The sequence below is a fragment of the Rhamphochromis sp. 'chilingali' genome, assembly GCF_963969265.1.
Source record: "Rhamphochromis sp. 'chilingali' genome assembly, chromosome: 4".
Taxonomy (NCBI): domain Eukaryota; kingdom Metazoa; phylum Chordata; class Actinopteri; order Cichliformes; family Cichlidae; genus Rhamphochromis; species Rhamphochromis sp. 'chilingali'.
Window position 1 is genome coordinate 45,318,208 of NC_137948.1, and position 70,268 is coordinate 45,388,475.

A 70,268-nucleotide genomic window follows, 5' to 3' on the forward strand; every position below is an offset into this window, starting at 1 on the left:
TCTTCAGTCTCAGCTGACTGCAGGTTTCAATCTTATAAACAGTAATGGGGGACATCTAAAAGCTGACGTGTACTGTAAACCTTCACATACGGATCAGTATTTAAGGTTTGACTCTCATCATCCACTGGAGCACAAACTGGGCGTCATCAGGACGCTACAACACAGAGCAAACACCATCCCCACAGACACAGCAGCCAGGGAGGCAGAAGAACATCAAGAAGGCCCTGAGTAAATGTGGTTATCCCAGCTGGACTTTTGTCAAAGCTGGAAAGGCTCCTAAAGAAAGCTCCAGCTGATCCAGGGGAGAAGGACAACCGCTGCCCAAGCGAAAACCTGTAGTGATCCCATATGTGTCAGGAGTATCGGAGCATGTTGTGAAATCTGTTTATGTTGTCCTAGTAAGGCTACCATGGGGGCAGCCACTAGAGGTCGCTATAATACTGGTGTGTATATGTGTTCTTCTGAAATTGATGTAGCCACGTACACTGCTGCTACAATTCAATAAAAGCGGTTCGTGACAGAACCCTGCGTCTTATTGCCTCCGATCATGACAGAGCAGTTGAGACGCATTTTTTCTAAACACCGGGTCTCTGTGGCTTTTAAACCCCAAAACACGCTGCGCCAAAAACTGGTCCACCCCAAGGATCGGGTCCCCCGACACAAACAGAGTAACATAGTGTACGCTGTTAAGTGCAGGAGGATTGCCAGGATTTATACATCGGGGAAACCAAACAACCTCTGGCGAAGCGGATGGCACAACACAGAAGAGCTACCTCGTCAGGCCAGGACTCTGCAGTCTATTTACACCTACAGGCCAGTCGACACTCTTTCAATGATGAGGATGTAACATCCTGGACAGGGAGGAACGCTGGTTTGAGGGCGGAGTCAAGGAGGCCATTTACGGGAAAAGGGAAAGACCATCTCTGAATGGAGGAGGGGCCTAAGGGTACATCTGTCTCCATCTTACAATGCTGTGATTGCAGCCATTCCCCAACTCTGTGAATGGTACTCATGGTCATTGATCAGTGGTCTTTGATCAGTGGTTGTTGATCAATGGTCATGAGAATTTGCATAATTAAGATTAAGGAACTGACCTCCCAGCCCATTGTTCCTTCAGTGGGCTGGTTTCAGTCATTATGCAAATGTACTGTTTATAAGATTGGGGAAACCTGCAGTCAGCTGAGACTGAAGACGTCACTCGGATGAGTGACGAAACGTTTCTCCCACAAAATGCTACGTCCAGATGAACAGAATGGGATCAACAAGAAATGATTTTTGGAATATCAACAAATTAAATCCATAGTAAAAAAGAAATTTAATCGCAGTGAAGCTGAATTACGAACACCACCAAGTGTGGTACAATTTTTTAGTCTAAAACCCCCCAAATTACTGTCTAAAATATACAGAACACTTTCTAAAATAGATGAATCAATATCCCTTCCTATTGCAAAATGGGAAGCAGATTTATCGATCAGCTTAGACCAAATCCTTTGGTCTCAGATATGCTTAAAAACCTTTCAATGGATCAGAAATCCCAGTTTGCAATTAATCCAATACAAAATATTACACAGAGTGCACTATACTGGTCATAGGATGTTCAAGATGGGCTATACGCCTTCCAACAACTGCTCACACTGCACAGCAAATACACCGGACAATTACATCCACGCTCTTTGGTTCTGTCCACCAGATCAGAAGTTTTGGCATGAGATATGTGAAGACTTATCAAAGTGTCTGAAATGTAACATTCCAGCCTCCCCTTTAGTGTGCATGCTGGGCAACTTGGATGAGGTCACTGCAGAAATAAACACAGCTCACGTTGTTTTTACGGCCCTATGCATTGCCAAGAAAATGGTCCTCATTAACTGGAAAAATAAAAATAATCTTAATTCTAACCAATATAAAAACCATCTAATCGATCACATTAGTCTTGATACAACCTCTGCCATCACATTTGATCAATCCCTTTGGGCTCCTTTGATCGGCGTCATCACCTAGTGGGGGTGGGGGGTCATGGTTTGGTCCTGCCCTCGCTATTGTGGTTGATATGGGGGTAGGGACGGCTTTAGGGCGTCTGGGGAGTCCCTAGGGATGTTTTCCCTGGAGGGGGATGTGGCCATGACCTGGTTAGGGGCTCTGGGGGCTCTTAGATGGTGTTTTCCTTGTGGCTGCGTACAGCAGAGATGGGGGAGGGTCTGTGCTGGCGGACGTTGGTTACTGGCCTGGTAGCCTGGCTGCCCCTGGGTGGGTCCGGGACGGGCGCGGAGGCTTGGGGGTCTGGGGGTGCTCCGCCCCCGGTCTGGGGTGCTGGCCGGGCCTTGGGGGCTTGGGTCCTGGCTGTTGTGTCGCCGGAGCTGTGGGCGGGTGGGTGCAGGGGGTCTACTGGGGTCAGCGGGGGAGCTGGCCCCAGGGAGGGGCCGCTTGCCCCTCCCTTTCTTCCCTCCCCATCCTCAGCTGCCTCCCTATTCCCGCTCTACCACACCCACCCACACATGCAAGGCTTGGGGTGCAGGTATGTCACCAGGGTGCACGCCCCCTCTGTCCCCTTCTGGCCGCCTGTGCCTCAATTTTATTCTGCAACCTAGACATCCACATTACTCACACTCTCACATAACACATACATATAGGGCCTTGGGGGTGGGCACGTTTTACAGCATCCAGAGGATGGTCGGTGTATTCCAACCCACCTCTGGCGCTGGTGCCCTACCCTCAATTTTAAATGCATTTAGACACTGAGGGTTTTCGGGAAGAGCCATGCTGCTCTCTGAGAGGAAGCTAGTACCATGCTCTCCTGAGTTTTAAATGCACTTTAGAACAGCACACAGCAACACTACATATGAGCGGGCGTAGGGAGGTTTGGGGTCTTCACTCACCCCGGTTCTGTTAGCCGTCAGGGCGGGGGGCTGGGGGGAGGTGCTGGCCGTCAGATTGGGATCTGGGATGCGGGGCCTCCCTGCTACTGCAGATAAGGAGGTGGTCCGCTTGCCTCCACCCCAGAGAGAAGGGTTACATCTCCTGGGTCTAGGTGCAGCTTGCCCCTCTGGGGGTGGGGGTACCTGGACCTGGGATATAGAGTATGTTTGGGGAGTGTGACTGTCTGTGCAGTGTCTATTTGTGTCTGTCTACACGTCGGGTAAGTGCTGAGTATTTGGTTGTGCATATGGGGTGGGAATGCACGTTTGTGTCCGCGTGTGCCTGTTCGTCTGTGTCTATATGTCAGGTTGGGTCTTAGACTCAACCTCTCTGGGTACATCTCAGGCCTTCCAAAGTACGGAGGCCTATCTCCCCTCACCACACTCCCTGCCGGTGGCTGATGCCCTCAGACGTTGGTGTGTTGGTGGTTCTTGTCGTCTGGGGCTGGGCGCTCATGTATGTACCGGCTCACTCCTGGTGGCCGATTAGCGGGGCCTGGCGCCTGTGGCCCGGCTGGGCCCCTTCCGGGGGGTGGGGTGCCCTCAGGCCTCTGGCCTCTGGGCCTGAAGCTCGGTCCTCTCTGGCACAGCTGGCTGCCCGCAGAGCCCGCGGGCACGCCACTGCAACCCCCTCTGGCCTCTGCTCCGTAGCTGCAGGGTGACCTCTCGTTTGGGGCTCTACTCAGCTCTTCCCAGGAGGGTGGCACGGTTCCCCCCCTTTTTGGTTGTCCTCCTCGGGTCCTCTGGATATCTGGGGCCTGGATCTCCTCCATACCTGCTTCATGCCCTGGGAGACGGGGCTATGACTCCCCACACTCCCTAGCAGATCGTTAAATGGAGAAACCTTTGGAATGCAAGCATGCTGATCCACACAGGTGTACACACAGGTGTGCACACAGGTGTACACACGGGTGTTCACAGACGCGGACTACACCTTTCTTGGCTGCTGCCTCAAAGCACATTGTGCGCTGTGTATCTTGTGTGCTGCACAATAGCGTTTAATATTTAGTATCTACTGTTATCTACTGCTAGCTAGTTTATTGTGATGGTGCTGTATTTATTATGTTGCTCTTTTTTTGTTTGCTTTCTCTTCTGTTTTTTTCTCTCCATACAGGTGATCCAGGTGTTTTGTTTGTTTTTCTTTCTTTCTTCCCCCCTTTCTCACCATCTCTTCTCCCCTCTGGTTTTCGTTCTCTCTCTCTCTTTCTTTCATTCTTTCTCCCTGTCCTATCCCCCAGTCATGTCTGTCGCGTTTGTAGCAACCGAAAATAAAATAAATACATAATTATAATAAAGGTCAATCAAATGGACCAATATGGCAAGGCCATGATGATCCACTTGGTAAAATAAATCCGCTTGGCATCTTTCTTGGCCTTAAGACAACAATTCTGACGGCTAAAGATCCAAACGGGACAACAACAACAAAAAAAAAGGTGGTATTCAGAATACAGTTACTTTGTTGAAATAAATGGATTACACGTCGGTATTTTCCTGTTTCATATTGTCGCGGGTCAGGACTGTTTGGGTTTTGTTTGACAGCTATGTTCTGTTGTTCCAGGCGGCAGCGTTACGGTTGCCATGGTTACAGGATAACGCTCTCTCTGCGACTGTGTGTTTCCTGGGTGAGAGACCGCCTTTTTGTTGTTGTTGTTGTTGTGCTAAGCTATGCCGAGCAGTTGGGTTACCAGTGGTGCGTTTCTGTTGGAAAATGAATGGCTGTGCTCACTGGCAACTCGGGGAAGCAAGACTAAACGACACCTCTGTCTCCTTGTCTGAGCTAGCCACGATATGTATAATACACGGCGGTATTTTCCTGTTTCATGTGTTGGGCTATACCCTCTCTATTTTTGGTAATTCCACGCCAGTGGAAACCCCCAAAAAACACGCATTAAGAGGCCCTAATGCCTGTGTCTCAACCTCGCGTCTCATAATGACGTGAAGAAATATTTTTAAAAATGATTTAATATGAAGGCAATAGGCAGAACGCTACCCTAAAAAATGTAGCCTCATGGGCAGTGTAGTCCGTGCTGCAGGGACTGCCATACCAGTTATTTGTCTGTGAGTGCGAGGAGGGAGAAAAATGAGAGTGGAAAAGTACGAGCTGTCACCGAGAAACAGGAGATGGAAGCATGGAAATATAATAATAACTACTGCAGCCAAGAAGAGTGATTGAGGAGCCCAGTTGTAAGTAAGCTATTAAGACTCGACTGTACACCGTGTTTGTGTTTTCCTCCGAAACAATAAGTTCCGTTGGAGCAGCCTTTCAACGCCTCTCTCTGTCTTTCACCTCTCTCTGTCTCTCGCAAGCAAAGTTGACCCAGACAACAAAGTAAAGCTATTTTTTGGCCACGAGCCCGACGCGGAACCCGACGCGGAACCCGACGTATTAGCCAGAGGTCCCTTTACTATGGTTCGGAGCCGCGGACCTTCAGTAATACTAATAAATCACACAGCAATAGTACATTCATGAAGTTGTAAAAAGCATGACAATATATTAAGTAATCCAAAGTATTCAGAATACGTTACTCTCATTGAGTAACGTAACGGAATCCGGTTGTTCAGTGATGACGCGACGAATCCTACTTCCGGGTCTAAAGTAGTCTGCGTTTAATATGGCTTTTGTGTTGTTAACATGTTTAATGTTATGTATTTTCTTCTATTTGATCTCAAAAAGCTCCTAAAACAGTCAGTGATCACTGTTGACCTCCCTCGGCTTTTATTACCGCTAATCATTTATTTAAGCTCAGTTTTTAAAACCTTAGGATGTAACTACAGCCCAGCCCATGCAGCAGTATATGAATGACTAACCTCGTATTGTGGATGGATTATCTCAGTTGTTCTCCTGGCTGAAGTTTGGTCCTTTTACAGCATCCTGCCATGCGATTACATTTGTTCCTGACCACCGAGAACACTCACGGTAACTTTTATCGAGTGGAAAAAAAGTTAGCTTGTTTATGTTATGCTAACGTAGCTGTGTCGCTAGCGGTCACGCAGCACATCATTATATACCAGCTAGCCCAACTTCAGTAACCCTACAAACGTTACTGCTGTTTAGTTTTCTGTCTTCATTTATGCTGGAAGTGATAACAGAGCTGTACGTTTTAATTTGTTTCCAAAACCCCGCAGTCAGGACATGCTATTTTGTATTTAGATAGAAGCTAGCGAGCTAACTCCCTGCTAACTTCTAACTCCTTTAAATGTCATAAATTCCGTTTTCATGGATGCCTGGATGTTAAACTCAATTGTTACACCTGGTAGAGCAGAACGCTGATCATTTTATTAAAGATGAAAGACTTTAGACAGTTTTTCAACTCTCAGTAATGCCATAGTGATCGTTTGATATATGGACCTGCAGCGGAGTTTAGACCCAGACACGGCTAGTGACGTCAGACTGAACAACCGGATACGTTACAAAATACATTTTGGGGCATGTATTCTGTAATCTGTAGTGGAATACATTCTAAAAGTAACCTTCCCAACACTTGTTGTAACACTGTAATATATTGTATTGTTTACTTTAGTTCAGTCTGTTACTGTTCTTATTGTCTCGGAGCCACTGTTACCACATCATTTCTTTAGGGATTAATACAGTATTGTGACTGTGACCAAGGAGTAATGACACAGTGGGTGAAAAAATGCGCACACTGTGAAAGTGGAATTAGAGAGAAACAAACGACACCAAGGCTGGAGCTTATGGCCTTTCAGTCAGATCAGTCTGGAGTAGTGATGTGTCGGTCGCGAACGAAACGGCTCTTAGAGCCGGGTCTTTGACGTGAACGACGCGAGCCGGCTACTTATTGGGAGCCGGTTTTTTTTTTTCTTTTTCTCTCACTCTCTTGCTCTCTCTCTCTCTTGCACTTTTCCCCGCTTCACTCCGCACGCGAGCCTTGTGCTTTACGCTGGGCAGAGGGGGGAGGGGCGATAGTTACACTCGCAGTAGCTCAGGAACATAGCGGAAGAGAGAGAGAAAGAGAGCCAGGGACAACAACGTCACATTAAAAAGGTATAGTAATCATCCACAACTATTTTCAGTTGCAGGTGATAAAGGATTCAGAAAGTTTATTCATGCAGGCCCATATGACAGAGAATGTGCATCTTCTTTTTGTTTTCATATTTTAATTTATATTTATTTGTGTTGTGGTTTGCAGTGTTTTGTGTTGTTTCACTTTAAATTTGTTTAAAATGAAAAAGCTGAAAATTTAAATAGTTAAAAGTTGAAATGTGAATAGTTTGTTTTTGTATTATATGATTTATTTATTACATTTTATGTGGAGTGAATAAATAAAAGTATATTTGCGGTGGCACCTAGAGACAAAGCATGTACAAACTTCAAAACAGTTACGAACTCTGAAGCACGTACAAACTCCGAAGCACGTAAAAACACGTACAAAAGACAACAGAAGTGCTCCAGGATGCTGGGCGCAGTGTTGAGCTTTTGTTACTTAGTGGCTACACAAGCCAGCAAGTACCAACGACCGGATTTGGTGTGTGGTAGTAACAAATAAATGAACATTTGTTTTTAAATTATTTGAATATATATGAGTGCTTGTGTATAAATACAGCTTGTGTATAAATACACAAACAATACACATATGCTTTCAATTGTGTAATTTAAATGATCTAGGTAGCTCTGTTTTGGACGTTCAGTTAACGCTAGAAATGTGTTTTGGAGTTTGTACGCGTTTTGTCTCTAGGGGCCACCGCATATATTTATATATAAACATATATAAATAAAAACACTTTTTTTTACATTAGTAATTCATTTTGTGCATTATTTTATATTATTGTTAATAATAAATTAATTAAAGCAACAAAACAACCTGAAGAGTCGGCTCGAATCCGAAAGGGTCGAATCTTTTTAGTGAGTCGAGCCGAAAGAGTCGGTTCTCTAAAAAGAGCCGGAAATCCCATCACTAGTCTGGAGTGGGTCCGACTGGGGAGCGCTCTGTATCTATGCTCCACACGTGGGCGCACATGTGAGATGGCCATGTGCCCCGAACGCAAACAAACCTCTTCAGCCAATCATAAGACTCCCAGCTCGCCCTCCTCCTTTCCGAGCTGCTGCTGCCTGCAGTATTGCAGCGGAGTTCGGAGTAGTCGGAACATGCTGCCGGGGCCGTGTGGAGCTACCGAAGTGTCCCGGAAAAGAGGTGCTGAGCCGGGCCTGCTGCCGAGGCACGTCTCGGAGAGGAAGCGGGCCTGCTGGGGAATTCTTACCAGCCAAGGTGGGCGCATTGATGTGTTTTGGGTGGAAGCACATTGGTGGCGGGGGGATTTCTGTAAATAGTCCCTATCAGAGTGTCAGTGTAAATAACACACTTTCTACAAGTGTGTGGCTGTCAGGTGGAATTTGAGCGTGTTTGGAACAGCCCTGCTCCAGGGCCAAGCGGGGCCTCCAGCAGTTTGACTGGAGCTGAGCAGACGTATGGAAACACTGCCGGCCGGGTGCTTTTATACTAAGGTGGTACATTTAAACGGGGTTTGCACTGAAGAGCTGCTGCTCTGTGAAGCAGCTGGATTGAAGATCCTTAAGCTAAATCAGCAGCACTACTTGTGAAAATACCCACGCAAAACTCCCGATTAATGGCACAGCATCAGTATACCTGTCCAAAATAACTGTGTTTGAACTTTATCACGTGAAACTGCAGTAAGGCCTACATTTAAATGAGAAGAACACAATAATCTCTTTATTACACAAGCACAGAGCACTCGCTTCTGTGTTTACAACAGGCACTTTGTGTCGTGAAGTACAGATCTTACCACATTATACAGAAAACCCAACAATGTGCCCATCGCCTGTGTTCTCCACGCACCTGGTAAGAGAATGGAGGAAGAACTCCCCTTTAACAGGAAGAGACCTCCAACAGAACCAGGCTCAGGGAGGGCCATTTATCCTCGGGCGTTGGAGGTTTAGGGAGAAAAGAATGTCATGAAGGCAGCTCAAGGGTCTTTTCCCTTAGGTTTCTTTGAAATCTGATTTTTTTTAATCATCAGTGGACATGTCATCCCTGCTGGCTGTTAGAAACAATGGAGGTTCACAGACCTCAGCATACACCTCCATTTTCAGCTGTACAGTACATATACTGCACATGCTATGTTTGAATAATGTCGGTAAACAAAGTTAAGTAAAAATTCTGTGTTAGCGGAATTCATCATGCATTCAGTTATTGATACAGAAATGCATACATGTGCTTTAATGCTGGGTCATAATTAGCCAAACACAGAAAGCTGCTCAGTGTATTTGTGAGCTGTTTGTTACATGTTCAGTCAGTAAATACTGATCTAATGGAGGCAGCACTAAGGTCTATGACAGTCCACAGACACACTACACTGGCCACAGGCGTGAATGTGAGTGGGACTGCCCTCTGTGTCAGCACTGTGCAGGCACCCTGCCTCGCAGCCAGCTAGCTGAGAGCGGCTCCAGCTGTTTACGACCTTCATAGGAAGTTTCTTTGTGCTTGCAAACGAGCTTTGCATTCATTTTTCTTCTATTTTTGACAGACGTCTGTCGTGATCTCTGTCTCTGTCTCGGACTTGACTGCGCTTTTTTTTTCAAACCCGCTAACTAAAGATAGCCTGGCCATATCAGACTTGCTTACTACACCCTCCAGTGTCCTGTTTTAGAAAGCCAGTTTCAAATAGTCAGGATACCCAAGTCTGGCACCACTGACAAACGTTACCAACCAGCTGACCCAGCTAGCACAGAGCTACGCTGGCAGATGTTACTAAAAGTTATTTTCAAAAGATGTGTGAATGAAATGTTCCTACATAAGGTGGAGGGTGAGGGAAAGTGGGCTGTTTCAAGTAAAACATTTTAGGGACTTGTGATTGTATCCTGTTATGTTCTGAAAGATTCCTGCAGCGCTTCATTGTAAGAGTGAGGAAGACTCCCAGTGCAGCAGCACGCGTCTGTTTTCAGGAGTTTCTGAGGCTGGAGGTGGTTAATGCTGTGAACACGTCACACACGTGCAGTTTGAAGGTTCAGGTTTCAACCTTTGGTTAATGAATGCTTCTAAATTGGTTTTGGTTAGTTAGTGTTAATGTGGGCCATGCAGGGTTAGGGTTATTACAGTTAACTACAACTAAAAGACTTTTTAGTTCATAACATGAAACTAAACATTTTCAAACAATAACGACTAAACTGAACACGGAAGCTCATTCTGGAAAATGACTCAAACTAAACCGAATCAAAAGCAAAAAGTCCAGATGAAATAAAACAAATTAGAAAATAGAAAACTATGATAACATTAACCTAAAGTCAGCCCTGTGAACATGTTTTTGATACAGAATGATTTAATGACACATCTGTAAAACCTGCAGAAAGCTTATTTAAATGTAGCCCAGTTAAACCCCGCGGCAGCTGTGTCGTACCATCCACAGGACGCCAGCAGCAGCTCACTGGAGCAAGGCTGCGTTCCTACTTAACTGTGTACTGTCACCTGGATGATGACCAAACGTTTCTCCCACTGAAACATCCAGATGAACAGAACCAACCTTTTGGGATTTCCTTACCTGGATGACTGAGCATTAACTGTGCACTCTTAACAGAAACATTACACATTTCTTTGCGGCTGAAGGCAGATTCATTGAATTAGTGACTCACTGACAGAGTGGGCTCAGCTTTTTGATCAGAGAGGTTCGTTGTTATGATCTGGAGACACTGCTCAGTGCTCTGCCACAGGAGGAGCCTGTCAGTGATCCAGCTCATTATAGTCTCATCTGATCATTCTCAGTGTTTTGTTGGTGTTTCGATGGCGAGGTGATTCTTAGTCTGATGTGTCCCGCATACAGGAAGGACAAACAGGAGGAGTGGAGGGATTCTGCTTAAGTCAAAATGTCCTATATCTACCAGTGGCTGGATGTGCCGTGGGGAGACGGAGATATGGGTATGTTGGACGTGAGACTGTGTGTGGGTCTGTGGTGTGTGCTGCAGTGACAGCTGAGGACGTGCTGACGAGCTCCAAATGCAGGTGCTGACGCCCTGCTACAAAACAAGTAAAAATCACGTTTCTCATTAAGTGCAATTCTTTGTGATTCGTCCTGTTTTCTACCTTAATTGCAGATTAAGCAGCAATTTCAGGAGCAGGGCCACGCCTCCAAACACGCTCCTTCCGGTTCTCATCTATATAGGTTCCCCCAGTTCTGCAAGCTGTTCATTCTCGTTTACGTGCCCCACCCGCCCTCCCTGCTTTAGCTTCTTCTCTTCTATTAAGTACATGGGGATCTGTCAGGCCCGGGAGCTGTCGCCGATCCCCTTCGACGCCTTCCCCAAACCACAGCTCAACTCATGTCCAAGCTTCACCTTTACCTACTAAAATGCTGTCAAACATAAAATGAGGACGTGCGCCCAGCGAGTGAAATGTTCTATAAGAGCGAAATAAGCCACGATTAGTCGACTATCAAAGTCGCCAACGACAAATTTAATAGTCAACACTTCGTTTAAAGCCTGGCTTTAAACGAAGTGTTGACTATTAAATTTGTCCTGAAAGACGCAGGAATAAGTAGCAGGATTTAAGAGTGGAATAATGGACTGAAACAGAAGATGGCAGCACTGCATGCACAAGGATGCCAGCTGCCGTTAAACCCCGAAGAAGAAGAAGCAACTCCGGTATCGTCGATATGTCCAAATTCAGGCCGCATCCTTTGGAGGCCGCATTTGAAGGCCGATTACGTTACAGCGATGTGACAAAGGCTTCCCAAATGCAGCCGACAAATGCGTCCTACTTTTCCCCAGATTTAGCACGGCTCAGCCAATTCCAGTTTCCAACAATGGCGGCAGCTACTGAGTTTTAATATTACTCTTCTTAATCATTCTGGGTCGCAAAACAAACTTCTAACATATTTTCAGGCAAGAATGTAGCTGTAAACTTCAAATATCTGCTCGGTTTATCAAGACACCACATATTTGCAAAAGCGCTCTGACGTTTTCGGAGACGTCTGTTACCCACCAGCTCGATAGCGAGCCGGGGGGTTCAATGGTCACTCGAGCCGACGAGAATTGCAGACTCCCGGCAAATCGTTTTCAAACCCACCGTGGACTTTCGCTATTTGGGTTAAACATGATATATGAGTCACTTAGATAACTTAAAACTGTTATTGTTTGGCTTTTTTTTGTGTTTTATTTGTCCCTGAGTAAATCGGTTTGGCTGAGATTAAAGTTAGTTTTGACACAGCTGAATAAACGTCAAACAGACAGCTGACAGAAGTCTGAGATGGTCGAGAGTTTACTCCAGTGTCCTGTTATATTTTAGATAGCAAGGAGCAGACGGCTGAGTTTGTTAAAAGTTTAATAAACTATCATCTTGTCTTTATTTTTAGTTAGCACATACCTTAAACACCTCAAGCTGTAAGCTAATGATAGTTAAATAAGTGCGCAGTTTTACGTCCAATGGATGATGATCTGATTAGTCGACTAATGGCAAAAATAATCTGTGACTAGTCGACTATCAGAATAATAGTTTGTGGCAGCCCTGCCACAAGAAGATCCTTACGCTATATCTTACTGCGGAGCCCTTCAGCTCCGCAGTAAGATACAGTGGAGCATGGAGCCACATGCCTCCAGTGTGTGGGATTCAAAGCGTTCCTGTTGTGGTTTAGAGAACGTGTCAGGCCGCACGTGTGATGTGTGTCCATGGGTCGCAGAGAAGGGAGATGCTCTACTGCTTAGTGTTCAGCAACACAACGGCAGGGTGTCATCATAGAAGTCCTCACATGGACAAACATGTTACTGTTTCATCGTGAAATTCCTGATCTTCAAACTAAGCCTGAGACAGAGTTTGAAAGCACATCAGTCATTAATGAGCTCAGGCTGGTGCTTTGTATTCCACTTTCTACTACATGTCTGCATTTTTTCTGTGTGTTTTCAGGGTCCTGGGCAGATCGTTCTCCTCTCCATGAAGCAGCTTCTCAGGGTCGGCTGCTTGCCCTGCGCACTCTGCTGGCCCAGGTAACTGGACATCGATGTGAGGCTCCGGTAATCGCTTATCAGTTTGAATAAAGCCGACACACGTCCCGTTATTTACATCTGTTTTTCAGGGCTATCACGCCAACATTGTCACCATCGATCATGTGACTCCTCTTCACGAAGCCTGTCTATCAGGACACGTCGCCTGTGTCAGAGCTTTACTAAATGCTGGAGCTAATGTGAGTATCAGCACCATCTGTACATCTGCATGGACGCACCGTGTGTTTGTGTCCAGCATCTGTTTGTGTGTGTCCAGGTGAACGCTGCTACCATTGATGGTGTCACTCCTCTGTACAACTGCTGTACGTCGGGGAGCGTCGGCTGTGTGGAACTGCTCCTGCAGAGCGGCGCACACACGCGTGCGCATCACACACACTTTCCCTCAGCTTTGCACGAAGCCTGCAAGAGAGGTAAATATAGCCAGCGCACTGTTTGACTATGGGTAACACGTGTTAACTGCAACTATGTGTGTACACGTGCAGGTAACAGCCACTGTGTGGAGGCCCTGCTGTCTCATGGAGCAGATCCAGATTATGAAGTTTCCCACCTGGGCTCTCCTCTGTATGTGAGCTGTCTGCACCGACACACAGCCTGCTCAAAGGTCCTGCTGCACAGAGGTGTGAGTCTCATTCACTACAAAGCTGAGTAGCTTCACCTGATGCGGCTCATGTCTGCAGGGCTGTGACTGATGTTTCAAGCTTTGGAGTCCTCTGAACAATCACCTGACAGCTCTGACGCTCGTGCTAAAATGAAAGCTCCCGTAACCGTGGAAATACATCTGAAGGTGGAAAAAGTGAAAATATGAAGTCACTAACGTCTCATAACCAGCAGCTGGGGTCATAACTCCTTTAAGAGACTATATTACCAGTTCTTCAACAGCTGGTTGCCCACAGAAGCCAAGATAAACGTAAAAATCTTGGTTCTCACGTTTAAGTGCATCCATAACCTTGGCCCTCCTCATCTCTGTGATCTGCTTCATATCTCCACTGTTTCCCGCTCTCTCAGATCTGCCACTCATCTTGTTGTTCCTTGTGCTCGTCTCCTCACTGTGGGGAGCAGAGCTGTTGTCATCCGTTCTCGTAAAGCATAACCAAACTTGAGCGTGTTTCCTGCCGGGTAAATGACGCTCCACAACGTGGTGACGTCATTCGGGGCGACTGGAATCGATAAGGGAATCGTTTGCAAAAATGGCAAACAACTCCAAGGAACTGAAACTGTGGGAACCGGTTCTCAACAAGAACCGGGTTTGATACCCATCCCTACTCATAGGAAATATAGATTCCCGTATTTAAGTCACAGCTCAAAGCCTGTTTAAACTGGCTTACTCACTTTAATACAGATCTTACTTGTTGTCAAATCTTGTTTGTTGTTTTTCTATTTAAATGTATTTGAATCAATTTTTTATTGATATGTTTTTTCTTTTTGTAAGGCGCCCTCAAATAAAACGTATTATTATTATGATTAACCCCGAGGACAGACTATGGGGAGATGCACTGCAAAGAGGAGAGTGTTAGGTCAGGGTTAGAGACCAGAGTCACGGTCATGTCAGTGTTAACACACAAGAGTGCGGCTTCCTCCCGGGCGTGTTAGATAAGATAAGATAAGGTATGGAAAGATAAGGAAAAATAAACCTTTGTTAGTCCCACACCTGGGAAATTTGTTTAACAGGCCACGTCCTAAAAAAATAATAGAGGACAGTCCGCATGGTGGTGAGCACTGCGCTCTCACAGCAGGAAGGATCTGGGTTTGATTGTTCTGGTCGGCTGGTCTTTGTGTGTGGAGAGTCTCCACACCCACAGTCCAAATACATGTATGAAGGGTTTCTTTGATTAATCCGGATTGGCCTTGTGTGTGAGTAAAAGCTCTGGAAAGTGCTTCAGGCTGCAGGAAAAAGTGTTGTAGGATGATGTGTGAACAAATGTGCTTGTGGTCTGGAGCAGCTGGAGTGGTCTGTCAGACAAGAGCAGGTAAATGTCTCTGTGTCGACCGTCCATGGTCACGTTTCATGGCTCTGTGGGTGTGTCTGATCTAGGAGCAGATGTAAGTGTGGGCAGAGGCTGCGACAGCCCTCTGCATGCGGCTGTCAGACAGGACAGCGCAGATCAGGTGTCACTGCTGCTCGACTACGGGGCGAATACTAACTTCCGAGACGGCAACAATCAGCGGCCGGTGGAGCTGGCGCCCCCTGGTGGGAAAACACACCAGCTGCTGCTGGCCTTTGAAGGTACTGGTCATGTGCTGCTGTGGTGACTCTGTTATTGTGTAGAACCAGATGAAACGAAGTCGGTCTGAGTCACAGCAGCTCTGTCTCTGTCTCCTTCTAGCTTCTCCAAGGAGTCTCTGCCAATTGTGTCGTCTTCAGATCAGAAATCTGATTGGGCGATCCAGACTGAACTTGCTCCCTGTGCTTCCTCTGCCCGGCCTGCTCACTCACTACCTGGACTACAGAAGCAACGAGCAGTGACGCCACCGTGCACGCTGATATCACCGCTCTGTGGTTACACCGAGTCCGCCGACATTTCACACGAGAACACGCAGACCTGCTGCATGCTGTACTCGCTCTGTTGCACAGCAGATTACTTTCATCGCCATAACTGACGACCTGTTTCTTTCACTAGAACTTTAGTTACAATGGGGACAATTTGTCTTTGTGTCCTAAACAGAATTTGATTGTTTTTATTCCTTTTGTTTAGCCTAATGACTCCTCATGAACTTTAGGTGCTGAAACGACTGCTGTTTGCTCTGCTGGTCTTATCAGGTCTCAGTCTGTAGGTCTCGCCTTAGCTTGGCGATGGACAGTCTTCACCGTGATTGAGCTGAGCGCCTGTTTCAGCCATCATTGTAGTTTCATTGTTCAACTTCACCTGCTTCCAAGGGTCACGGAGAAGACAAAGATCTGATGACGTGAAGGCTCCAGGGTGACCGACATCAGGCTCATCCTGGTGACTGGATGAATATATTTCATGGAAATGTCCTGGACCCCAGTGTGATGGTACCCGTCCTCCATCATTGCTGTTACCGTCTGAGTTCAGTCCAACACTGATCAGAACAACACTGGATAACCCTTCATGACTTACTTGGCGATTTCACTTGTATTTATTCATTTCACTTCAGCTTCGTGTGTATTTTTTAATCTTTCTGAGCTGCTCGTTTTGTGATGTCATATTTATTTTATTGAGTGAGGCTGTTTTCATGTTGTGACTGCTGTAATGTGATCATTTCCCAACGTTTGGGATGAATAAAGTGTGTCATATCTAATCCTCTTCAATTTCTTATTTCCTTGGTAAAGTTATTTATTTGAAGGTCGGGTGTGGAAATACCTCAGCGAGGTGTGTGGTTGTACAAAACATGCAGGTGTTTAATTGGTTGAGTGCCTTTCAGTGTGTTGGCATGTCCACGTCTTTATGTGGCTTAAATCAGGCCAGACACATCTGAGGTGTTGTACAGTTACCTGTACACACCTGTGATTCAGCTCTCTGCATCCTCTTGGTACCAGGTGAGACCGAATCATTGCTTCTAATGATTTGGACTTATTATCACCCCGTACCTTTATTCTGAATGCTTTCATATTAACTCCGTGTGAATGCTACCAATGCCTACTGTTCCCTTGGATGCACTTTTTACAATTGTATATGACGTGGACAATGAGCCACATCCCTCCTAATGACGAACAAACCAGACAGGACCGACCTCTTGTTTGTCTCCACACCCAGTAATACCTGCTTTTAAGCCCGTGCGTGAGCCTGTCAGCAGTGGAGACCACAGCCTACCAGCATTGTCGTCCGTGCAGCAGCACAGCCCCACAGGTGGTGGTACTGCGTCTACATCTACACGGCGCCTCAGAGAGCCGGACACGACCGAGAAACAACCGAAGAAGAAGAAACTGTTCCTAGCATGGAGAGGCACGGCGTGTCGGTGTAGTGGAGGCGGAGGTCGCTGCGTCAGCAGGAGCCTGTTCAACATTCAGCACAAGCTAGCGACCTGTTAGCTGCTTAGCTCCCGTGCTAACTTGAAGCTAACGCAGCGTAGCGGCTGCTGCTAACATGAGGCTCAAAGTGGGATTCATTCTGCGGAGCCTGCTGGTCATCGGCACGTTTCTGGGCCTGTTGGTGCTCTGGTCCACCCTGACCCCCAAAGCCAACAGAGACAGCCCGTTTGAGAAAAGGGTGAGTACACAACAGGCTCTGAGCCACATCAGTGTTAGCGTGTGAGCAGTTATGACACGCTGTTGCACTGTGTGTGTGTTGGGCAGTCAGCGGACGCTGTGGTCTGGACTCTAGCTGTACAGTCGCTGCTGCTGACAGCACCGTGGCTCCCAGCATTCATATCCGCATATGTCACCATGTTGGAGTCAAAGGCGGAAGTGGGTTGTAAAAGTTGTTCCGGTATTGCGGTTTTTCTGCAAGGTATTCAAATGATTGCATGTAGACATAAGACCAGTGTGCCACTGAGCCACACGGTCATGGCCGGCGGGAGGTTGTTGGTTCAATTCCAGCCGGAAACGCAGATCCTTTTTGGGTTATGTAAGAAAGGGCACCCGTGTGGAGATTGCGTGGACCCGGTCCCGGGGACGTGTTCTGGCGCTTTGATGGAGGCTTCAGCAGCTCCCGGTGCCTCAGTCACACCTCAGAGGCAGATCTGTGTGCACGCCGCAGCCCACAGTGGGACACCTTTACGTGTCGTGTCCCGTGTCTGCAGCTGTTTAATGGTGTAGGCTCTGCACAGTCACGCTGGTGTTGTCAGAGGACAAATGTCCAGTACGTCCTCTTTATTTGTGCCAGAACAGGTGTCCTGAAGCCCTGACCAGTCTTACAGCGCTGTCAAACACAGGAGACAGACAGGCTGCACCATCTGTTGTCATGTCTTCAGGACATTGTCTGCCTCTTTGGCTGGAGGCAGGTGTAGGTAGAGGGGACTGGTGCAGGGTTTCACACCGTTATTGGATCTGGTGTAAGGCGGCTGCCACAGAAATGGTGTCACCTCTACAGGGCTGGGCTATATGGACAAAAGACGTATCCCAGTTGTTTTTGCCACATGAGTGTATATTGATACACATGATGACAGTTGCTGTGGTGGTGGATGGATGGGGGGTTGGACCATTTCCAGGAATTTTCCCCACAAATGCTCAAAGTACTAAAAAGGAGTTATTTTTGATACTTTGCTGATAATTCATCCATACTTACAGTTACTGTAGGGTGTTGTTGAATGCTGGCCTAGTGGAGTATTAGTGTATTAGCAATTTTAGGGCAGTAAATGAATCCTGCCACGGCTGACCGACACCAGCCTGGTGCAGAGAGGCTGTGTGGGTGCTGTGCCTCTCTCTGAACATGGATTCAACTCTGCTCATTTCTTGTTGGTGTCAACATCACACCGAGTCTCTTGAACAGTGTGATGTTAGACAGCTAACGGGCAGCACCCATCACAGACTCCCTGCTATGGTCTTCGGTATGCTGCGCTGAGGCTGTGCTGTGAGCTTCAGGCAGGACTGCTGCCTCTCTGCCAGCTTGTGTCACAGTTTGCTAGTGAAGGATCAACGGAGCGATCACAGCTGTTTGCAGCTACTGGTGATATTTAATTTTTAACACGGGCTGCTTATGAAACCCACCTGTAGTCATGTACCTGCTGTGGTGTGTCGTCTCCGTCTGGGCCTGCCACCAACCTTCAACACTGGGTAATGCGCCACCTGGTGGTTTGTACTGAGGGTGAGAGAACCTCTGTCTCCATGAACCGTGACCCCTCAGAGCGGTTCACCTTCATGGCCAACTCTAGCAGGGTTTCATCTGATTTAGCTTGCTGAAGGCAGCAGTCACAGGCAGCGTGCAAAACTGTTTATGTGGGCTATAACCATAAGGTCTTATTATTACTAAATAAACAGTGCATAGACGAACAATGAGCTCCTGTGCTCCTTCAGATATCAGTGGGGCTCCTTCAGTGTCGGGAGTGAGTGTGGGACAGTCTGAGGTTTGATTTGTGTGTCCTGGCAGCAGTGAGGCAGATACATGATTTAGTACACACATGCACAAAGAGTGTGCCTGCACCCACTAAGTGTTGGCTAAACACAAAAACATTATTTTTCTAATAGAAATAAGGTAAACTGGCTAACGCTGAGGAAGTCCAGCAGCTTCCTTCACTAGGAGTTTAGTTTCCACCGGTGTGTCTTCTTCTGAAACACACCTCGCCGTCTGCTTGGCTGTTTAACATCAGCTCGGAAGGGCTGAACCTGGACCAGACCAGATCATCAAACAAGGGGGAGGCGGGGTTTATTCTGCGTTGTCAATTTAGACAGACGCTGCAAAAATCCATCGCTGACTTCTGTGAATGAGGGAAGACTGAAGCAAGCTGACCAACACATGCTCTTACACTTTAATGACCAACTTGTTTATTTCTTTGTTGGCGTGCTGAGGTTTGAGAGCTGCTCACACTCAGTCGGTTTTACACGTGCGGAGCTGCAGATCTGGCTGAGCGAGTCCATGAAGAAGTAGGAACAGGCTCTCATCATCTTAGGTTAACGTGCTACACGAGCAGCTTTGTTCCCTGCTGAAGCAGGTGGGTCACCGAGCCTGCGAGCAGCTGTATGTAATCCAGTCACCCAGGTCGGCCCGGGGATGCTGGAGCCTGACCCTGCTGTCACACAGTCAACGCACACACCTCATTGTTTGTATAGATGTCTGTGTTTGTGTTTCTTTTCTTTGGATTTGGTTTCAGGGACTGTACACAAAAGGAAAAGCTACAGTTTAAATCACCACACACACACTAACACACACACACACACTAACAGAGACACACACACACACACACACTAACAGACACACACACACACACACACACTAACAGAGACACACACACACACACACACACACACTAACACACACACACACACACACACACACACACACACACACACTAACAGACACACTAACACACACACACACACACTAACAGAGACACACACACACACACACACACACACTAACAGACACACTAACAGACACACTAACACACACACACGCACACACACACACTAACAGACACACTAACACACACACACACTAACAGACACACACACACACACACACTAACAGACACACTAACACACACACACACGCACACACACACTAACAGACACACTAACACACACACACACGCACACACACACTAACAGACACACTAACACACACACACACACACACTAACAGACACACACACTAACAGACAGACACACACACACACTAACAGACACACACTACCAGATATCAGAATATTAAACATATAAATACAATCCCATAAAGCACAAAACAAAATGATTAATGCCGACAATCCATTAGTTCACATCATGACAGAAGAGCTGAAGTCTCCGCACACTTGGAAGCACAGCCCCCCCTTGTGGTGGACCTGGTAACTGCAGTGGAGCAACTTTATTTAGGATCTTGTGCACTAACCATATGTTTGAATCACGTTTGATTATCAGAATTTAACATCTAGAACAGGACAGTAATGATATTGATGTGCTTTTCTCTGCAGAACCTTTCGAGTTTGTTTGTTTGTGGTGTGTTTGGTTTTGATTCGCTCGTGTTTGTGACCAGCGTGGCGCGCAGACAGACTCGCTGTGTCTTGGCTGCATTAACTCTGTGAATGTTTAAAATGAGCTGCATTGTATTTCAGTGTAGGACACACGTGTTTAATATCCATGTCTGTTGTGTTTCATCATGCAGGATGACAGCTTGTTGCCCAAAGGTGACCTTGCAGAGCAGTTTAAGCCTGTGATGCCCTGGCCTCATGTGGAGGGGGTGGAGGTCGACCTCGACTCCATCAGACTGAAACACGGTGAGGACTGGCTTGTTTTTTCCTGACTGTGGCCAAAGCGGGTGACTATCAAAGTGACAGCCCACGGTATTACTGTATTTAAATCACCAATACTGGTGTATACCTCCTGTATTAGACATGAGTCAATCAGAGAGGCTAGGAGGATTTGTACATGTGCAGAGGAGGGAGGGTGGATGTTCTGGACACAGGGTGATGAAGACGGAGCAGGAGGGCAAGAGGAAGACCTCAGAGGAAGTTCATGGATGTAGTGAAGGAGGAGATGCAGGGGGATGCTGGGATAGGGAGATAGTCTGCTGTGGAGCAGCTGACAGAAGATGATCCTCATTAGTGATTGTTTGTTGGTCTGTAATCACTGCTAATTAACATCAGCCCTGACAGTGGTTTTGGTGTTTTCTCCTGCCAAAGACTTAAAGTCTAACTTTCTTAGCACTTGTATGCTGTGGTCCTGTGTCATCTCTTGGTTTGTGTTCAGGAGGGGCCGACCTTCCCAAGGATTCAAAGGAGCAATCCAACCAGAAGCAGGTGATTCAACAGCAGTATGTGACATTCGGACCTCACACACACGCCTACACTAGCCCCGTCCTGAAGAAAGGTATCCTGGGAAATTTTGAGCCTAAGGAGCCTGAACCTCCAGGGGTCCCCGGTGGACCCGGAGAGGGCGCTAAGCCGTTTGTCCTGGGTCCAGAGTACAAAGACTCGGTTCAGGCCTCCATCAAAGAGTTTGGCTTCAACATGGTTGCCAGTGACATGATTTCACTGGACAGAACAATCAATGACATACGCCACGAAGAGTAAGTACTGCTTCCACTGAATGCATGTCTGCCATCTTTTGTCCTGCAGTCACATCAACCTGATTAATGTTACAGGAGATAAACTTCAATAGCCACAGGAAACGGGCAGTAAGCCTAACACCGATCGTCCTCCTGTAACCTCACTCAGGGATCAATCAGGAAATGATACTGAATCATGCCGCGTGTGCAGACACGTGTTCACAATGTGTTTCTCGTAAACAGAAAAGCGACACATCATTAAGTACGCCGTATCCTGTGTTCTGAGTGCAGAAATGGGCGTGATGACCAAATCACTGTGGCCGATTTCTAACACGACACCTTTGGCAGAGTGTAGCGTGACACAGGTGCTGCCTCACAGCCTTTTCAATTGGCGCTGCTGACTTTATCGCTCAGTTGAAGTGAGAACATAAATGCTTCCACTCAGATCCTCGTACAGGCTGCAAACTAATTCGGTGAATGATGTTCTTGTGTTTGTTTCTGCATGTACGAGTCGGTGTGAACTAGGGCTGCTCGATTGTGGCAAAAATGATAATCATGATTGTTTTCACTGAAATTGAGATCTCGATTATTTGACGATATTTATTTAACAATAACAATGTGTTGAGACCGCTGCTCTTAATTGTTGTGACACGTGTTCGAAACGCAGAGAGGTGCGCTCGATTTGCCACACGGAGCAGCGCGAGAGTAAAGCACGAGGGAGGGGCTAATAATCGGCTCGGTCATTTTTAATGATCGTTGAAAGCCCAGATCGTAATCGAGATTAAAATTCGATTAATTGAGCAGCCCTAGTGTGAAAGGAACATTAACACAAGACTCAGGCTATGGGTCCTGCTGCCGTGGACTGAAATGCACCGTTAGCCTCATTCTCACACACATTGTGCACATGCTTTCTCTGTGCCTTCGAACTTTAACCTGGCGCTCACACACTCGCGCTCTGATGGATGCAGAGCTGAAGCGTCGGACTGTTAGACGGCGCCTGTGTCACAGTGTCGATGCACAGTTTCAACAAGTTTTACCGTGTAGGAGTTGCGTTGGTGCAGCGAGACTGTACTACGCTGTGCAGCAACTAGGTTTCTCATGGCACACCGTGTCCTCTGTGCAGGTGTAAGTACTGGCACTACGACGACAGACTGCTCACATCCAGCGTGGTGATAGTCTTCCATAACGAAGGCTGGTCAACGCTGATGAGGACTGTCCACAGTGTCATCAAGAGGACTCCTCGCAGGTACCTGGCTGAGATTGTCCTGATAGATGACTTCAGTAACAAAGGTGGGTCTGTTTAAAAACATCATTTTAGATGCGTGTTGGTTCCACTGTGAACAGCCTCCTTTTTCCATCATGCTGTTAATGATCACCTGCAAAGGCCGTCCTGTTGGTTCACGTGGTGCTGTCTGCTGCAGTCTGTGGTCAGAGGCAAGGTGTCACATGGTGTTACCATCATGTCTGTGCACGCTCCTCAGACGTCCACGTGGGCGGCTGTAATCCCCCAGTGGAGCCAGAACGCAGCACAGAGAAGACAGAGGCTAACAACCTGACTGTAGAGAAACAAAGCACGGACACATGTCAGTGTATTCGCTACAGCACGCTGCACTCAGCTGTGGAGCATCAGAGAGGGACATGAAAGTGAGAGGAGGACCAGACAAGCTGCACAGCTGACTCATGCTAGCTAAGTTAGCTAATGCTGTCTGACTAGGCTGGAGTGCTAAACTCTAACTTAGTGGAATGTAAGGAAACCTACCTATGATAGAAACGTCTGTGTGATCAGCTGCTAACAGCCATGAACATATCAATCAGCTGGTGCTGTGTGCAGCACGCATGTGGGAACACATCACTGATAGGTGTGTAGCTTAAACCCATTCGCTGGAACGTCCAAGACAATTCAACTACACAGCAAAAGCAACACACAAGTAGGCAAAGTTCTTCGTGTTACTCATGCATGAGGGAGAGAACCACGACAAGCGCCGTTCCTTCGCTTGACCTCAGTCGCTCTCGTCCGCTCCCCCGTAACACTGCTCTTTTATCGAGGTCACATGAATATACATAGGTTCATTAACATACGACGTATTCATACACACAAAGAGTTGTGTGTGTGTGTGTGTGTGTGTGTGCGTGAGTGTGTGGTCAGAGTGTGACCCCATAAAGACTTCCCTAAACCTGCTGGTCTGGAAGTCCAGCGGTCCATCTAAACTAAAGGCACTCAGACTAAAACTGACACAGCTACGTTTATCCTGCCATGAAGCAATAAAACGAGGTAGACCTCTCCCCAGCTGCCAGGGTGTGGATGCCAGAGGACTCTGCAGTGCACACGATGCCTTTGCAGACTCCTAAGAATCTACCAACATGACATTGATTATACAACTCTAAGCATATATGAGTAGATATTTCTAAGCATAAATGACAATCAACAATACAAATCTAACAATCACCAGCTCGTGTCTTTACTCCAGCATTCGTCTGTCAGCAAACCAAAACTGTTTTCTCAAATGCTCATTGGTCCAAACGCGTGTACTAATGCTGGCTAACCAATGCACTTGCAGTCCATCTGAAGGAGCGCCTGGAGGAGTACATCAAGCAGTGGAACGGCCTCGTCAAACTCTTCAGGAATGAGAAGAGGGAAGGATTAATACAGGCCAGGAGCATTGGAGCCAAGAAGGCCACCAAAGGACAGGTACCATGTGACGCCACTGTTGCTTTTCCTCTCTAATGCTGACGATGTCTCTTAGACTTTTAATTAGCGAACTGATCAGAATTTAAAATAAACACAGTGACGTACTGTGTGTAGTGTGTAAGAGTACTCTGTGTTAAATGTACAACATCGCCTCTGAAGAGATCCCAACGTGCGGCCGCTGCAGACAGGAAACCGTTCCAGCTCAGTTCTTACGTTCTGGCACTGCTGCAGTTTTCCGCAGAGATTTTGGTTCCATGTGATGTAACTGTTTTGTTTTGTATGTACACTTTATTACTGCAGAAACAATTTCATATAGTAAGAAAGTAAACTGGGCTCCCATCTTTAAATAAGTGTCAATAACTGATTTGTAAAAGTGCCGAATGGCACCAGCAGTCCTGTCAGTGATCCTCTGCATCACCGACAGTCCGACAAGCCGAATAAAAGAACTCAGACAACTGATGGGAGATCAGCTGACAGGCGGGAGAAAAGCATGTAGAGAGGACACGAACACAGTGCAGAGGAGCGTCCACAAACAGCTGCAGAGGGCCAGTCGTTCTGGCTCTAACAGGGATGAAACCACACACGACTAATCTATCAGCAGAGTGAGAACTTTTAGTTTCTCATTTTCAAACTGCAGAGAACAGGAGGCAGGCCTCGTCTTTGTAACGTGAAGTTTAAACATGCTGGAGAAAAAACACTTTGAGGTTTGTCACAGTGTGACTGGAGGTCACAGCCAGCAAGAGTGGACACCGTGTTTGTGACAATTTTACCAACAGACACGGCGCTTCATCTGTCCTTAAACATGCCTGCAGTTAAACCCTCGTTTGTGTCATGTGACGCCAGATTTGCAGATGCAAACCTGCTCTGAAGGCGTTGTGTGTTTTTGCTGCTGACATCAAGCCACAATGAACTGGTCCTTATGTTTCTGAGCAAGAGAAGGAAGAATTCTCACGAGTCGGCAGATTTCGTGACCCAGGAGTCGGAGCTGCTGTCATATTTCAGGATGTCAGTGGACGCGTGGAGCAACATTTAGACAGAGGCTCAGCTTTGCAGCATCACATTTCAAAGGGTTTCCTTTTTAAAGGTGCTGGTCTACCTGGATGCTCACTGTGAGGTCGGGATCAACTGGTACGCTCCACTGATCGCTCCCATTTCAAAGGACAGGTAGTGCGCGCGCACACACACACACACACACACAGTGTAGCCTCATGTTATCACAGCTGTCGTGGTTGTGAAGCTGTGCTGTCTGTTAACCTGCAGCTTGTTGTTTTTCAGCACTGCTGTGACAGTTTCAGTTTTTCTGTTTGCACGTCCTGTTCAATGACGTGAACTCAGACATACAGACGTTATTATTACGACATTATTTGTAATGTTGCTCCCGTGTGATCGATGTGAAATCAAATCACGACGTGCAGACTTTCAGCTGTAATTCGAGGGCTTTGAGTCAACCTGCTGAATAATTTAGTCGGCTGTCTTTATTGACCCCCAAAGGGAAATTGCACAAATTGTGTTTGTGTGAGTTTGTTATCGCAGCAGCAGATTCGCACAAAGATGCAAAACAGACGCATTTTAGAGGCTGAAAAGTCACGGACTGAACTATCATAAAGTCAAATTTAAGATTTTATTTTTAAATTAAGAAAAAGATATGAAATGTGATGACCTGCAGCTCTGTAGTGTGTCTTGGACAGATGAGCGAACCGGCCTCGCTAACCGCGAAGCCGTCTGAGTCGGTGTCCTGTTGCTTTTTCAGTTCTACACATAATATAATCTGGATATGAGATGGCTCTGATTGAAAACCAACACATCACCAGAATAATATGGATCCAACTGTTGAATGTTAAAAATGGCTCAACAATGTGGCACAGATGGTTTTAATCTTATGGCTGATCAGTGGCTGAGTGCCTGGAGCTGTATTGATGGAGCCTCGGTGAGTTAGGGCCTCCCCTCCACCAGTCCTTTGACATTTTATGCTTTTTAATCAGTTTTCTGTATCAGAAAGGTCTGACGGCGCTCCGAGGACGCGTCGTCGTCCCACCGTGGCTGCTCAGTCTGCGCGCCTCTAGATCGTCTGCTGTGCTGCATCACTTCTACGCTCTGAGCCACACACTCCTTTACTCTGGTTTTACAGCGCTGTTGTTGAAAAGCGGCACATCCAAAGGCTTGTGTGTGTTTATGTGTATGTAGGACAGTATGCACAGTGCCGCTGATAGACTATATAGATGGTAATGAGTACAGTATGGAGCCCCAGCAAGGCGGAGACGAGGACGGCCTGGCTAGAGGAGCGTGGGACTGGAGCCTGCTCTGGAAGAGAGTGCCGCTTAGCCAGAGAGAGAAGGCCAAGAGAGCGCACACCACCCAGCCTTACCGGTACACACAACGCACCAGCTTGTTAAACTGACCTCTGTTCTGTTTGTGTCTCCACCCCCACCCCGCGTGGCACCTTTCCCTGTGTCTGTCTGTGTGTTTTTCCTGGCACTGCTGTCATCCCCTTCATGTACACCCCTCCTCTCCACGTATGCTGCATGCGTGGCCCTCTGTGTCAGAACGGTGTGTACGGTGCCTCTGATCGACTCCGTCCACGGCGAGACGTTCACCTTTGAGCCCCAGGGTGGAGGAGACAGCAACGGTTTTGCTAGAGGCGCCTGGGATTGGAGCATGCTGTGGAAGAGAATCCCTCTGGGAGCCAGGGAGCATAAGCTGAGAAAAACTCAGACTGAGCCTTATAGGTACACACAGTCATTCCCAACTCGTGTGGACGTGTCCCGGTCATTTCTCACAGGGCTCACAGTAGGAGTAGAGCAGCCTCACCTTAACAGAAAATGCTAATCTTAAGGTCATGTCAGCCGTGCCTGTGTAGAGGTAACGTCATGAGTATGAGTCATTGTTTAGGTGTCTGCTTTTGGGGAATCGCTGCACACATCTATCTTCCACCCACTGGAGGGGAGGAGCTTGTTGTTGACTCTTCTTTGTTCAGTGTAGCACAGCTTCCTCTCAGGTGTCTCTTACCCTGAGTCTGTCTGAAAGGCCTCCTTCTTTCCTTTAAGTGGTCTTGGTGGCTGCGTTGCCTAAGGTGGGTTGAGTCCCGAGCTGAAGGCCGTGGGACTTTGGGATATTTGTGGGGTCTGTGGGTGAGCTTCTGGTGTGAACTGGGCTCGGACTGAGGCACCATCACTCCTTTCTGTCTTCACATTTTCATTCGTCCTCCTGCTGTCTTTCACTCATGTCTCTGTCAGTGTCACTTGTTCATTATCACGTCAGCAGAGGGACTGACCGCGTAGAGTCACATGATTACAAAGAGATGGAAGCTTGTTTCGGGCTGAGGACTGTTTCTTTATACCTGCAGGTCTCCAGCCATGGCAGGAGGTCTCTTTGCTATAGAAAGAGACTTTTTCTTTGAGCTGGGACTGTACGACCCTGGACTGCAGATATGGGGAGGGGAGAATTTTGAAATATCTTACAAGGTAGACTTTGAATTGTCCAGTTTATGTTCATCCCTGCACATTGTAAAGACATCATGGTTACTGTGACTCTGTATGCTGGTCCAGATCTGGCAGTGTGGTGGCCAGCTGCTCTTTGTGCCCTGTTCTCGCGTCGGCCACATCTACAGACTTCAGGGATGGCAAGGCAACCCTCCGCCAGCACATGTTGGATCCTCGCCTACTCTCAAGGTGAAAGCAGACAAACGTGTGAATGGATGGAAACTTGTATAGTGCACATCTTCTGTTTCAAGTTTCCACAGAGTCCTGCATTTCCAAGTTTCTGTCTACACAAAGGAGGTGTTGCTGCCATCTGGCCCTCCACCTGCATGCATGGAGCCAGGTCCAATAGCAGATGCATGCTTTTGCCCTTCTGCCCACAGTCACCGCTACACCTATGCAATCACTCTGTCATGAAAGGGATGGTACTTCATCTACATGTGTTGTATTTGTGTTTGCAGAACTATGTTCGTGTGGTGGAGGTTTGGTGGGACGACTATAAGGACTACTTCTACGCCAGCCGCCCTGAAACTCTGACTCTGGCCTACGGAGACATCAGTGACCTTAAACGATTCAGGTGCACAAAAACCACTCTTCTACCTTTTTACTGAGTGAACGCCCACTCAGAACATAGTGTAGCACTGACTGACTTTCCCCAGGATGTATTCCTTCAGCTGTGCAGTGTGATTGTATGATTTGCAGTCGACGAGTTGGTCTTCATTTAGGGAAAACTGTTTAATGTGGGTACGATCATATAAAGGTTTGTTGTGCTTTTGACACAAATTCACTCCATCGCTGTGGAAACGTTAAACACTGACCTCCAACTGTGCTCAGAAAGATGTGGCTACGCATGCACCCTCTATCATGCTGTAGCGTAAATGTTTTAAAGTGGTGTGTTACAGGTGTGCAGTAAATAACATGCAGGACTATGTGACCTGAGGATGAAGCGTTTTTCTGTCTGAATTCATCTTTAGCTGCTAAGCACACAGCTGATCTCATGTTTGCTTGTTGCAGGGAGGAGCATCGATGCAAAAGTTTCAAGTGGTTCATGGAGGAAATAGCATACGACATTCCACAGCACTACCCACTTCCTCCTAAAAATGTAGAGTGGGGGGAGGTAGGCGTGCTCACACACACACTCTCGTTTTGATATCATAGTGAGGACATAATGCTTTCCCTAGCCGCACACCCTAACCATTAAAGATGAATGCATAACCCTGTCTGTGGCCCTAAAACCACATTTTGAGTTTCAAAACTGTCTTCCCACTCGTGTGGACGGGCGTTTAGTCCCCATAAGGCAGGCTTGGCCAACTCCAGGCCGAGGGGGCCGGTGTCCTGCTGGTTTTAGATCTCACCCTCAGTCAACACGCCTGAATCACAGGATTAGTCCATTACCAGCCTCTGGAGAACTTCAGGACACGTTGAGGACGTCATTTAGCCTTTAAATCAGCTGTGTTGGATTAAGGACACATCTAAAACCTGCAGGACACCGGCCTGAGGCCTGGAGTTTGGACACCACTGCCATAAGGGCTGTTGGTCCCCACAAGCCTGCCAGTATTTGGTCCTCACAAAGATGCATAAACATGTTTCACACACAGCATGCTTCACTGTCCCTGTGATTGCAGATCCGGGGCTTCGACACCAGTTACTGCATCGACAGCATGGGACACACTAACGGAGGGAATGTAGAGCTGGGCCCGTGCCACAGGATGGGTGGAAACCAGGTAATTAAACACTGTCACACGTGACGTGGCTCTTTGTTTCCTCTGGTGTGACGACATGAGCCAGTGTTACTGTGATCAGTGGGTTAAAGGGACAGCTGGCTGCTTCTGTAGATGAAAGCTTGGGCTCCTTATCGCTCCATGAGTGTGCTCTCCTGCCTCGTGTCACAGAAAGGATGGAGGCAGGCTTTACGTTAGGTGTCCAGATCCTGACTCTGGTTTTTCACCCTGAACTCTGTGTAGCTGTTCCGCATCAATGAAGCCAACCAGCTGATGCAGTATGATCAGTGCCTGACCATAGGAGGCGACAAGTCTGCTATCATCATCACACACTGTGAAACCAACCAGCACATGGAGTGGAAGTACTTCAAGGTGAGACACACACAGATCATAAGATGGATGTAGTGTTGGTCTTTAGATGTTTGCTCAGCAGCGTGTGGAGGCTGGAAGCACTAAGATCACACCAACATGTAGGAGGCAGAAAATCTCTGACACAAGCTGAATTTACTGCCTTTTTTTCTCTCCTTTCCCGTCTGTGTCTGCAGGATCTGCATCGATTCACTCATGTGCCAACAGGTAAAGGACTGCACTGGCATTTTAACTCATCTTTTCTCATCATCAAAGGCACTTTTGGCTTTATCACACATGGAGTCAGCTGCTGTTCGCATCATTTACTTCAGCCTCAGAAGTGCTTTTGGTGCCAGACAGAGACACACACACACACACACACACACACACACACACACACACACACACACACACACACACACACACACACACAAAAGCCCGTTCAGCTATCTTAGTGAGGACCGTCATTGACATAATGGTTTCCCTAGCCCCTTACCCTAACCCTAATCTGGCCCTAACACTATTCTTTAACTAAGCCCCAACCCACATGATAAACCATAACCATTCTGGTCTTAAACCTAATTAATTGGACCAATAATTTGGCCCTAAACCCAATCATTGCATAACAATTAATTACAATTTCCATTTGGCTTTAATCCTAATTGGTACAGTATTACAGTTACAAACTCAATTGATTAATTACATTTAAGAATAATAAAACATAAATTAAATATACAGTTGTGGTTAAACATACTAAGTACACGGTTAAAAAAATACTGTAGACATGATTAAAAATGATTTACATGGTTAAAAAATGACAATCTTTCTAAAAACATGTTGTTGATAGTGAGGAGTGATCAAAAAATACATTTGGAGAAATTCTACCCAAAAAACTAAGAACTTTCTAAAACGAAATTCGAACTGAAAAACAGACGTGTACAAGTGTACAAGTGGGAGGGTGTAAATAGAAGCACTCTCTGCTCACTCCTCTCCATCGGACAGAGCAGGTCGCTGAGAGCAAGCCTGGTTTCCTCTTTCCACTGTGCGTAACTAGACCTGAAGACCTTCACGGGTGGAATCGCCGCCACATAGGCACACACATTCATTTGTTATAATTTGATTTCTTTTTTCTGTAAAATACTAAAAGGTTCTTTTCAAAACCAATTCATTTTCTTTCTTTAAAAACTTTTTAAAAAGTTAAAAATTTCTTTTCATTTGGTGAAACAAAAACAACAATTAAAAAACTCATCATGGTTGGATGGACTTCTGACTGGACCCTGGTGCACCATGGCAGACGCCGTGGACAATCCAGGACCCAGACACCCTACCGAGGGATGGCCCGTGCACCGCCCGCCTCCAATTGGAGGAGGGGCCCAAACGCTCATCCTAAACCTGACCATAACCTAATTGTAACCCTGACACTAAAACCACAGCCTCAAAAAGGCCTTCAAACTTGTGAGGACCGGTGAGTGTGTCCTCACAAGTGACTGTTGGTTCTCACAAGTATAGTGAATGCAGCTTTGGGTCCTCACAAAGATAGCTAGACAGGAACACACACACCATTCATGGTTTGCCCGTGCTCTGGTCTGGTCTACATCCTGCAGTGAGTGTTGGGCAGAATGTAGACCAGACCAGCACAGAAGGTTCTGGTTTGTTTTTCATTACCCTGCAGTGTGACACCCTGCACGCTCACAGCAGTAATAATCGTGTCCACACCACATTGTTAAAGGGCAGCCTTCCCACAGTTGTCCCTCAGTGCATGTGGACAGCACTAGTGTGTAGACCAGGGGTGGGGACCTCCAGGCCTTGAGGGCCTGTGTGTGTCAGATCTCACCATGAATCACATGATTAGTTCATTACTAGACCTCTGGAGAACTTCAAGACATGTCTAAAACCTGCAGGACCTTGAGGCCTGGAGGTCCCCACCCTGGTGTGTGTTTTGTAGGTGGCCTGTGAGCGTCCGTCAGTAATCCCGCTGCTGTATTCTCCATATAGGAAAATGTCTGGACCGCTCCGATCTGCTTCACAAAGTGTTCGTATCAGACTGTGACACCAGTAAAACCACTCAGAAATGGGAGATGAATAACATCGTGGCTGTGTGAAGACATCTGGGAGAGATCTGTTTAGAGGAAGAATACCTGACACCTAGGTGTTGGTGTACCTCCAACAAAATGAAGCCCAAATGGTTTAACTGTTGACATCGGCCCAAATGTGAAGGTTGCTCTGACACTCCAGAAGAGTTTGATCCAGAGCTGCTGGATGAACACGAACTGTCCCTGGTGGTTGTTTACACTGTCTCTGTCCTTTCAGGCTCTCAGGTCTTTTCTAATTTTCTCATTGCATTTGTGAAATGAATCCCATCAAGTCTTAAGATTATTAGGTCTGTTTAGTCCTCGGCCAAACTGATGAGCTGACTTACCAAAGAGTTTAGACTTCAGTCACATCATCATCATCATCATCATGGGTGTGGTTTTTAGTCTGCCGCTGGAAAAAGACCAGGATGAAGAAGGTCCTCAGTTTAACGGAGGAAAAGAGCGACAAGCAGCACATTTTGAAGAATATTTGGACGTGGTGACTCGCTGCTGCTGTTTGCTTTGATTTGGTTTTATTGGATCTTCACAAACAAACCCCTCGTCTGGCCTAAGTGTGATTTTGATTGCACAGGCTCAGTTTGGCTCATTGGTGATTTTATTTTCATTTACCAAAATGTTGAAAAGGCAAAAAAAAAAAAAGGATTTCCTCCCATTCGCGTCCCTAAGCTGTGGCAGCGTTTCCTTCCTCTGTGCTGAGCTTTCAAACCAGCATGAACTCCTGAACTTTAGCGCTTTGCTCCTCACAGGCTTCATTTACTCTCTGACATACACTGGGATACTCTAAAGGATGTGTGGGTCGCCGTCTTACCGACAGTCTGGATGAGAAATATAGAGTTTAGTAGCTGACCAGTACTGTGACTCATTAGTAATCGGGGTGGGGTTGGAGGCAGGATTATTAACATGTAAAAAATGCACAATTATTGTGGTTAAAAAAAGAAGATGTTTTTGTTTTGTGTGCAGCAGGGAGGGGCTTTGGTGTTTGGATGTTTTGTACTGTGTAAATAATCATTTCTAAAGATGATCGTGATGGATTTTGTGGAGGGCTTGAATGATCTTGTAAATAGCTAACTTATAGCAGAGATTTCATAATGTGGGCTGAGGAAATAAATGACCTGATTTTTACAACTATAACTGTGTGACTGAAGTGGAACTACTTCATCAGCCTGTGCGAGAATCTCGCCTCACAGCAACAAAGTTGCTATGGATACGACCCCTCCCACAGGCCGAAGATGTGCAGAGTTATGGACGCGAGCGGCGAGACAGCCTGCAGTCTAAAGCAGGTCGAGCAGAAAAGGCGAGAGGTGTCAGGACGGAGGGGTGGAGCTGCAGGTGGATGTGTCCGGTGTTACAGGCTGCACAGTGGGCTTCACTTTGTTCTGTGCTCTTCTTTCTGTTTAAAGAATGAGAATCGTTTCTTTTTGTGAAAAAGTTATAAACAGAAAAAGGATTGAGAGAAAGAAACCTAAAATTCCAAACAAAATACACTAACAGACAATTGTAGATGCTCCTGTGTAAGGTCATTAAGATTAAACCGTGATGATAAACTTTGAACAATATTAAGTTGGCTGAGTTAGCTGCACAGTTTCTTCCTGATAAAAGGGAGTTTGTCCTTCCCATTGTTGGCTGCTGGGGTTTTCTCCATTTTGCCAGATTTGTCTGGTGACACCACTGAGAGAAACGATCTTTATATGAAGTATTTAAAACCTTGAGACGCACACACAGCGCTGTATTGTGAGTCAGTCACGGTGTGTTCTGCAGTACCCCTCCATGAACATCGTGCTGATAACATTCATATACATTTACCCACAAGAATTTCTTACAGTTTGACACGTATTTACATTTTCACATAATTTACAAATAATCATCAAAATCATAAAAAGGAAATCAATTATTTTTTCAGTGTAATGTAAATTCGTGGTAGGCAATATCAGTGATGGCAATAACAGCGTTACAAGTAACGGCGTTACTTTTTTCAGTAACGAGTCCCTCCATATTTTGGCCAATCACATGCGAGGATATAGGATAATATCATTATGTGAAAAACAGAGAGTGAGAGACGCGACAGTCAAGTGGAGCGTGCGTCTGTCCTCTCAGTGAGAGACAGTAGACAGCTGTGCGAAAGCAAAAACACAAATATGCCTGACACCCGTAAACAAAGCAGCATCTGGCTGCAGTTTAAAGACTTTTTTGTCTTGGTCTCGATACCCTCCGGTCTTGGTGATGTCTTGGTCTCGGTTTAGGCGGTCTTGACTACAAGTCTAGTAACGAGTAATCTAATTACTATTCCTATCGTTACAACGCCGTTACCGTTACTAACAAGAAACTGCGGCGCGGTCGCGTTACTATTTTACAGCAAACAGATGGTTGAAGCTGTCTGTAGTTTACAGCATCTTATATCAGCTGCACAGAAGTAGCTGTAAGTAATCTGGGCGCTGCAGCTTTAAGCAGCTGCGCTCCCGCGGACAGCGATCACTTTCTGCCCGACGATCACTTTTTGGCACAACACCTGGAGCTCAGGGGGCAAAACAATGGCATGAGTGCTGCTGTTTGACTGAGGAAGAATAAAGTAGTCGTGGTAAGCCGATCACATGACCACTTCAAGATGACAAAGCAACAAGGTGCCAGTTTTTAAATTGTGCTGATAGGCCACGTAAAACCAGAGTCATGATAAACAATATATACGTGTGTTTACTGTCTGAGGACAGCGCAGCGAGACCTCTCTGCTAATGAGCAAAAAAGAAAAATCAAACCAAAATCAGCCCGTTCATGTTGGTGCAAAAATGCACCATGTTGATATGGCAACATGACATTTGGTTGTTTAGGAAGATTTAGGAGTGACGGCGAGAGAGAGAGAGAGAGAGAGCGAGTTTTGAGATGTGAGAGATGTTTGGAGTGTGTAGTTAATGTGTTGTCTTGTGTAGTTAGTGTGTAGTGTTGTGGATAGTTTTGTGTTGTGTGTCAGAACAATGAGGCGACTGCTGTCTCCAGGTAGAAACAGCAGTGACACAGGCAGAAATATTTGGAGTGGCACAAATAATTTGTGTGGCGTCTTATTTAATGCAGAACAGCTGATGGTTCTGTAAATAGTTTGACATGGTTAAAAAAGGTAAATGGCTGCAAATCACTTTGTTGTTTGCAAAACTTGTGCATATGATTTTAAAACTGACAATTTATATTTGCATTTAAAGTTATGAAAAACATGTTTGTGGTTGTTACAGTAACAAATATAACTTTTTCTACTCATTTTTTTTGTTTTTTGTCTGATTTTAGATCAATTGTGTTAATACAGTATGTCAAAATGAAAACATAACTGTAAATTCAGTTACTAACTCAGTTACTTTTTTGAAGAAGTAACTATAATTAATTACTTTTTCAAAGTAACTTGCCCAACACTGGGCAGTACATCGTTAGATGTAATGAAAAGAAACGAAAACCCGAGCATCGAGCTCGTCCTCAGGTTCTCTTGTAGTTCCTCTACTCGTCCGCTGGGTCGCAGTATTAAGAAGGAACGAAGAAGAAGCAGAGGGACCGAAGAAGATTAGTTATGGCGGTTCAGGTTGAGCTGAGTTATTTGGAGACTTTCCCGTCTCACCTCAGTCCTCTGGATGTTTTGATGTTAAAACCACACTTGGACCGTGTCTTCCTAAATGACACGGATCCGCCGACCGTCCTCTTCACTCCTCAGGGGCCTCAGAGCTCCGGCAGGACGGGCATTTTACTGCGTGTTCAGCAAACTACCGAAGAAGAGACGGCCGACGGAGTGACCTGTCCTACAGCCAACACGGAGTCAGCGCCACGGGTTCGGCTCTTTGCCAGCCGGCTCTTCCTGCGGCACCACGGGCTCCAGCAGTTCAGAGGTACCGGAACCGTCCGAGCTGTGGAGCCCGTCAGCCTGGACAGAGTCGTAGTTGGAGCCCGCAGCAGGCAGAGCCTCCGCCTGGCTGGATCGGAGCAGTTCACCGACAGGTTGCTGGAACTCTGCCGCCCGGGACATTGGCTGCTGGCTCGGCAAGGAGACCCGCTGCTGCTCCCCCGACATACAATCCTGGGAGAAGACCCAGGACAGGTGATGTTCAGAGTCAGATCGATTTAGAATCCCACCGTGAAGAAAAGCTGTAAACATCATTTCTGTTTTCAACTGATAATGTTTGTTTTAGCTAGCAACAAACGTGCCCGTGTTTATGTTACTTCCACAGTGCATGTTAGCCTAACGTGCTTTATGTTTGACTCGTGTTGTGATGCTTGTTGCTTTAGATTCACACGTCATGTTAGTAAGAAGAGGATGGAAAAGGCCCTTTATTTACTTACACTTGTAAATGTTAGAATTATGGTGAAATCATTTTGAGGCCCTCTCGCCCGCCCTTTAATATTTTAAACACAATGCGCTCATCTGGATCTTTGATAGTCTGATGTTTATGTGGCAGCTGAAGACAAAGACGCATGTTATTTGTTTTGTTCAAAGCTCTAAATTCAGCGATTCACTGATTCTAATAATCGCAGTGAATCATTTTCCACTGAGCAGCTTCTTGTTACAGCTCTGAAATAAATATATGATGGAGGTATGAGAATACAGACTGATTTGCTTCTGTTTTCTGTTCATGGTGCAGCATCAGCTGTTGGAGCTGCTGGTGCTGGAGTGCAGTCCTGTAAAACAGGGCAGGATCACAGCTGATACCTCTCTGGTTCTGACAGATTGCTGGGATTCAGTCACCCCCCCACCCTGCAGGCCACTCAGACTCTGTGTGTCAGACTTTGCTCATTACGCTGACGGCCTTTGTGCTGGCCCATGTCTGCTTGATAACAGGAGCGTGCTGGATTCTGGGTTCCCAGGTGTCCCGTGTCCACTGCTATGCAGAGTGGAAGTTCGGGTAATGGACACCCAGCGATGGCTCGAGCTCAAAGAACAATATGGGGTAGCCGTGGACCTGCACAGCTGTGTGTTTGTGACCAAACAGCTGCTTCTCAGACTGGGGCTTTTCAACCAGGAGTGGGTACGGCTGTCGAAGCTCGGCGAATCCAGAGGACCCACAGGAGAGGGCGATGTCACGGGGGGCATCTGCAGAGAGAGGCTGGTCTCTGTGGTGGTGATGGATCTGCCACCAAGTCCAGAACTACAGAGCCATGACGACCTGGGCCTCATATCACCTCCTCTGTGGTTCAACATGACTGGAGGAGAAGTGATCCCTGTAAACAGCTTTATGCTCAGGATGAAGGTGCTTCAACACACTCTGCAAACATTTCAGTAAACGAGCAACTGTAACCAGATAACAGATTAGCTAGCCATCAGCACAGTGGGCGTTTTGTGCTGTGGGTGGACTGCACCTGGTGGCAGTCGTCCTTGCTCTGCTCTGTAGCCTCGATGAGCAAACTAGTTGAATGTAGAGAAGCTCACCAGCTCACAGCGAGTCTTCAGAGCAGAAGAAATGTCACCAGCTGCAGCCAAGGAGTGCATTGCTGTGAGGAGGTAGTTAAATCATGTCAGGAACACAACACCTAAACAGTAAGCCCATACACTAATCCAAGACTGAGAGAGCCAGGCTGACTTTCAGAGTAAGTGCACGGTAACTCCCAGTAAATCAGTTTTATTCTTGGTTGCCCCGTCGTCACACGTCTGTGCCCACGGGCCCGTTGTTCTCGAATTGGTCCGCACTTTAGAAAAAAGTAGGTAAGAGTATGAACCAATCAGGGTTTGCTTCCTGTCATTAACCTTTTGCTCACCCTTACCAGACATGGGCCACAAACAGTATGTTCGACTTGGAAACGTGTTTGGAAAACTATAAGCACAGCCACCAGCTGGATCCAGCAGAGTCGGATAAATAAACTACTGCACAGCTGTGAGCAAGTCTGTTTCTTCACATACATTCGAATATCAGGTTTTTAAATGACTTTACATTTTTAACGCTCAGCGGGTGCTCACAGAGGAATCAGCTGTCTGACGGACTGCATTAGTGCCAATGTTCACCAGTTGCTCTTTTTGTACAGGTCTGATTGATGATCCATTAATCTGGAAGAGTTTCTTCTATTCCAGGATTCCAAATTCATTCAAATAAAGTGTCAGTGCAACAGGAAAAAACTGTCGCCAGCAGGCATTGTATATTTGTTGAAGACTCATATTTGATCAGTTAAACGATTTTGATCCTTCTTCTTAAAGTTATCCAGTGTTGTGCACTTCACACCATAAATATCCTGAATTTGAACCCAGGACCTTCTCGCTGTGAAGCAAAAAAAAAAGGTTTCATCCCATCAGCAAACCTTCAGTGTTTGGTTTTTTTGTTTCTGTCTCTCGTCTGGTCTCAGAGGTGGGACCCCCCTCCTCCACAACCCAGCGGTTGTCGCTCTGACACGTTCTGCCGCTCGGCTTCTCCACCGTATGCCAGCGAGCTCCACATCCAGCTGGTCACCTCTCCATCCTACAACAACCTGGGCTGCTATGACAACCTGCTGGCTCAACATTTCTGCACGCCCAGGTTGACTGATGCATCCAAACAGTGTCCTTAACATGTAGAAAGAAAGCAGCACTGTTTTACTCCAGCAGTTTGTCTGGGCTCGTTTCAGGCTGGTGTCACCAGGAGACGTTCTGACCGTTCCAGCTGGAAACCATCCAGACCTGCTCGAGACCCCCCCTGAAGGGATCCACAGGTGCCGCTTATTACTGGTTAATAAGACAAGTCTTTATGCTCATTACCTAAATCAGATCAGTGTTTCTTAGGAGCACTTGTTTTGTTCAAGATAAAAACTTTTGAAAAAATAATTCAAACATTTTAATAAATGAAATATCAGACGAGGTTTCTCAGAGAATACTGTTAAATGTCAGAACATTGGTGGTTGGGTTCATTTACATTTATAGAGAAGCAAATTGAGCCTAATAGATCAAAAACCACTCTTTTTTTTTTTTTTTTTTTTTTTTTGGCCGCCTGTCCCATTTGGTTCTTTAGCCATCAGAATTGTTGTCTGAAGACCAACAAGGATACCCAATGGATTTACTTTGCCAAATGGATCTTCGTGGCATTGCCGTATTGGTCCATTTGGTCGATCTTTGTTTTTATTATTTATTATATTTTATTTTCAGATGTTACAGACGGGACAGACATGAGTGAGAGATAGGAAAGGGAGAAAGAAAGAGGAAGGAAAGGAAAAACAGAAGGGGAGAGGGACAGTGAGAAAGGGGGGGAGAAAAAAAATAAAAATCTCCTGGATCACCTGTTGAGAGAGGAATAGAAGACAAGCAAAAAAAAACAGAGCAACATACTAAACACAACACCATCGCATTAATCTAGCTAAGTGTAAACAGCAGTAAATACTAAATATTCAATGTTGTTGTGCAGCACGCAGGACAGATGTGCTTCGAAGTAGCAGCCAAGAAGGGTGTAATTTAAGTCTACGAGCAGTGAATACCCGTGTGTACACCTGTGTGCATACCTGTGTGGATCAGCGTGCTTGTATTCCAAAGGTTTCTCCATGTAACGATCTGCTAGGGAGTGTGGGGGGGGCCACAGCCCCGTCCTCCAGGCTCCAAGCCCCGATAAGCGGCCGCCAAGGAGTGAGCCGGTGTGTACCTGGACGCCCACCCCCAGACACAAAGAACCACCAACGCACCGACACCTGAGGGAGTCCGCCACCGGCAGGGGAAGTGGTGGTGGGTGGAGATAGGCCTCCAAACCTTGGAGGGCCTGAGGTGTCCCCAGAGAGGTGGCGTCTGATACCCAACCTGACATATAGACACAGACATACAGGCACACACAGACACAAACATCCATTCCCACCCTCATGCTCTCATGTGCACTCACTCCACACTCAACCAACGTGGAGACAGACATAAAGAGACGCTGTACACACGATCACACTCCCCAAGCGTACTCTACACTCAAAAACCACTCTCAGGCTGTAAGTTTCTAAATTAATGTTGGAATCATCCACAATAATCATTTTGTCTGAGCTGAGCTCTAAACAATAGGCCGAAAAATCCTGAGAAATCAGATAAATTCAATTGAATTCTGAATTCTCGTCGACACACAGGCTGAGGAGCAGGAGTGGCTGCAATCTCCTACTACAGCTTATTAAGCAACCAAAGACCCAGACTGTTAATGTGTGGATTCGTTTAGGCCATCATAATCATCAGATTGCTGTAAGAGTAAATCAACAAAGCTCAGAAGAGAGAAAACTAATGTTTAAAAATCCACATTTAACTGTTTTATTCTTTGGTGCAGTGGAGGATGCTGTGTGTTCTTTGGAGGGCTCCAGAGACGCTGCAGTTAGAAACTGTTTACTGCCGTAGCTAATGCACTGCATCACTGTCTGACTGTTCAGTGAAAAATGTGTCCTCTGAACGTCTTCAGGTGTCCGGTGCTGTTCTTCAGGGTGCAGAAGGTATGCTCATCTGCAGGAAGAGAAGAAGGAGGAGGAGCTTACTTGGCCAGCAGACAGCGTACCTCGCTCTATATGGTGAACAGTGACCGCTAACCTCAGTCATTCTTCTTTATTTCATTTCCTCTGTGCGCTCCAAACATGCGGTATGTTGTTGGATCCAGAGACTTTGATTTTGGCCTCATCTGACCAGACCAGTGTTTCACAGGCTCGTCTAAATGTTCTTCAGCAAACTTAAAACACGCTTTGTCTGCAGCTATGGAGTCCTGTGTGGTAAGCGCACATGCAGGTCAGGGTGGTTGAGTGCACTGATGCACCTGCTGGTCCTAAGCCTTTCTGTAGCTCTGCACATGTCGGCCCCTCGGACAACTCTCAGTAATTCTTTTCACTCTGTCTGAAATCCTGAGGGCAGCAGCTGGTCGAGGCCAGTTCACGGGGAGCTGATGTTCTGGTCTCCAGCAGTTTAGAAATTCTTCTGTAAGCGATGCCATCAGTATGTTTGCAACAATAAGGCTGTGAAGTATGATCGTTTCTTGTGTGACACTTTGGTAATGACACACCTTTTTATAGGCTATCAGTTGGGACTGAACCCGCTGATATGTGCACTGAGTGTTGCTTTCTGATTACTGATCGGGTTCAGCTGGCGCCTGTTTGCAGCTCCCTTTCTTCATGTGTTCAGTACTGTGTCCCTGTGGCATTTATGGACATCTATGGTTTGATTTCTTTGCATGTGTGGATTTAATTAGTAGTTGTCGACATTTGTTGAAAATTTCATGCAGCAGCACTTCTACACATCCGTTTAGTTGGTGATGTGTTCAACACTTATTTTGGATACGCTGCCAGTGAAACTGGGTTACTGGTGTTCATGAATGATTGTGTGACTACTGGTTCAAGTAGCATTCATGGGTGGCTGTAGCTCAGGAGGTGTAGGGCAGGTCGCCTACTGATCGGAAAGTTGGTGGTTCAATCCCTGGCTCCACAAAGTATCCTCGGGCAAGATACTAACCCCAAGTTGCTCCCCGATGATTGGAGTGTGGATGTGTGTGGATGTAGTTAGAAAGCACTCAGTTTAGAGTGAATGGGTGTGATTGTGTGAATGCGGCGTGTTGTATTTGAGGACTCCGGGAGAGTAGAAAAGCGCTCTATAAGAATCCGTCTGTGTACCATTCATTTTGAAGTGCACAGGGTTGGACTGTCTGCTCAGATGCAGCTGAATGCTGTGAAGCTGGTGAATACCTCAGTGTAACACATCCTGTAAAAGCTTTCTTCTGATATGGTTTAGTGACCATGTCAGCCAGCTGATCTCAATGCTTTACTTAAACCGTTGAATAAACCCATTTTTAGCTCACTGGGTTGGAGTCCGACCCGCTTCCCTCCCTGTGTCCCTGCCTTCCTGTCTGTCCAATGAAGGCTGTGTCTGAGGGCGCTAGCTCAGGGGAGCCCTGACTCACAATAGATGCACTTTTTCTTTATTTGATCTCATTTCCATCTTCAGTGTTTTGTTGGCATGTTTCCTGTCTTTGTAGTTTTTCTTTCCTTCTCATTTTGTTATTATTTTTGCCCCTCGTTCGTGTGTGTGTCTTTCACGTCCTCTGTGCCTGCACTGCCTTATCTCGGGGGTAACAGGGTTGCAGGCACTGTTGATTTATCACAGCGAGTAAATGAGACTGTTTGTTTGCAGGGATCCTGCTCACAGTGCAGTCTTTTCTAAATCTAAGCTGTTGTTAGTCAGCGTTGTTGCTCTGACAGCTTCCCCCATCTCCTCAGGGAACATCTATAAACAGCCCCGTCCCATGTTCTCTCGTGGAGGGAGCAGCTCTGTCTCCTCCAGGCCTTAACAAGACTGTGGAGCTCCTCATCGACACCATCCTGCCTCACCTGCAGCACAGGTAACCGACCTGTCTGCTCCGATTTACAACATCAGGCAGTGAAAAATACAACTCAATAGGACCTGAGCTTGAAGTTCACATAAACAAACCTAGTTCAGTAACAGAGGGATGCATGATGGCACACTGCTGATGTTGGCTGCATGTCTGCTCGCAGCAGCTCTCTGTCTGGTTGCACGGTCCTCCTTCACGGTGCTGCAGGAAGTGGAAAGATGGCAGCAGTGAGGGCAGCAAGTGGCAGACTAAACCTCCACCTGCTGAAGGTACAACAGCTGTGCTCAAGGTTTAGAGTGATAAGATAATTAGACACCAGCACATTCTTCATGATTCCTCTCTGCAGGAGAATATTTTGTCTTTAAATAAAAGGCAACGTATTGTTTGGCTGCTGTTGTTCCTCGTTTGCAGGTAGACTGTGTGAGCCTGTGCGCTGACAGTCCTGCAGCCTCTGAGGTAAAGCTGGCGTCAGTGTTTCAGAGGGCCGAGGCCCTGCAGCCCTGCGTTCTGCTGCTCAGGAACCTGCAGCTCGTCCTCAGATCACGAGGGGCTGCCGAGAGCGACTGCAGGGTCCAGGCAAAGCTCTGCCAGCTGCTCAGCTGCGCCCCCACCAGGTCAGTGACTGCCTCTAACCCTCATTCAATACACTGGTCTAGCTCATCGAGTAGGTGATCATGTTGATGAAATGAGCTTTCCTTTTATTATCTCCCCTACCTGTAAACCACGCACCACTACAGGAGCGCAGAGTATGACTCGGTGCCACACCAACAGCTGCACTTTCACTCGGCTCTGCTTCCGAGCAGCAGAGACTTGAAGTGTTTTTAGTCAAACTGGAAGTCTCCTGTGTGAGCCACGGCTCAGAATATAATCAAATGTCTCTGGTTATCTTTCAGTGTGGTGATGGTGGCAACTGTCTGCAAAGTTCGAGATTTGCCTGCAGGCATCATGGCAGCGTTTGTCCATCAGGTAGCAATAGAGAGTCCAACTGAAGAGCAGCGGCGTGCCATGCTGTCCAGCCTGAGCAGAGACCTGCACTTAGGGAAGGACGTCAACTTGGAGAACCTCTCCAGACTCACCACAGTGAGTAATGACATCGACTCTACTCACACCACCACTGGGGCAGAATGAACTGTTAAAGCTCAGGCGTTCAGGTGACAACATGTTAGGCAGCTGTGTTGGTCCAAATCTGTAAAGCTACTCTGGGGGAGGCTTCAGGTTGTTTCTAACCATGAAGCCAAAAAGCTTCTTCTAGCTGCTCCCGTGTTCAGGAGTTGCCACAGCTGGCTGGATTTGGATGCTGGTTGCCCTTCCCGAGTGTGGTTCCTGTTTCAGTCCACATGTTCTTCCTCTGCTCCACAGGGTTTCGTGTTGGGGGACCTCAGTGCTTTGCTGGTTGAGGCTGGTAGAGCTGCCTACAGGAGGTTGATCCACAGCTGGTGAGAATAACTATGTCTTACAGGACAAGATTACCTTCTAGTCCAGATCAAATGTGTCATACTTCATCACCTGTAGTCTATAACAGAGTCTCTGAAACATGTTGGTTTTGAAGGTTGTGGTCCTGGAAACAGCGAGGTGGTGGGGTTTTTAAACGCTGAAGCTCGGTGCTCTCAGCTTCTTGGTTTTTGTGTCTGAAGCTCTAATTCAGTATGGAAAGCTTGAATGCTCCCCTCTCAGGTCTCGACTGAACATCCTTCTGCCTCCTGGAAAAAGGTGTAGACCGGGGTGGGGGACTCCAGGCGTCGAGGGCCGCAGGTTTTAGATCTCACCCTGGGTCAACACACCTGAATCACATGATTAGTTCATTGCCAGGCCTCTGGAGAACTTGAGGACATGCTGAGGACACCGGCTCTCGAGGCCTGGAGTTCCCCACCCCTGGTGTAGAACCCTCAGAGAGCTTCTTCTCCACAGCACCATATCTCCCTCACCCCTGCATACCTCGTGCTTAAAGAACTGTGGAGACAACAGTTGGTACAGTGCTGCTTTGTAAATTTTTGCCTCTTACGTATCCTGTTGTCTGTGTCTTAAATACGGCTGTTCTATGCTGTAGGTTACCGCCCACTGTTGTTGTGTGAATACTTGATCGTCTCACTGAACAGCCTGTAGTTCCGTCTTTATTGTTGTTTGTGCAGTGGTGCTCGGCAGCAGGAGGATCTGTGCTCCAGCGGAGTGACCATCCTGAACCAGGACTTCACCTCTGCTCTGGAGATCCTGCAGGACATCCTGTCCAAGGCCATCGGGGCCCCGAAGGTGACCAAAGACTAAAAGACCGTTATATTTCCATTTTTGCTGTCGTTGTTGTTAGTGCCCCTAATAAGGCCACACACACACAAGTTGTTGTGCATGAATGGTTGTCTGTGGCAGACTGTGGTGGAGCCGACCAAAGCGGCGGAATAACCTTTACTCCGTTTTTAGAAATTCAAGTCCATGTTTGGAAAAATGAACTGACACAACAGGCAGTGATCTTTGTTTGTGTAAACATAATATTCATTATTTACAAAAAAGTGAATATAACAGTAAAGACTTCTGTGTGTCATCGGGTTGTTTGTTTACAGTGAGAGTGGAGAGTTGTGTTTAAGTCACTCCTGTTGTATAGATACTGTGTGTGTGTGTCACAGGTGCAGCTTAATAAATTGGAAAGAAGCAGCTGTTTCTTGTTTCACCACGTTGTTGTCCTTTGTGTCCGTGTTGTGAGTAGATACCTAATGTGCGCTGGGAGGATGTCGGCGGTCTCCAGCATGTGAAGAAGGAGATCCTAGACACGGTTCAGCTTCCTTTGCAGTGTCCTCAGCTCTTGTCTCTGGATCTGAACCGGACTGGAATCCTGCTGTGTGGACCACCAGGGACAGGAAAGACTCTGTTGGCCAAAGCTGTGGCTACTGAGTGCTCCATGACTTTCCTCAGGTAGATTTCGTTCCACTTCATAGGAACGAAACAGGCAGAAAGGCGTCACGCTGGAAAGAATCAGCATTTGTTCACTGACACTGTTACTTCTGTCTTTTAGTGTCAAAGGTCCAGAGCTCATCAACATGTACGTGGGTCAGAGTGAAGAAAACATCAGAGAAGGTGTTTCTTAGTCTTTACATTCAACCATATTTGTTTTGGTAATGTTGTTAGTTTCAAGCTAACGTCTGAGACTGAAAACTCACTGAGTTACTATAAAGCCACATTATTGTTTGTCTTGGAACATTGTTTCATTTTAACATGGCAGAGTGCCTGGACAGTGCCGCTCCTTCTTTAAGCCATTACCGAAAAAATTGAAGTTTATTTTTTAAAATGGCTCACTTTAAAAAACAAACAAACTGTCGTCTCTTCCTGTTTGTTCTTTTTTGTTTTGCTGCATTTACAGTGAATAATATTCTTGTTCCCAGAAACGTATCACCCAGAGTTAAATTGGAACACATTTTTAAGTAAATGTTATATTTTTGTACGTGATGTGGATTGCCATCAGTTTTCCACAGAGCACGCTCAGCAGCTCCCTGCGTCATCTTCTTTGACGAGCTAGACTCTCTGGCTCCCAGCAGAGGGCGCAGTGGAGACTCTGGAGGGGTGATGGACAGGTGTGTGCACGCCTTCATTTTTATTTTGATTATTTATAATATTTGTTGTTTCTGATTTTTCTTTTTCTTTCTTTTTTTTTTGTTCAAAAGAAATGAATCTTTTTCATTATTGGGAAGCACTATGGCACCTTGACTGAGAGATAGGGCTGCCACGATTGGTCGACTAGTCACGATTACGTCGGCTATCAAAATCGTCGACGACTGATTTAATAGTCGACGCGTCGTTTGAAGCTTTGTAAGATCACAAAAGCAGGAATGAGTAGTAGGATTTAAGAGTGTAATAACGGACTGAAACAGAAGATGGCAGCACTGCATGTACAAGGATGCCAGCTGCCGTTAAACACCAAAGAAGAAGAAACTGTGTCCCAGAATTCATAGCGCGGCCCAGCTCAGTTTCCAACAATGGCGGCAGCTAGTTAGTTTTAATATTACTCTTATTATTCTTTCTGGGTCACAAAATAAACGTTTAACATATTTTCAGGCGAGAATGTAGCTGTGGAAACCTCAAATATCTGCTCAGTTTATCAGGACACCACATATTTTCAAAAGCGCTCCGACGTTTTCAGAGACGTCTGTTACCCACTAGCTTGATAGCTAGCCGGGGGCTAGGCTCACTAGAGCCGTGAGAGCACCGGCTCTAGTGACACCGGCTGTTTTCAAACCCACCGCCGTCTTTCGCTACTCAGGTTAAACATGATATATGAGTCACTTAGATAACTTAAACATGTTATTGTTTGGCTTTTTTTTAGTATTTTATTTGTTCCTGAGTAAATCAGTTTGGCTGAGATTAAAGTTATAGTTTTTACACAGCTGAATAAACGTCAAGCAGACAGCTGATTATCAGAAGTGTGAGATGCTCCAGAGTTTACTCCGGTGTCCTGTTATATTTTAGATAGCAAGGAGTTTATTAAACTTCACCGAAACAATCTGCAAACTTCATCAAAATTTAATAAACTATCATCTTGTCTTTATTTTTAGTTAGCACATACCATAAACACTTAAAGCTGTAAGCTAATGATAGTTATATAAGAGCAGATGCTGCTGGTGCAATAAGCTGTACGTTTTACGTCCAATGGATGATGATGATCTGATTAGTTGACTAATCGCAAAAATAATCGGTGACTATCAAAACAATCGTTTGTGGCAGCCCTACTGAGAGACATAATTTACTGTGCTCAGCTCTTGTACCATCGATAAATTTTACTTGCCTTCTTGTACAGAGTTGTGTCTCAGCTGTTGGCTGAGCTTGATGCGCTGCACTCATCTGGTGGGGTTTTTGTAATCGGAGCCACAAATCGTCCAGACCTGCTGGACCAGTCACTGCTCAGACCTGGCAGGTCAGCGCTCTCACTCACTCACACACAGTTATGTTTACATCACTTCACAGGGTGTTGTGCTGGCTCCAAAAACAAATCAGTTCTTAATGAACCACAGAATTACCTTGCTGCTTAGTTGATGAGTTTTTGTTTGCAATTCCTAGATTCAAGACTTCTTCAATAAAGCAATTCTGGTTCCCTTTCAGTGGTTTCACTCGGCACAACACATAAGCATCCTCCCCCTTCTATTTAGCTCTGTTGTCTGCCGCCTTGAAGTTAGCTTAACTGCCCCTGTTGGTGTTGGCCTCCAATGCACAGTTGGTGCATAGGATGCCCGTGGAGCGATAAGTTCGAGTTTTCCTTAGCGTTTTGGAATGGACACCAAATCAAAGCAAGCAAGGCAGAAATCTTCTGTTTGCCCCTGTCCTCAGGGGTGCGGTTTCTCTTTGCACGACAGGGACCAGCACGATGCGTGCCCCGTCTGCCTTGAGATTGTCCACGCTATGAGAGCATTGATGGAGCCGAAGCCTGTTATTTTGTCACTAGCTCCGGCGCTCGAGGCTGGAAAGACAGGTGGTGTTTGTGGGGAAAGTGCTGGGACATACGGTTGTCGCACTCCATGACCCTCTCCAATCTGAGTCTGGGGCCCCGGCTTCATCCGAGTCATGAGCTCCGTCACTATGTTCCGGATGTACCAGGAGCTCAGATTGCTGGTTCCTGATGACAGCCCGCTGGGACCTCACCCTGCGAGTCTTGAACAAATATTTACAAAGGTACAAGTTGAAGATGCTAACAATCAGCTTTTGAATGCAGTCGGCCTGGAAGATTGTTTCAAACCAACTGATCTAATAGATGCTTATTTTCATGTGGCTATACACCCGAACCACAGGCAGTTTCTGAGGTTGGATTCGAGGGCGTAGGCTATGAATACCTGGCGCTGCCATTCCGGTTGTCTCTCGCTCCTCGCACTTTCACAAAATGTGCCGAGGCAGCATTGGCATTCCTCAGAGAGGGAGGCATTTGCATCTTAGCTTATGTAGATGACTGGGCTCTTGTAGCTTGCTCCAGAGAGTAGGTGGCGACACAGCTGCCTCTGGTTCTGTCAAATATTCAGGCACTGGGTTTCTCTGTGAACTTTCAAAGAGCTTGCTAGTTCAGAGTCAGCACATTTCTTTCCTCGGTTTGGAAATATGCTTGCTTTCCAGCTGTGCACGTTTGTCAGCTGCATTTCATTGCTGATTTACTCTATGATCACTGTAGTGCCACTTGAATTGTTAAAGATGAGAGCGTTTCAGTGCTGCATCTTGCATGCTAGCTCTTGGTCCTGTAGGGAGCCGGGGTGCTGCATCAGGGTGTTGTTTCACAAGGTGGTGTCCACAGATGCTTCCCTAAGGGGGTGGGGAGCACTGTGTGAGGGCACATCAGTGAGAGGGATCTGGACCACAGCCCAGTGTGATCTGTGCATCAACCACTAAGAGCTGCTAGCAGTGTTCTTGGCTCTCAAGCATTTTAATTCAATTCAATTTTATTTACACAGCGCCAAATCACAACAACAGTCTCCTCAAGGCGCTTTATATTGTAAGGTAGACCCTACAATAATACATACAGAGAAAAACCCAACAATCATATGACCCCCTATGAGCAGCACTTTGGTGACAGTGGGAAGGAAAAACTCCCTTTTAACAGGAAGAAACCTCCAGCAGAACCAGGCTCAGGGAGGGGCGGGGCCATCTGCTGCGACCGGCAGATGGCCGGTGATGATATGCATAAATGGGAACTCATTTCTGTCCAGTTCTGAGGGGCCAGCATGTCCTAGTCAGTGCAAACAAATCAACAGAGGTCTCTTACATAAACAGGGAGGGAGGAAGACGCTCCCTTCCCCTGTTGAATCTGTCTTACTCTCTACTGTTATGGTGCAGTGTTCGTTTTATGTCTCTGAGAGCCACTTATGTTATGGGCCATTTGAACCTGGGGCCAGACCTTCTCTCCACAGGGGGTCCTCTGGTGAGGGAATGGAGGTTCCACCCTTTTGATAGTGGCCCAGATTTGGGATCTGTTTGGCAAGGCGCAAATTGCACCAATCATTTTGCCTCCAGGGTAAACACTCACTGCCCCCTGTTCTTCTCCATAATTGACCACATTGCACCCTTGGGCATGGACGTGCAAGCGCACCAATGGCCAGACGTGCTCCTGTATGCATTCCTCTCGATATCTCCAGTTCTAGAGAGAGCCTCACCAGTGTCTTTCTCTGATTCTAGTGGCCCCTTGGTGGCCCACAAGGTCATGGTATGCAGAGATAATTGGTCTGCTGGCAGTGAGTCCTTGGCAGCTTCCTCTCCACAGGGACCTCCTCTCACCTGTGATTCACCCACACCCGGATCTGTGGTGCCTTCATGCTTACCTGGTCAATCTTGATTGCTACCGCAGCGTCCACTAGAGGCTGGTACCCTCACAAATAGCAGGCCTTGGAGCGATGTTGCTGAGACTGCCACACTCTCCAATTCCAGTGCTCTGTTGTGGATGTGTTGACATTCCTGCAGGAGCTGCTGGATGAGGCCCTTTCATTTTCTACAGTTAAGGTTTATTTAGTAGCTATATCTGCTTGTCATATTGACTTTGACAGGGTGACACCAGGTGCACATGCCCTCGCCATACGTTCTTTAAAAGGGGTTTGCCGGCTGAGACCTGTGGTTAGGTTAATCTGCTCTTATTGCACCTACTGCTCTTGCACTTCTGATTAGATGCAGAATTTATTTCGATACCCTGTATTTGTACATGTGTCATGACAATAAAGTTTAAGTACAGTGTCCCTGCAGGGGACTTGTCTTTGGTGCTGGACCGCCCCCTTTTTTGAACCCATTAGGTCTTGGATATGAAATATTATATAATATGCTTCTCGCTTTGGCAAAGCGAGTGGGTGACCTTCATCGTCTGCCTGTGCATCCCTCCTGCACACAGTTCTCTCCTGATTGTGCCCGAATGCTGCCCATTTTCCCACGGTCATTCCTGCAGCTTCTAGCTCTATGGACATTGAGTGGCTGAGCTTTTGCTCCCCTCCTCTTGCGTCTGAGGAGCAGAGAAGGATGCTTTCTTTTTGTCCGGTGCGTGTGCTATGTACCTACATTTGGTCCACTCAAAACATGCGTTAATGTGACCAGTGTTTGTCTGCTTCGCTAAGGGGGGCTCTGTCTAAACCAGAGGTGGGACCAAGTCATTGTTTTGCAAGTCTCAAGTAAGTCTCAAGTCTTTATCCTCAAGTCTCAAGTCAAGTCTCAAGTAATGTCAGGCAAGTCAGAGTCGAGTCTCAAGTCACTGGTGTAAAAGTCCAAGTAAAGTCACAAGTCTGAAACTTTGAATTTCAAGTCCTTTCGAGTCTTTAAAAAAAAAACGAAAAAATAATGTTGCAGTTATGCTAAATGTAAATATTAGACCATGTAATTTTAAAATCTGTGTTTTTCTCAACACATGCTCAACGTCACTGCAACAAGCCCAGGTACAGTTTACCGACGGATGGGTACAGGACCTTGAAACCGTGTAGAACGAAAGACCATCGTACGTATCATAAGTTTATCAGTCTCACAAATCGTCTTCATAAATACACATTCGTTAACCGTTTATTAATATAACCTTTGAGCTCAATGGTAATTAATTAGCAGTGGAAATAATTTCTGGTAGCATCACAGAAATGTAGCAGTGACAATAATACTGTATGCTGTAATCGTACTGGGCAATTAGTGATACAAAACAACTGTTTTATCCTGTGAATAAAAGTATATGTTTTTGTCAATGTACCATAATAACAGAAGCGAAACGCAATATTGTGTCAGGACAATTCACTATTTATGCACAATAAATAAAGGAGCATAGCGCGACAATTTCTGTTCAGCGCCAGACTTGCTTGTAACCTATATCACCACTTATGTTATGAAAATGACGTATTAACTACTAAAAAACACTGACCTTCGTGTAAATGCTTGGAGCAGACTAACCTGTGAGCTGGAGTGTTCTGGGACGTTATATTTGGTCTTTGAATGGCTGCAATCCAGGCCATCCGTCGCCTCTTTGTTACTTCGGAAACATGGCTCGAACAATTTCTCTTCAACGACGTAATCCGATAACAACCGATCTCTTTACCCGTCGGCTTCCCGTGGCTGTCATGCGACCGGCTATTGCAGTTAATAATACAACGGCTTCTTGACATTTTTGTGTTTCTTTTTATCGCTGTGTGACTGATTTTAATTGAAAGCCTGCGTGCGCTAGTACCTCTTGCCACGAGTTCCCAGAATCCTTTGCGGTTCTACCCGTGAATGACGTCACATTTTCAATCTCTATATAATATGCATGTTAGATTTTATATTTGGGGTAAAATATCAAGTCTTTTCAAGAGACTGAGGAGGAGCTTCTTCCCGCAGGCGATACGGTCTCTCAATCACACCACCACACAGTACTGACCCACACATATGGTTCTTACACACACACTGGACTTTCTGGACTTTGGTTTTGCACAACACTGGTCACTATATTCTTCATTTCCGGTTAATACTTGTACAGCTGCTGTTATTGTGTATATATTTATTTATATTTAGATTTCTTCATACATTCTTATATAGTTCTATATTGTGTATTTTGTTGTACAGTTATTTTATTTTCAACTTTAATTTATATATTTATCTTTATCTTATTCTTCCCAGTTAAATTTACCCTTCATTCTAATTTGTGTTGTACAGTTATTTCATTTTTAACCTTAATTTATATTTTATTCCTTCCTAGTTAAATTTACCCTTTTTAATTTTTCATATTTATTTCCTATCTTATTCATAGCCTTTTCCTTTTTTGTTTTCTTTAGGTCACGAGCAGTTGTCCAAGCATTTCACTACATATCATACTGTGTATGACTGTGTACGTGACAAATAAAATTTGAATTTGAATTTGAAGTCCAATTCAAGTCCCAGGTCATTAGTGTAAAAGTCCAAGTCAAGTCACAAGTCTTAGAACATTTTTTCAAGTCTAAAGTCATAAAATTAATGACTCGAGTCTGACTCGAGTCCAAGTCATGTGACTCGAGTCCACACCTCTGGTCTAAACCAGGGGTGGGCAACATCAGGCCTTGAGGGCCGGTGTCCTGCAGTTTTAGATATCATCCTAGGGCAACTTCTGTTCCCTGAAGGAGAAGAACGAGGTACAACACAACATTGCCCTGCCGCACAGCTTGGCTCGGTGAAGAGCGACTATCGAACTGATGGATGACTGTGATGACACGGGGTATATATGTAGGCGGGGCCGTGCGCATGTCATCGCGGGCCATCCGCTTTAAAGGTGTGAATAAAGGTTTCTTCAGCCAGGGCACGTGGGAGCGTAATATCAAATACTTATGTGTTGTACTAGGGCTGTGCGATATGACCAAAATCTCATATCCTGATATTAAGACGTCTATCGTCCCAATAACGATATAAATCACAAACATGTAACATTTTCTGTAAATCCTGTGAACCTCGGGCAGCTCGACTTGTGTGAAGTGTTTCCAGCTGCGCGTCCTGTAGCTGGAGGCGAGTGCTTTAACGATGCATGAAACGATACATTTTTAGTCATAAGTTGTAACGGCGCCGTTTTCTTTGAGTATTTATTACACGGCGTGCTGCGGGGAAAAGCCTGTTCTAACGTTTGAGTCTAAGGTTTATTTTTTAGCACCTGACGGCTCTTTTTGCTTCTCATTCATAAACTCTCTGCATCTTTCACGTGATTCAGTTTATTTTGAAAAGTCTAAACAGGATCGTGTCACTAGCGTGTCACGTGCGACACCACGAAACAAACGATAGCGTAAAATGAAACGACAGACGTTTTTATATCGTCATCCGATATATATCGTTACATCGAACAGCCCCATGTTGTACCTCGTTCCTCTCCTTCGGGGAACAGCAGTTATAGATATAACATTATGTTTCATTTGGAATCAATTAGACAGATTTCTCTGATTTCAGTGTGTGTCTGAACCTCTCCTGGACTTTGTCTTCTTAGGTTTGATAAGCTGGTCTACATGGGAATCAATGAGGATCGTGTTTCCCAGCTGCAGGTTTTTCAGGCCATCCTCAGAAAGTAAGAACAGCACTTCCTGCGAAGGCCGGGCCTTTACACAAGCTGCAAAAAGCTAGGCACAAAAAACAGCCATCGAGCTTTTTTTCTCCGACATTTTTCATTCTGATATGTTTCATTAAATACTTTGGTCTTCACAGCTTCAGTACAGAGAACCTGTCATCGGATTAAAGTAAAATTATGAAATTATGAGCATGAGAAATTTGTGTTTACGTAGCATCAGTCCATTTAAATGGTAAGTACTATACTTTAACTTCATCTTTTAAAATGAGCTTTTTCTTGGTTCCAGATTTCAGTTAGACCCTGCTGTGAATCTCCAAGAGGTGGTGGACTGCTGCCCTGCTCACATGACCGGTGCTGACCTATACGCTCTTTGTTCAGATGCCACGATGGCAGCCATCAAGAGGAAGATCTCTCTCATCAGTGACGGTGAGGAAACCTGATTCATTCTGATTCATTGAAAGGACTAGATGTTACAATCCCTGATGATGCATTGCTTAAGCGATGACTACTATGAGGAAAGGCAGCCCGAAGCTTTTTCAGGGGGACACATTGTCAGCTGTGTGCCTCAACTTCACAGGGTGTTTCGGCCTTTTGTCACAAATATTTTACTCTTAGCTTCCTTGGTTAGGTGTAGGGATTAGAAATCTGATCTAGAGTATTATATTTAAATTATTAACATTTTTTTTTTGTGATCAACATTTTATTGATTTAAAACGGGGAGGGGGGGTACAGACATATACAGCACAACTGTAAACTGCAGTAGCAAAGCAAACATTGGTCACAAGGCATAGGGACAGCAAAGAACAAACACAAAGTCAAAACCAGTTATTGCCTGTTCCAGGAGGAAGAGGATGTGAATCCAGCGAACAACATTTTGCATTTTATTTGTTTTAAGGAGATTTCAGAGGTATCATAAGGAGACAAAGACCAGGATTGGGAATATAAAAAAACTTCCAGCACCTCAGATAACACAGAGTTCACAAAGACCCAAAAATTGGATACAACAGGACAGTCCCAAAACGTGCAAGAACGAGCCTGGTGACGAATCATTGCAGATGTGACAGTGATACGTAGCCTGTAGTTTCATCTGGAACCTCCTACAGGGTGTAATGTATGTTCTGTGTATGGTTTTCAATTGATGCGCCAGGTTCTTAGAAGTCAAACTCAGATTAGACCACACTGTATCCCAGTCTACATTAACCTGTAGTCCTCCCAGTTCCCTGACCCAAATAGATTCAATGGGCAGGGGCTTTATACCCTGTTCAGCTAATTTGTTGTAGAATTTGGAAACAGAAGGTCTGCCAGAGTTAGGCAAGATCCATTCCAGCATGGGATGAGAGGGAAGAGGAGAGTCCCAGGGGACACCATATGCTTTTAAAGCTGATCTGAGCTGCAGATACACGAAGTAAGAAGAAAAACGTGTCCTTAAGTCCTGAAATGAACGAAGGCCTTGGGCGTTGAATAGATCATCAAAAAGGTTTATCCCGAGTGAGAACCAAGAGGGTTGAACAAATGGTTGGTGATATATTTGGAGGGCTGATGAAGACAACACAATGTCAGGATCCCAAATCTCATGGAGTCAGTCGAGGGAAGTGACCCAATTACTTTCTTGGGGAAGTTTATTCCCAAGATTGTGGAACTATTGGTTTGGTCTGTCACTGTGATAACGGTCTTTTCTTTCTGATTTCATTTTTATTTTAATTATATCTTCTAACCTGTTGTTGCCTTTACCCATGAACTTAACTTTCATTTTTGGGAAAGTAATAAATAATGCAGATTTTATCGTTACTACTGTTGATTTGTTTACTCAGACCTTCTCTGTCACTTTTTAACCGGATCTCGAGGGAAGGAAGTCCCTTTTAGCACAGTTGCATTAGCAGATTTGTCTGAAGCTGGTTTTTCTCTTTGCTCCAGAAGAGTTATACACAGGGCTCTCCCCGTCTGCTCTCTGTAATATGTTGACATTTCTATTGTTTTTGCAGGTCTTGTCCTTCTAACAGGGTTTTCCAGTCAACTGTTCATTCTTCTGCTGCTGATAAGTGTAATGGGGTTGTGAGATTTTCCATTGTAATCTACAGTTCAAATTGTTGGGCTGACAACGGTGGTAGAATAGCTGTGCAAAAACTCAAACTGATTTGTGGTCAGCTAGTACTGCTGGGCCTCTCAGGCTTTAAACTTGTTATATGTGCTCTGATGGATCATACACTGTATAGATTATTAACAGAGTCTTTGCAAGCGTGGTCAAACAACAATAGCAATAGTAGATTGCTGCTGCCTGTTAAATCCTAGTGTTTACCCACCTATCATTAAGACATAAATCCAACTCAAGAATTGACTTCAGTTTTGTGTCTAGTTGTTTGTTCCACGAAATCTGAGGTGAATCACGTAGGCTTTACTCTCCCTGACTGTGAAGCAGGGACTGCTCCGTACACTACACCTCATCGAAACACCACCTAACTGTGCGATGAGCTCTTTGGGAAGCCCCGGTCGGTGTCTCTGAATCCAACCACAGACGACTTCAACCCCGACCTCCTCTTGCCGCCTTTTATTGAAAACAGTTACAGTGCACACAAGCAGCACCCATTGTAAAATCCCCCTATGGTCACAAAAGGTTAAAATTGTGTGTGTGTGTGTTTTGGGTGTGTGTGTGTGTGGGGTGTGTGTGTGTGTGTGTGTGTGTGTGGGGGGGTGTGTGTGTGTGTGTGTGTGGGGGTGTGTGTGTGGGGGTGTGTGTGTGTGTGTGTGTGTGTGGGGGTGTGTGTGTGTGTGTGTGTGGGGGGGTGTGTGTGTGTTTTGGGGGTGCGTGTTTTGGGGGTGCGTTTGTGTGACTTCCTGCTCACCAAAGGCTAATCTCCCCCCCGTGTATGGCTTAACCCCTCTAACAGTCTCACAAAACACGAACACAGGTGAGGTCATAAAGGCAGGAAGTAAAACATCCTCACTAAATAAGAAACAGAACCCTCACATAGGATGTGTCCCTGTAATGAAACACTACAGCCTCCCCCACCCACAGGCTGGGGAGGTCAACAGAAACAAAAGAATGTCTTTGATCATGCTGCTTGAACTAAGACTTACAAATTTAAGTAACACAATGACAACATTTAACAATTTGATTTGTGTAAAAACAACAAAAATGTGATCACAAAAGATACACTTCCTGTTCCTCTTTCTGTGCTTGTTGTTATTTGTAGTAAACACTGATGGACTATATGTATAGAAAAGTCTGAGTGCAGCTGCAGTCTGCCAGCTGAAAGTTGTGCCCGTTAACAGCTGATTCTGCTGGTCTGACAAAAATGATGCAAAAAGATCCCTGTTCCACATCTTTAAACTTTTGAACAGGCGGTGAGATCGGCGCGACTTGTCTGCTCTTCTCCCTTCAAACCTTTTACCCTCTGCATCCCTTCCTCTCTCCCTGTCAGGTCTAGACTCTGAAGACTCTCCTGTCCTCCTCTCTACTGAGGATTTCTCCACTGCTTTAGAAAACTTCAAGTCATCAGTTTCTGATGAGGAGCTCCTGCGATACAAAGACATTCAACAAAAACTCGCTGCAAAGTAGAAACACACAGACATCTGTTCGTCATGGGGCTGACAGATGTTCAACAGTTTCATTTAAATCACCTCAGAAACATCACTGCTGTACAATACTGCACGGCAATGTAAATCATTTAAACAGAAGTTGGTAATATATTTAATTAATAAAGACACTAATGAAAAGTGGTTTGTCTGTCTCTGTGTTAGCCGTGTGACCCTGGACCGTCAGTCTGTCCCGGGTGTACCCGGCCTCTCGCAGCCTGTAGGCTCACTGTGACCCTGGACTGGCTGGATGAAAACTGGTGTAGAATTTCACTGTGTTTGGTGGAGCTGCCATCATCATTTGTAATTGGCACATAAGCGGGGCGTCAGAACGATCTGGAGTCGTGTTTCAGCACCTTCAGTAAATCTGAGCGGCAGCTTAATGCTGTTAAGGAAGATCTTTCTATTTCTGTGCTGGAGCCATGGTTCCACCTGCAACGCTCGCCACACAGCCTGCTTTCCTTCTCGTGTCTGTCATGCATGTAAGCATGCATAGGTCAAAGTTACAGCCAGTGTTTTTCTACACGTAACTACCATGAACAAAGCTGCTGATACCATAAACTCCCACAAAAGAAGAATCAGCAGCAGACACAATCTGTTGGACCTTTTTGTCAGCCATGTTAGTGATACTCATAGTTCCCCAAGTGCAACATTACACTTTTACTTTAAACTTTATCCTTTTTCCTTTTCTGGACAGGGAGGAACGCTGGTTTGAGGGCGGAGTCAAGGGAGGCCATTTACGTGAAAAGAGAAAGGCCCCATCCTCCATTCAGAGATGGCCTAAGGGTCCATCTGTCACCATCTTACATGCTGTGATTGCAGCCATTCAGCTCTCTGTGAATGAGACTCATGGCCGTTGATCAGTGAGCGTTGTTCAGTGGTCATGAGAATTTGCATATTAATGATCATAAACTGACCTCCCAGCCCACTGTTCCGTCAGTGCTGCTGGTTTCAGTCATTATGCAGATGTTTACAAGGTTGGAAACCTGCAGTCAGCTGAGACTGAAGAAGGCAGTTGGATGAGTGACAAAACATTTCTCCCACTGAAAACATCCAGATGAACAGAATTCATTTTTTGGGGCTGTTTATAATAGATGTAATTTATCCACTCCGGGTTTTTTATTGTTGGTATTACATGTCCAAAGAATAGAAGCCATGATGTGATCCTGCAACAATTTAATTGCATACTTTAAATTTATCAGGGATCTCTGGGGTGTCTTTGTTTGAAATCATTAACAATAGCAGCCCGTCTGACAGCCTGGTGGAAGTGTTTCAACAAATGTGTCCTTAGAAGTTTATTTAGATGGTGCTATTTCGAACAATTCTGACTTTACAATTAACATGAAACCACTGTACTTGTGCATACGAGTTAGAAAAGGCTTCACACACCTGCAGCACATTTTTAAAGTAATATCCTGGTCTTATTTTCTCACTTGATGCAGACGTACAGGATACGGACATTTATCTGCAATACCTACAACTTAAATCAGTTGTCCACTCACTTAATACTGAGCTTAATACTATAAATGTTATCTTTCCACAGGCAACTTCAACATCCAATTACAAAAAAAAAGAAACATGGGAATCAGACCTATCACTACTATCACTCCATCACTACTAATGCCAACATCTGGAATGAGATTTGCAGAAGCATCTATTTCAAAACAAAATCTGCCAATTTACAGCTAATGCAATATTAAATATTCCACAAAACTCAGCTTTCTAGACAAACAACTTTAAATAGGAGTCACATCAGGATTGTTCACAAAATTAGGTAAATGGTTTTATGCAGCTCTGCTTTTACAGTTAAATCAACTTAAACTACAGTATAAAAGAGCCCTTGCACTGCAGTGGTGGTCTCTTTGATTGAAGCCCAAGTCAAAAAAGCCCAGTATGCAGATGGCATTGCTGTCTTCAGTAATAGATTAAAGTTTATTGTCATGTACACTGCAAAACACAAATGGTTACTCTGAGCAATGAAATTCTTGCTTTGCGAGTTCCCAGGCAGGGGACAGAAGTAGTGGTGGTTGAAGTGAGCCTTCAGAAAACGAGGGAAACGGCTGGCTCACCAGAGGAATGGGCGCAGGCATCTGCCAGGTGGCAGGAGTGTGATCTGTGTGCCGTGGGTGGGTGCGGTCCTTAATGATGTTGTGTGCCCCTTTTCCGACCTGGGTGATGTAAATCTCCTGTAGTGGTGGGAGGGGTACTCCACAGGCAAACTGCTGTTGGAATTACCTCACTGTGATGGAGTTTGTCAGGACACTCTTTGCTGTGCATCTGTAAAGGCTGCTAAGAAGTTTGGAGGTTAATCGAAATTTTCTCAGCTTCCTTAGAAAGAAGAGGTTTCAAGATCGAAACCATCATGAACTGAACACACCTGCAAAGCAGGTTGCTGAATTTAGATGTGTGAGTGTCATTGAATACCTGTGCCTGTGAAAGAAGTTAGTTGCACATGATTATGTTCTTTCTAGCACATGGCTTTGGAAATAAATATAATTCCATATTTTAGTTATAAAAAGGGGGTTGTCATAGTTTACCCCTTCAACATCAACCAGGTAACCAAAAAACTCAAGACGACCTCAGAATCTGGAGCTTTTTCCTATAAGAGATCTGGAAGTGAGAAAAGGCAATAAATAGACATTTTCACATAAATCTGCAACAGTAGGGCTGATGAGAAATAGAAATCTATTTTAATATTTGATATCTGGCAAATAGGTCTTTAAATTAGTTGGTGTTGATGCTTCTTATCACCTGTCCATGGGCCTTTGGAGAAAAAGCCCATGGACAGTGTCTGCTCATTATACTGGAGTGCTTTTGAAGAAAGGTATTTTGAATATAACTTTGTAAGGTGTAGTCCCCTCACTTATGTACTCATCAGTAAAAAAGCTGTCTTTGTGCCATCTGAATTTCATGTTAATTCCAGACAGAGGAGGATTTTTTTAAAGGTTTATTTGAAGATCATCACACACTGACAGTGTTTTTTTTTTTTTTTACATCGGAGTTTCAGTGGTAGAGCACAGAGACAACTATGAAAAAGGCAAATGTATTGATTGATTTATTGATTTGGTGTCGATAAAGTAACTATCTAAACTCTGTAACATTAAAAACAGTCAGAATCTTCTCCTTCACTCATGCATCGTTTCACTATAAAACAGTCACATCACATAAATCCTGCTGAGGGGAGATTACAAGTGCAGTCTCTTCAGAATCTTCATCTTTATTTCCACCACTCATTCCTTCTGAATGACTTTGACCTTCATCACTTGAGGTATTCGTTTCATCCTCATCCTTGTCCTTGCTCTGGTTCCCCTCCTCTTCATTCTGTCTGTTTAGTGCCCTCTCCCTCAGATCATCCCCCTCCAAACTTGAGCAGCCATCCGAAGTGTCGCTGTCTTCCTCCTTGTGTTCTCCTTTTTCCTCGTTGCTTAGTTCATTATTAGCTCCTTCTCCACCCCTCCACACCTCTCCCTCATCTGCCTGTCCTCCTTCTGTGTCCTCCATGGCATCCTCCTCCATGGCATCCTCTGCTGGTCTCTTGTCCCCTGGCCAAAGCTGAACACCCTGGTGGTCCTCCAGGTTCCTGATCCAGGTTCTCAGCCTCTCCCTCACATCTAATAGGAACCTGGGCACAGAGCCGCTATGGCCGGACTGCTGGCACACGTGATGGAGATATGCCACAAGCACCATCAAAACCATGATGACCAACAGAATGACAATAAGCCAAATCTTCACTGCCTTTTCGGTTGTGGAGGGTGAGGAAGTTGTGCGAGATAGAGCTGTATTTGTTGTACCTGATGGAACAACGGTTGTAACTGAATTGGATGTTGGGGAGGATGTTGTTGTGCTGTTTGTAGCTCCAGAGGGAGAGTGTGAATAGCCTAAAGTTTGAGTAGATGTCGTATTGTTCTCTAGAGTATAGTTTTGAGTGCCGGTAGCAAAAGATACGGGAATCAAGAGTATCAGTATAAACACTGACATAAGAAGGATGGCTTTGGTCCTCATGGTGACTCTGTAGATCACTAAAAAGACAAAAAGCAGAAACTGCAGTTAAAATGATGTGAATCGCAAGAAATGACCTCAGTAGCTCTAAACTCAATGAACAACCTGTGAACAGATTTGTCAGGTAATGTTTCTTTAAACACTAAATGATTATTCAGTTTTGTTTATATAGCACCAAACCACAACAACAGTTGCCTCAAGGCGCTTAGTATTGTAAGGTAAAGACCCTACAATAATACAGAGAAAGCCCAACAATGACACTTTGGGAATGAAAAACTCCCTTTGAACAATCAGAAACATCTGGCAGAACCAGGTGACCAGTAGGGGCTGTGGGGAGGGAGATGGTCAACAGTGGGTGCCTCCCCTACTAAAGAAGCATGCCGTGGTGGAGAGCTGGAAAAAGAAGCAGCGGCAACAACAGGTAGACACTACAAAGGCACACACAGGAAGACGTGTGTGTAAAAACATAAACCCCACATTGTTTGCAATAAACAATTTCTGTAAATGTGCAGATGTGATTGTTTGCCAGCAACTTTCCTCTCTATTTGGAACTGTATACAGTAGATACAGCAGTACCTGTACTCTATAGCTCCATCCAGCAGGTAAATAGTTACATATTGTTAATGCACATATTTTAAATGTTTTAAAGAACTTCAATAACTCAATAGACTCAAGACATTTGCCTGAATATTTAAAAAAATGATTTATAATGTTTATTTTCATTCTTCCATGATATGACATTAGTGTCTCCTCACTGTGCAGCTGGTCTTTTTTCCTGCTACTTATCTCTTCTCCTGCATATTGCATTACCATTCTGAACATGTGTCTGTCTCGTGGTTACAGCGTCACCAGTTTGCTCTGGTTTTTCAGAGGTTTTTCTTTCCCACGTTACTGAGTGCTTGCTAAGAGGGGAACTTTGCATTACACTGTATACAACAGATGCATAGAGTCTGACAGATTGGAGATGAAACTACTTTAGCAGAGGTACAAAGGTGAAGAAGAAGCAAGAAATCTGCTATATTTAACATCATAAATGATAAACACGCTGTACAGTTACAGCAGCTGTGATTTAGCTAGAAGCCAGGCAAACAGGTTTTTCACTTGCATTTTATTTAGAATTGAACTATTGACATTATTAACATCATATTTTATAAACTGATATCTGAAAAAAATGTTCAGCTATGATTATGAGACACACACCTGTGTGAAGTGACAATCAGTCATGCTTGTATTAGTTACAGGAAGTATGCTGTCATAAGAGTTTTAGTTGCTTTTAGGATAATTAAAAATACAAGACTGACTGATGAAAAGCACACGGACACTCGCTGAAAACTTCACGAGGTACACCTGGTCAGCTGCTTGTTAATGCAAATCAGCAAATCACATGGCAGCAACTAAATGCATGTAGGAATGCAGTCATGGTCGAGATGACATCAGGACGGCGAAGAAAGGTGATTTAAGTGAATCTGGTTGTACTGAGTATTTCAGTAACTGCTGATCTACTGGGATTTCCCCATATAACCATGTCTACAGTCTACAAAGAAACTGGTCAGAAATAGAGCAGCAGCAGCTTCCTGTGTGAGAACGCCTTGTTGATGCCAGAGGTCAGAATGGCCAGGCTGTTTTGAGCAGACAGGAAGACAACTGTAATAACCTTTCTCTATTTGTGTTGTGTACTCTTCGTTGTGCATTTCAAAAAGAGCACCTTGGAATGCTAACACATGAAGCTTTTTGGACAACAGAAAACCACACTGGCTTCCACTCCTGTTAGCAAAGAACAGGAAACTGAGTCTACAGTTTTTGTGAAGCCATGAAAACCGTTTGCACAGAACACTCCACTAATAACGAGAATGCCAAATGTTAAAGTAAAAAGGTTATATTTGCCCTGTTCACTGACTCACACTCGTTCAGGCTCAGGATGTGGTTAGTTCTGTGCACTCTGCATCTGTGTTTCACTGAAAAAACAGGAAATCGATTTTGCACCTATCTGCAACTTTGCAACAGCAACTGCAGTAATCGGGGGGTTTTCTAACTGGCACCTGTGAATTCTGACTGTTCTATACACAGGACTAATTGTTCTTTTCACTGACAACAAAGTGAGTTTCACTGCTTCAGTCCACTTCAGATCACTGAGATCTGCACGTGGCCCACCATGTTAAATATTTATAGTGTGGTCACTGTAATGAAGCTTTCATTGCAGTGACCACATTAGAGTTCCTCATGAATAATGACAGCTGCTGAACTCTTATGAATCTCTGTAAAAGGAAACTCAGTTTCAGTTTAGTTAAATCATCCCAGGACTGAAGCTGATTCTAGCCGCATGTTACATATTTTATTACCTTCAATTCAGATAGATTTCTCTCATACTGAAACACAGGAAACGTTTGTTCTTTGAGAATGAAGAACATTTACAACAGGTAGGCAGAAGACAAGGAGGTGAATAAATATGTCCAATAAAGAAATGAGTTAAAATAAATGGGAAACTTTATAATACCAGAAAGATACAATATTAAAAAGTAACAAACCAAACTAAAAACTGCAAGTATTTACTTACTCAGTAAATGAACAATTCAGTGAAGTAATGCCAAGCTCCCAAGAAAGACAGGATGTGAAGGAGGCAAAGTTATAGCTACGTATGTGAGAAGACTTAGAGAAGGGAAAGAAAGCAGACACTGAGGGTGGGTGGGGGAACAACAAAGATGAAGGCTTCAGAAAATAGCTTGCCACATGCTCTCATCTCACAGGTCTCATGCAGTCATTTGTCTAACTTTCCTTTTCTAGCATTCAAATGCAGCAGATATAAAATGCTAAAGACAGAAATTAAAGCTGCAAACACAGAGGGCAGATGACCTGTGCTACAGCTTGGGCGAGCTGTTGGTGATTATACGCACGCAGTCGTTTCTATAAAGCATGTGAAGTTTAGGACAGATTACATGATGTACAACTGTGAAATACAATGTGATGTCCTAGAATAAAACAGCCCTACAGGTCATGTTAATGTCCTAACACAGGGGTCAGCAACCTTTAACACCCAAAGAGCCGTTTGGACCCAGTTTCCACAGAAAAGAAAACACTGGGAGCAGCAAATAGTTTTTGACATCTAAAATGAAGATAACACTGTTATTGTTTTTTACCTTTACGCTTTGTATAAACAACTAAATTGTGTTGCTTATGAAATCCATGAAGTGCTACAGAGAAAATTAAATTTTATTTATGTAATGAACACATTTTGAACTCTTAAAAAAATATAACAAAAAGGAGATACACCCAGGTGAAGGTCTCTTTTAAATGAATTAAAAAGCTGAACTTAAATTATTCATATAGCAAACAAAAACTGTAGTGAGCCGTCATCCTTATATCACCTTTGGGATTTTGCGGCCTGTAGCGGAGCTTTGACCTGAATTTTAAAAATAATTGAAAAAAATCAACTGAAAAATAAATATTTGCAAAATATCTGGATAAATATTTATTTTACATGGCTAATGTGTGTGTCGTACTGTGGTCTGCAGTGCCGCTGCAGGGGAGGCACCTGAGCGGCATCCTGTCAGTCTGTGCTCTCTCTGCTGTTGTGTTGGTGTGTGTGGGCTGTGAGCTGGACAGCTACAGCTGGCTGTGTGGCTACAGCAACCATGTGTGTAAAGTGGTCAATCCGGTTGTTCAGTGATGATGCGACGAATCCTACTTCCGGGTCTAAAGTAGTCTGCGTTTAATATGGCTTTTGTGTTGTTAACATGTTTAATGTTTTGTATTTTCTTCTATTTAATCTCAAAAAGCTCCTAAAACAGTCAGTGATCACTGTTGACCTCCCTCGGCTTTTATTACCACTAATCATTTATTTAAGCTCAGTTTTTAAAACCTTAGGATGTAACTACAGCCCAGCCCATGCAGCAGTATATGAATGACTAACCTCGTATTGTGGATGGATTATCTCAGTTGTTCTCCTGGCTGAAGTTTGGTCCTTTTACAGCATCCTGCCATGCGATTACATTTGTTCCTGACCACCGAGAACACTCACGTTAACTTTTATCAAGTGGAAAAAAAAGTTAGCTTGTTTATATTATGCTAACATAGCTGTGTCGCTAGCGGTCACGTAGCACATCATTATATACCAGCTAGCCCAACTTCAGTAACCCTACAAACGTTACTGCTGTTTAGTTTTCTGTCTTCATTTATGCTGGAAGTGATAACAGAGCTGTACGTTTGAATTTGTTTCCAAAACCCCGCAGTCAGGACATGCTATATTGTATTTAGATAGAAGCTAGCGAGCTAACTCCCTGCTAACTTCTAACTCCGTTAAATGTCATAAATTCCGTTTTCATGGATGCCTGGATGTTAAACTCAATTGTTACACCTGGTAGAGCAGAACGCTGATCATTTTATTAAAGATGAAAGACTTTAGACAGTTTTTCAACTCTCAGTAATGCCATAGTGATCGTTTGACATATGGACCTGCAGCGGAGTTTAGGCCCAGACACGGCTAATGACGTCAGACTGAACAACCGGATAAAGAAAAAAAGCATGTTCGTGCAAACATCATTTTTTTCCAAACCACGTGAAGCCGCAGTATAAAGACTAAAGAGCCGCATGTTGCCGACCCCTGTCCTAGGAGAAGGCCTGAAATAGTGAAACGAGAACATTTTAACCCTCGTGCTCATTGTGAAAATTTAGCATAAACATTGTTGAAATTGCTGTTCTTGGTGCTCCCTTAACAGACCACAACAAAATACAGTGCACTCACCACAAAACAAAGCATGTTGCTGCTACCTTTGAAATATCTCAGCTTGCATAGGAAATATAATGCCCATCCCTTCTTGTAACCAGCCTTTGTAAGCTTGTTGTCAGTCTAAACACCCAAACATACGACTTAAATCCTGTTCTGCCCTCTTCTTTCACCATCTCTGAAAGTCTTATGTAGCAGACGATTTCTCCCAAACCACACCATTAGTGCTCTGTACTCCTGCTACTGTCATAAATGCACAAGAGAGTTTCAAGAGGTGGAGCAAGACTTTTCTCTGCATGTGAGCTGAGGCTACTGCAATGACATCTTGTGGCACTATGGAGGCGTTTGCTATCCCCATCTATGAGACCCACACATTCTCTGCATGTGCGTCTCTCAGCTTAAGCAGTGTCAGAGCGTAAATGGAGCGGATACACCAACATGGCTCCAAATTTACATCATTTCAAGTCACTAAATTAAAGAAGTTATTGTAATGATATAATGAATCCAACTCACAAAAGAAATGAGTAAAAAACACATTTCACTATTTTAGCTTCCTCGATGCTGCACACTGATTAGATATTTTATTTTAGGTTTCTGTAATGCGTCATCCACCACTATGCACGAGCTCTTTGATCAATTGTATTGTCTAGATGCATTCTCCATCATCCAGGTAAGTAAATCTCCAAAAGTTGATTGTGTTCATCTGGACGTAGTGTTTTCAGTGGGAGAAACGTTTCGTCACTCATCCAACTGACTTCTTCAGTCTCAGCTGACTGCAGGTTTCCCCAACCTTATAAACGATATATTTGCATAATGACTGAAACCACCCACTGAAGGAACAATGATGAAGGAACTGTCCTCCCAACTGTCCTTCCAGGCCTTTGTTCCTTCAGTGGGCTAGTTTCAGTCATTCTGCAAATATATTGTTTATAAGGTTGGAAACCTGCAGTCAGCTGAGACTGAAGAAGTCAGTTGGATGAGTGACGAAACGTTTCTCCCACTGAAAACGTCCAGATGAACACAATCAACTTTTGGAGATCAATTATATTATTTGTACTAAAATATACATTCATGTATGTCTTCTTGTTTTTATGACAGGTTGAAGGTTTCGGCTGCAGTATCACTGCCCACATCAGCAACAGGAAAAGTGCAGCTGCAAAGGCTGAACCAGAAGCAAATTTGTGGCAGTGACACCACACTCTCATCTCTCGTGACCCCACACTGTCAGAGGATGCATGTAAATGCATGCGGCATGGAAAAAACATATTTTTTCTTTGTTTGTTTCACAGCAGGTAAGCTTGCTTGTTTTTCTCATCAGCCAATCTTTTTGGTAAAATGGTTCTAGGAACCATATTATCTTGATATATACACAGTACAGCAGCTAAAATAACTATTGAACGCCACTTTTCCAAGTAAATACATTTCTAAAAGTGCTGTTGATATGAAATTCTTACCAGATGTCGACAATAATCCATCCAATCGACACATGCAAAGAAATCAAACCATATATGTCCATAAATTATGTGTAATAATGAGAAATGACTCAGGAAGTATTGACATGCATACTCTGTGTAAAAGCCTTGTTGTTGGTGATGACAGTTTCAAGGGCTTGAGGGTCCTGAGCAGTATCTTAGCTGGGGTGGCTGTAGCTCAGGAGGTCTCTGTCTGCATGCCAAGTATCCTTAGTATCTAAGATACAAACCTCAAGTTGCTCTCTGATGCATCCATCACAGTATGAATGTGCGTGAATGTTAGTTAGTGAGCACTTAAAACCATAGAAGAAAGTGTGAATGACTGTGTTTGGGTGAATGTGGCATGTTATGTAAAGCGCTTTGAGAATCAGTCCATTTACCATTCCCACGACTGCACTCTTCTGGACAGAGATCTTGGATGTTATTCCTGGGATCTGTTGGAGTCACTGCACCGAGTGCTCCGATTACCATTGGGACCACTGTTACCTTTACCCTCTACATTTTCTTGAGCTCGTCTCTGAGCCCTTGGTACTTCACCAGCTTCTCGTGTTCCTTCTTCCTTCCTTAACCATGTTGCTGTCATTCAGTATCACTACATCTATCATTACGGCCGTCTTCTTCTGTTCGTCTACCACCACTATGTCCAGTATATATACAGCCTGCACCTGGGGTCTTGCCTGGTGTGATAGACCCCAGCCTCTATGGATCTTGTGCTCAGAGCTTGTTGTTGTGCTGCCATGATGAAAAATCTATAGGCAGTTTTAGGTTTAGATCAACAAGTCATAAAGACAAGCATCCCACAGTAGTATCTATGAAATCGGCATTGAACAAATTTATAGAAAATCAAGTGTTTTAACAAATTGGAGTTTAAGAATTGATTTCAAGTCTTGTTTCTAACTTTGATGTTTAGTACAGAGATAATGGCTGCTATTTGCATGTGTACATTTAGTGCAGGCTACCATAAAACTTTCCATCTCATAGAAACATAGCACTCTGTGAATAGATGGCTCACAACCCCCCAAACATTGTGGTTAGCACCTTTTTTTTCTTTTCTTTTTCCAAATGTAGTATTTGTCTTTAGTCTACTGCATGTTACAAAGAATGTTTTTGTTCTATGTTGCTATTTAAAGTTCTGAAAGCTTAGAGGAGGGTTGTTTATGAATCCTGAAATCCTGCAAATGATTGGAGGACTGTTCAGAACTACATAAACTTGTGAAAATTCGGTGGGGTTTTTGTTACCGCTATGCAGAGTGTGCTTAAAAAAGAAAAAAGAAAAAGTATTTCATGATCCTCAGTATCTGTGTGTAGAAAATTACCCTCCAACTTGCTAAGAAACTACTAGATATCTAAACCAATTCTCTCTGGACGTTCGAACTCAGCTTGATCATTGATGAAGACTGTTACTGTGACCTGAAGGTTTATTGGCTTTACTTTCTACATTTTGTAATCGTATCACCAGACCTGCAGCTGATAGGTACCGACAGGCCAAGCGGAATGCGGCTCGGGTAGTGGCTGAAGCAAAAACTCGGGTGTGGCAGGAGTTCGGAGAGGCCATAGAAAAAGACTTTCAGACTGCCTCGAAGAGATTCTGGCAAACTGTCAAGCGTCTCAGTAGGGGAAAGCGGTGCTCTCAATTCAATTCAATTTTATTTATATAGCACCAAATCACAACAAAAGTCGCCTCAAGGCGCTTCACAGATACAGAGAAAAACCCAACAATCATATGACCCCCTATGAGCAGCACTTTGGCGACAGTGGGAAGGAAAAACTCCCTTTTAACAGGAAGAAACCTCCAACAGAACCAGGCTCAGGGAGGGGCGGGGCCATCTGCTGCGACTGGTTGGGGTGAGAGAAGGAAGACAGGATAAAGACATGCTGTGGAAGAGAGACAGAGGTTAATAACAGATATGATTCAATGCAGAGAGGTCTGTTAACACATAGTGAGTGAGAAAGGTGACTGGAAAGGAAAAACTCAATGCATCATGGGAATCCCCGGCAGCCTACGTCTATTGCAGCATAACTAAGGGAGGATTCAGGGTCACCTGGTCCAGCCCTAACTATATGCTTTAGCAAAAAGGAACGTTTTAAGCCTGATCTTAAAAGTAGAGATAGTGTCTGTCTCCTGAATCCAAACTGGAAGCTGGTTCCACAGAAGAGGGGCCTGAAAACTGAAGGCTCTGCCTCCCATTCTACTTTTAAATACTCTAGGAACAACAAGTAGGCCTGCAGAGCGAGAGCGAAGTGCTCTAATAGGGTGATATGGTACTACAAGGTCATTAAGATAAGATGGGGCCTGATTATTTAAGACCTTGTATGTGAGGAGCAGGATTTTGAATTCTGGATTTAACAGGAAGCCAATGAAGGGAAGCCAAAACAGGAGAAATATGCTCTCTCTTTCTAGTCCCTGTCAGGACTCTTGCTGCAGCATTTTGGATTAGCTGAAGGCTTTTCAGTGAGTTTTCAGAACTTCCTGATAATAATGAATTACAGTCGTCCAGCCTGGAAGTAATAAATGCATGAACTAGTTTTTCAGCGTCACTCTGAGACAGGATATTTCTAACTTTAGAGATGTTGCACAAATGGAAGAAAGCAGTCTTACATATTTGTTTAATATGTGCGTTGAAGGACATGTCCTGGTCAAAAATGACTCCAAGGTTCCTCACAGTGTTACTGGAGGCCAAGGTAATGCCATCCAGAGTAAGAATCTGCTTAGATACCATATTTCTAAGATTTTCAGGGCCGAGTACAATAACCTCAGTTTGATCTGAATTAAGAAGCAGAAAGTTAGCGGCCATCCAGGTCTTTATGTCTTTAAGACATTCCTGCAGTTTAACTCATTGGTGTGTGTTATCTGGCTTCATGGACAGATAGAGCTGGGTGTCATCAGCATAGCAGTGAAAATGTATGCTATGTCTTCTAATGATGCTGCCTAAGGGAAGCATGTATAATGTAAACAGAATTGGTCCTAGCACTGAACCCTGTGGAACTCCATAATTAACCTCAGTGTGTGAAGAGGACTCTCCATTTACATGCACAAACTGGAGTCTATTAGATAGATATTATACAAACCACTGCAGTGCAGTACCTGTAATACCTACAGCATGTTCTAATCGCTCTAATAGGATATTATGGTCGACAGTATCGAACGCTGCACTGAGGTCTAGCAGGACAAGCACAGAGATGAGTCCACTGTCAGAGGCCATTAGAAGATCATTTGTAACCTTCACTAAAGCTGTTTCTGTGCTGTGATGAGCTCTGAAACCTGACTGAAACTCTTCAAATAAACCATTCCTCTGCAGATGATCTGTTAGCTGTTTGACAACTACTCTTTCAAGGATGTTCGATATGAAAGGAAGGTTGAAGATTGGCCTATAACTAGCTAAGACTGCTGGGTCTAGAGATGGCTTTTTGAGTAAAGGTTTAACTACAGCCAGCCTGAAGGCCTGTGGTACATAGCTGATTATTAGAGATAGGTTGATCATATTTAAGATCGAAGA

The 70,268-nt window shown here is 45.0% G+C and overlaps 3 protein-coding genes across 8 annotated transcripts; all 3 read left to right on the forward strand.

The window, feature by feature from the left end:
* The first annotated feature begins 7,854 nt into the window (after positions 1-7,854).
* On the forward strand, positions 7,855-16,125 carry LOC308396223 (ankyrin repeat and SOCS box protein 5-like). Of its 2 annotated transcripts, XM_080881376.1 has the most exons (8): positions 7,999-8,137; positions 10,704-10,798; positions 12,779-12,858; positions 12,948-13,055; positions 13,133-13,286; positions 13,359-13,493; positions 14,909-15,100; positions 15,201-16,125. In XM_080881376.1, exons 2-8 carry the CDS (start codon positions 10,747-10,749, stop codon positions 15,338-15,340), a joined length of 861 nt encoding a protein of 286 aa, XP_080737502.1. In that variant the 5' UTR covers positions 7,999-8,137; positions 10,704-10,746; the 3' UTR covers positions 15,341-16,125. The 2 variants fall into 2 exon arrangements, with proteins under 2 accessions (XP_080737501.1, XP_080737502.1); XM_080881375.1 differs by lacking the exon at positions 10,704-10,798 and having other exon boundaries at positions 7,855-8,137.
* Positions 16,126-16,576: 451 nt separating this feature from the next.
* galnt7 (UDP-N-acetyl-alpha-D-galactosamine: polypeptide N-acetylgalactosaminyltransferase 7) lies at positions 16,577-32,928 on the forward strand. 3 transcript variants are annotated; one of them, XM_080879811.1, is made up of 16 exons: positions 16,577-17,042; positions 20,589-20,700; positions 21,173-21,491; positions 22,594-22,760; positions 24,029-24,159; positions 25,244-25,323; positions 26,344-26,526; positions 26,703-26,885; positions 27,503-27,620; positions 27,705-27,827; positions 28,097-28,212; positions 28,650-28,752; positions 29,261-29,359; positions 29,600-29,728; positions 29,902-29,932; positions 31,700-32,928. In XM_080879811.1, the coding sequence occupies exons 1-16, from the start codon at positions 16,920-16,922 to the stop codon at positions 31,804-31,806; spliced, it is 2,124 nt and encodes a 707-aa protein (XP_080735937.1). In that variant the 5' UTR covers positions 16,577-16,919; the 3' UTR covers positions 31,807-32,928. The 3 variants fall into 3 exon arrangements, with proteins under 3 accessions (XP_080735937.1, XP_080735936.1, XP_080735935.1); XM_080879810.1 differs by lacking the exon at positions 26,344-26,526 and having other exon boundaries at positions 16,578-17,042; XM_080879809.1 differs by lacking the exon at positions 26,703-26,885 and having other exon boundaries at positions 16,579-17,042.
* A 2,378-nt stretch (positions 32,929-35,306) lies between these two features.
* Positions 35,307-56,713, forward strand: pex6 (peroxisomal biogenesis factor 6). 3 transcript variants are annotated; one of them, XM_080879807.1, is made up of 18 exons: positions 35,307-35,863; positions 36,405-37,010; positions 38,095-38,264; positions 38,353-38,436; positions 40,134-40,239; positions 41,929-42,050; positions 42,208-42,310; positions 42,453-42,655; positions 42,935-43,121; positions 43,401-43,477; positions 44,171-44,288; positions 44,737-44,942; positions 45,043-45,104; positions 45,490-45,598; positions 46,819-46,935; positions 52,930-53,007; positions 53,294-53,433; positions 56,427-56,713. In XM_080879807.1, the coding sequence occupies exons 1-18, from the start codon at positions 35,342-35,344 to the stop codon at positions 56,561-56,563; spliced, it is 3,147 nt and encodes a 1,048-aa protein (XP_080735933.1). In that variant the 5' UTR covers positions 35,307-35,341; the 3' UTR covers positions 56,564-56,713. The 3 variants fall into 3 exon arrangements, 2 of the variants coding, with proteins under 2 accessions (XP_080735933.1, XP_080735934.1); XM_080879808.1 differs by having other exon boundaries at positions 35,318-35,863; positions 42,205-42,310; XR_013971334.1 differs by lacking the exons at positions 52,930-53,007; positions 53,294-53,433; positions 56,427-56,713 and having other exon boundaries at positions 42,205-42,310; positions 45,410-45,598.
* Positions 56,714-70,268: the final 13,555 nt, after the last annotated feature.

What these genes read in the sequence shown, in the direction of transcription:
- LOC308396223 (XM_080881375.1), top strand. Translation starts at nt 7,894, where the DNA reads ATGGCCATGTGCCCCGAACGCAAACAAACCTCTTCAGCCAATCATAAG. An exon ending in TGCGCACTCTGCTGGCCCAG is followed by an intron (nt 12,859 to 12,947) that starts GTAACTGGACAT and finishes TCTGTTTTTCAG; the next exon opens with GGCTATCACGCCAACATTGT. An exon ending in AAAGGTCCTGCTGCACAGAG is followed by an intron (nt 13,494 to 14,908) that starts GTGTGAGTCTCA and finishes TGTCTGATCTAG; the next exon opens with GAGCAGATGTAAGTGTGGGC.
- galnt7 (XM_080879811.1), top strand. Translation starts at nt 16,920, where the DNA reads ATGAGGCTCAAAGTGGGATTCATTCTGCGGAGCCTGCTGGTCATCGGC. An exon ending in AGATGACTTCAGTAACAAAG is followed by an intron (nt 22,761 to 24,028) that starts GTGGGTCTGTTT and finishes ATGCACTTGCAG; the next exon opens with TCCATCTGAAGGAGCGCCTG. An exon ending in TGGAGTGGAAGTACTTCAAG is followed by an intron (nt 29,729 to 29,901) that starts GTGAGACACACA and finishes CTGTGTCTGCAG; the next exon opens with GATCTGCATCGATTCACTCA.
- pex6 (XM_080879808.1), top strand. Translation starts at nt 35,342, where the DNA reads ATGGCGGTTCAGGTTGAGCTGAGTTATTTGGAGACTTTCCCGTCTCAC. An exon ending in ACCTCTCCAGACTCACCACA is followed by an intron (nt 43,122 to 43,400) that starts GTGAGTAATGAC and finishes TCTGCTCCACAG; the next exon opens with GGTTTCGTGTTGGGGGACCT. An exon ending in AGGAGGTTGATCCACAGCTG is followed by an intron (nt 43,478 to 44,170) that starts GTGAGAATAACT and finishes TTGTTTGTGCAG; the next exon opens with TGGTGCTCGGCAGCAGGAGG.